Source organism: Marmota monax, unplaced genomic scaffold, assembly GCF_021218885.2.
Source record: "Marmota monax isolate L192 unplaced genomic scaffold, Marmota_monax_Labrador192_F-V1.1 WCK01_AAM20220418_F8-fsc00942, whole genome shotgun sequence".
In the NCBI taxonomy this organism is placed as follows: Eukaryota; Metazoa; Chordata; class Mammalia; order Rodentia; family Sciuridae; genus Marmota; species Marmota monax.
In genome coordinates this window covers 14,170-86,258 of record NW_026694904.1, presented here as the reverse complement: position 1 = coordinate 86,258, position 72,089 = coordinate 14,170, and the positions used below count along the sequence as shown (strand labels likewise).

At 40.3% G+C, this 72,089-nt stretch overlaps 1 protein-coding gene across 3 annotated transcripts; it reads left to right on the top strand.

The window, feature by feature from the left end:
- Positions 1–32,560: 32,560 nt before the first annotated feature.
- LOC124080927 (ankyrin repeat domain-containing protein 50-like) lies at positions 32,561–63,276 on the top strand. Of its 3 annotated transcripts, none has more exons than XM_058573521.1 (4): positions 32,561–32,668; positions 33,679–33,789; positions 33,916–35,155; positions 57,707–63,276. In XM_058573521.1, exons 3-4 carry the CDS (start codon positions 34,614–34,616, stop codon positions 57,843–57,845), a joined length of 681 nt encoding a protein of 226 aa, XP_058429504.1. In that variant the 5' UTR covers positions 32,561–32,668; positions 33,679–33,789; positions 33,916–34,613; the 3' UTR covers positions 57,846–63,276. The 3 variants fall into 3 exon arrangements, with proteins under 3 accessions (XP_058429504.1, XP_046282952.1, XP_046282953.1); XM_046426996.2 differs by lacking the exon at positions 32,561–32,668 and adding an exon at positions 32,773–32,869; XM_046426997.2 differs by lacking the exons at positions 32,561–32,668; positions 33,679–33,789 and adding an exon at positions 32,778–32,869.
- The last annotated feature ends 8,813 nt before the right edge of the window (positions 63,277–72,089 follow it).

Genomic DNA, 72,089 nt, shown 5'->3' with positions numbered 1-72,089 from the left:
CAATTACTCAATAAAACATATGTGTATATACATACATATGCAGGTATACACATACATATATGTGTGTTCATGTGTTATGTGTATACCACTTATACATATGTGTGTGTGTATACACGCACACACACACACACACACATATGTAACTTAATGGTACAATATGCTATTAAAATATGGCACATGTGGTTATATACCACCCCCATTATTTAGAAAGGAGGGGCGAAGTGCCATTAACTTTAGATAGTATGATTATATGCCTGGAAAATCTAAAATAATATATTTTTTTTAATTTTAAATAAAATAAATTTAAATAAAATAAAATAAATTTTATTTTTATGTTAATTTTATTTATTTATATGGCACCATGAGTTGAACCCAGGGATGTTCTACCACTGAGTCACATCCCCAGCCCTTTTTATTTTTTCTTTTGAGACAGGGTGTTGCTAAGTTGCTTGGGGCCTCGCTAAATTGTGCAGGCTGGCTTTAAATTTGTGATCCTCCTGTCTCAGCCTCTCAGATTGCTGGGATTACAGGCTGTGCCACTGGCCTGGCAAGAATAACATTTTTTTTGTAAGAACTGAGCCAGCTAGTTGAATAATCATTCTAATAGTAGCAGCTTCTATACACCAGCAGCTGCACTGAGTGATTCTTACCTACAAACTCATTTTATTCTCACCACAATCCTGTGAGCCAAACATTGCTATGCTCATCCCCATTTTAGAGATGAACAAACTGAAGGGCAAAGAAGGAATAATTTGCCCAAGTCCCACAGAGAGTAAATGGTGGAGCTAATATACAGAGGCAATAGCCACTTTTTGAAAGTTTTCATTCATAATAATGATCTAATTTAAAAATTTCAGAAACACATATATCGAAAAATGGAGAAGACCAGGGACTGGGGATATAGCTCAGTTGGTAGAGTGCTTGTCTCGCATGCACAAGGCCTGGGTTCAATCCCCAGCACCACATAACACTAAAAACATGAAGACCAGGCCGGGCACAGACTCAGTGAGACCTTTTCTCTAAATAAAATAAAAATAGGGCTGGGATGTGGCTCAGTGGTTGAGTGCCCCTGAGTTCAATCTCCAGTACCAAAAATAAAAAAAAAATAAAAGGAGAAGACCAGAGTTGCTGAGTTCCTGGTGAACTCCATGTTACCTGGTTGTGCATCCCAGTGGTCTCCAAATCGTTCCATCAAAGCTCCTGTCTGCATTCTGTGTTTATTCAGTCTTGTCACAAGGAGGCAGTGGGGACATTCTGAGGAATAAGCCGAAGTTCCGCTGTGAGAGCTGCTCCCACACTCACTGATTTGCTTTCAGCTCACTGCAGAAGATAGTTTGCCTACATCCAATTAAGTGAATTGATAAGTGTTTAATTATTAGCCAGAGAATCTTTTAATTGAGAATCATTGTAACGATGTAGGAGACAGCCAGGAGAGTCTTTGGTGTTCATGGAAATCTGCAGATGAAGATGATCTCATAACAAAATATTTAAATGAGATTTTAAAATTTAAACATGACCACAAGAAAGTGCCAGTGCTGCTAAACTTTTCCAGAACTGGAATAGTTTCGTTATGTAACCTAACTGTATAATTAGTTTGTGTCCTGGAAGATACTTTCAAAATAATAAAGCAACAAAATCTATTCTATTCAAGGTACGCTTCAGGTTTTTAACAACGGGAAAAGATAACCCCTTTTTGCAAGAAAAGCGCAGAGATGTGTGTTCTTGCTGCTCTTATGTCATTGCAAACACTCTTGTAACAACATACTTAATAATTGAGGAATAGATTTTAAAAATATGTAAATCTCCCTAAAGAAGAACCCACTTAACAAAAATATAAAAAGTATAACATCTTCTAATTAATTTTCAAGACTTCCTGATGCACATCAGGGAAGATGAACCTGACTTCCTTAAAACCTCTGTAGAAGATGAACTTGGACCACAAGAGACAAAATCTAGCAAGGGGAGGGGTCTGGTCACATCCACGTTTTCCCTCTGGAGTTTTGAGTGTTTCAAAGAATCCTGATCATCCAAACTAACACAACTGAGGCTGTAGGTGTAGCTCAGTGGCAGGGCACATGCTAAGCATGCATGAGGCCCTAGGTTCAATCTCCAGAACCTAAAATAAAAAAATAAAATCTAGAACTAGAACTGCATATGGCTGTTTACAAAGATTCAAACCAAACTAAAAAAAAAAAAAAATGAGTACATTCAATCACGTTGCTCTTTTCTAATGGAAGTAAAATAGGTTTTTGTATCATTTAATAGAATGAAAATATTTTTAAGTTATTCTCTTTAATTTCTATTTATCATGTATGTTATAATGAACACAAATATTCTAATTCAATGGCCTAGCTAAATACTCTAAAGATAAATATATAGAGGTTCATAATAAATATAAATAAATTTATCAGGACACATTCTAGCCTTAAAAAAAATTAGAATTTGTTTTTATATTGACTTTCCTAAATTGATAATTGGTAGTCAAATTGTCTCCTCCTTGGGCTGCCTACACACCCAGAAATTGTTTACAAAAGCCTTCCCTGAAATAATATCAGATGGTAACTTGGACCTAACAGAATAAGTGAAGACCAAACGGTGGGTGTAGCGTGGTGGAAGAGCACTTACCTAGCATGTGCAAGGCCCTGGGTTCAGTCCCACATACTGGGGAGAATGAAGCAGACCAGAAATGGTAAAATGTGAATAAATAGAAAATATTACATTTTTTCTTGTAATTTGTTTGAAGGACATATAAAGGCTTAATGCAAAAATCATGACACTATATTGTGGGGGTTTTCAACTTAAATGGATATATGATAAAATAGCAAAAATGTCATATTACTTGAGGGAGTTCCCAGAGAAGGGGCTCACAAGTTCGGTCAAAGTGGGAATCCCTGGAGAATGTGAAGGATACTAATTTCATCACATGCCATTCAGAGACACAGACACATTTGTTTAGGAAAGCAGATACACATTCAAGGGAGAATGCGGCCCATCTTGAAAGCAAGATGCTTTTTAAGGTAAAGCAAGGAAAACACATTCAAGGGAGAATGAGAGTTATTTCTAGAGAGATGGAGAGAAACCCCTTGGTCTGCTGTATTAACATTTATTGGTGCAGCCAATATGGAAAGCAGTATGGAGATTCCTTGGAAAATTGGGAATGGAATCACCATTTGACCCAGCTATCCCTCTCCTCCGTCTATACACAAAGGACTTAAAAACAACCTACAACACAGCCATATCAATGTTTATAGCAGCACAATTCACAATAGCTAAACTGTGGAACCAACTTAGATGCCCTTTAGTGGATGAATGGATCAAAAAAATGTGGCATATATGCACAATGGAATATTACTCAGCAATAAAAGAGAATGAAATCATGGTATTTGCAGGTACAAGATGGAGATGGAGGAGATAATGTTAAGTAAAATTAGCCAATCCCCCAAAAGCAAATAACAAATGTTTTCTCTGATATAAGGAGGATGATTCATAGTGGGGTAGGGAGGGGGAGCGTGGGAGGAATAGATGAATTCCAGATAGGGCGGGGTTTGGGAGGGAGGGGAAGGCAGGGGCCAGGGGGTTAGAAATGATGGTGGAATATGATGAACATCATTATCCAAAGTACATGTATGAAGACATGAATTGGTGTGAACATACTTTGTACATAACCAGAAAAAAAAAAAAAACATTTATAGAGACAGGGGTTAGACAAGAGGTACAGTCAGCGTGAAGTTCCACCATGGTGTCAGCACTTCTGCATCATCTTCATGTGCTACTTTTTGTGGCTAAGGATGTGGCACAAGGGCATGAACTGAATTGCTCTTGAGGGGCTTGTTTAACATTTCAGAGGTTCATGGGCATTTCCTGCATTCCAAAGATTCATGAGTACTTTTCTTTTCAGACTCGGTCTACCTTTCTTTTTCTATCCTGAAATTCCTATATTAAATGGAAGTAAATAAAGTTATATACTTATAAGATTTAAAAAAAAAAAAACTGCCCTGTAATGATAAGGTGTTACCAGGTGTTACTGATTGGTGCTGTTGATAAAATAATCAAAGTGAGATAGGAAGCACATGCACATGCACACAGATACACACCCTCGACCTACCCACACACAGTCTTGGTCCCTCAATTCCAATGGCCCTCTTTTCCTCAATGCTGGCATTAGTTCAAGTTCCTTTCTACCATTATTTTCAGTAATTTTTTTTAAATATTGGTTCTAAACAGTTTTTCATGGTTTGATTTGAAGTAAAACAAAAATCACGAAATGCTTTCATGATGCAGCAGAAGTAAAAAAAAAAAAACCAGCTGATTGTTAGACATGCAGATCTTTATTAATAGAAAAAGAACACAAGATCCATTGCCTTCCGTCTTCTAAAATTGGTAAGCAGATAAGAAATGCAGATGAAGATGAGAGAATGAACCAGTAGCTAATGAACACAGGTGCTTTGAATCACTCTAATTTGGGTATAGAATTCTGCATAAAAGAATTTCGATCTTGACAAGCAATAATGTTTCCACTTTTATGCTTTTAGCTAATAATGCAAACAATTTAGAAAACTAATATTACTGTGGACAATCTTTCAAATTAGATGTCCAGTGAGATGCTCTCTAGTTTGGGGGATGCTGATGTTACTGGCTCAGGTAGCACATTTTGAGAACCACTGGGCTCAAAGATGATTGTGTGAATCCAAGAGAAAGATGAATCTGAGAGAATGTAATGAGGAAAGAGGCAAGATAAATCCAAAAAATATTTAGGCATATTTTCACCAGGATACTACAGAGAACCTGAACCAACAGGATATTAATCTATCACCTATTATGCATCTATCTAAAGTAATTAATTGAGGAATTAGTATACATGACAATGGAGACTGAAAAGTCCCAGCAAGTTGGTGGTGTGTTTCAAAAGCCCACAAGCTACAAAGCCAGAGAGCTGATGGAGAAGATTCTGGTCTAGTATTGAAGAACTAGCAGCATTTTGAGCAGAATATTGATGCCCCAACTCAAAGATTCAGAGAGAGAATGCACTCCTCCTTCCTCCACCTTTCTGTTCTCTTCTGGCCTCCAATGGATTGGATGAGGCTCGCCCTCATTGGTGAGGGTGGATCCACTTTACTCCAATTCAAATACTATTCTCCTCTGGAAACACCCCCACAGACAAATTCAGAAATAATGTTTAACCTGCTATCTGGGCATCCAACAACTCATACAGGTCAACACATAAAATTAACTATCACAGGAGCCAATGGTAATGTGGCTGGGTAACTGATTTAAAATGGTTAGTTTGGTTCCCAGGTGAGAGACCATGGTGAGAAATACCTGAACCAGGAATCACCAGACATGCAAAATAAGTTCGATGGGGAGAAGATAAAGCTTTTGTTTGAAGTGCACAGAGTTGAGGTGCTCATTGTGATATCTAGTGTAGATATCCCGGAAGCAATTGGAAATATTGATCTGGAGTGATGAAGACAGATCTGTCCAGAGAGTCACTGGCATTTGGGCTGGGTGAAGTCACCCATGGGATGAGACAGGCTTGCAAAAACGAATGGCCACAGGACATGATGAGCTAGTGCTAGTGGACAGAGGCCATATCCTTTGAGGAGAATAATGCCAGAGGGTGGGTGAAGGAGGGAAATTTTGAATATTCAAGTAACTGAGAGTCAAGTGGCAGAGAAGTGGAGAACAGGAGCCAGAGACGCAAAGCGCTGAAGAAGAAACCCAGAAAGAGGTGGTTATTAGTGCTTAGATGTCAACAGGGAAACAAGTAAGAGGAAGAAAGCATCCACCAAACTTATTGTGGATAAAATTGGAGTCGTTTCAATAGCTGAAAGAAGGTAGAAGGTCGTTTTAAAAGGAAGCTGAGCCAGATGGGCAGCTAAAAGGGAAATGAAAGCGTTAAATGCTTTTAGAAAGTTTAGAAAGAGTTGTGGGGAATGACTCTCCATTTTCTAAGGTAGAAATCGGGCAATCCTGTTCGTATCTCGAGAGGAAGCTGCTGGAGAAGGAGATTGAAGGTACAGAAGAGAAACTGTCCTGTTGGCTCAGGGTTCCCACAGAAGTCTGTGGGAGGAGGAGGCTCTAGGAGACCGGGTGGACCAGCCCTGCGGTGGGGTCTGACCTTGGAAACACAACTTCTAGTTGGAAAGATGGAAATCAGTAGGGGCTCAACAAGTGAGGGACCCTCAACAAGGTTTAATTGAAAAGAATTTAACCAAAGATATGGGAAGAGGTAAGAGAGACAAAAGAGAAGTCGAGGATATACAAAGGCTGGCCACCAAGGAAGGCATTTCGTCTCAAGGCATCGCTTCAAGGAGTGAGAGGAAAGACACAGCCGAGGTGTGGCTGGGGCTGGGGGCGTGGCTATGGCTCATGGGCGTGGTTATGGCCAGGGGGCGTGGCTATGATGCAGGAGGCGTGGCCCTCACTACCAGAGGAGGCCTTTCTTTTGGCTAGTCTTTAGATCTTGCCATCTCTTTGGTCTCCCTATTGCAGCCATATTTTTGGTTAAATTAAACCTTGTTGAATGTCCCTTTTTCTCTCTTTTGGGACCCCCTGCAGACTTCCTTCTTTCTAGCTCCTTATGGAAGCTGTAGCTGAGACCCCCATAAGAGGTGTGGCCAAGAGTCTGTTCTCTGAAGTCTGCAGATACTGAACCATTTCTCCTGGGGAAAATGCAAGGCCAGGCCCAATCTTGGTTACTACATTTTTGCCAACTGATCAATATCTTGTTTTAGGTGTGTTTTGGTTTACAGGCATCTTTTGATACTTGTGTCTTGGAAATGTCTAACTGTGTGCATTTTTTTAATAAAACACAAACAAAAGAGTTCAACATTCTGCTGACCCTTTCCATGTGACCGGCAGTTTCTTCAGCTTTCAGCAGGGCAGCAGTGTTGTCCGCTCTGTTTCTTTTGCCATCTCAAGAACCACAAGTCTCACCGCTTACCTGTTTTTGCCATGGATTCATCATGCTCTATAGATGTTTCCTGGGTGCTTTTCAGCGCCCTCGCAGATAGATGGGTGAATTTCCTCTTCCCTTTCTGAATGAACCATATGGATGATTCATGACCCTGCAACTTCTGCATAAGCCATGCTTCTCTGACATACATATATTTTCTCTAAAGCACATCACAGCCTTTTTTGGGCTAAGGAACACTAAATGGTACTTTGGAACTAGGCTTGGGAGCCATTTTAAGCAGTGAAATCACCAAGAAAAAGTGCAAAAATGTGATACCAAGCAGACTGTCAAATCTGACACTAAAAAAAGTCAAAATACTGGTACTACAAACAGAAATGAGCAAGACAAAAATGCAAGTGACAATCTCCAAGAAAATATTTGCATCATTTATAACGTGAAATGTTAACGTCAAAAAGCTAAGTCCAATTTCTGCAGATTTGCTGGAAGGACACTTGATTGCAATACGAACTGAAACAAGAAGGTAGAGCGTCACCGTGTCTGACCTCAGCTGCCAACAGCACATGAGTAACTTAAATTTTTCACCACTCTGGGCATATTTGTGAATGCCTGGGAAAGCCCCACCATTATTGGTTTCCGGGTGACAAATAAATACAGTGAATGGAAGAATTTGGAAATATGAAATTTATCAATAGTGAGAATTTCATGAAGCTCCTAGAGGCTGTCCTCTTACCCATTAAGGGAACTGTTTTAGTCAGCTTTTTTATCACTGGGGTCAATAGACCTGACAAGACCAATTTTAGAGGAGGAAAAGTTTTTTGGGGGGCTCAAGGTTTCAGAGGTCTCAGTCTATAGATGGCGGACTCCATTACTTTGTACCTGAGGTGAGGCAGAACATCAGAACAGACAGGCATAATAGAGGAAAGGAATTCAGGATATGTCAATCAGGGAGCAGAGAGAGAGAGCGGGCTCTCCTCATCAGAAACAAAATATATACCCCAAAAGCATGTTTCCAATGACTCACTTTCTCCCATTACACCCTACCTACCTACAGGTACCACCCAGTTGATCCCAATCAGGAGATTAATGCACTCATCAAGTTAAAGCTCTCCTGAACCAATCATTTCACCTCTGAATATTTTAGTATCATCTCACACATGAGCTTTTGGGGAATGCCCCATAACAAAACCATAAGAGGAATACTGTAAAAATGAAGAAACTATGTGACACAAACCAGAAGAGGCAACTCAGAAAGCATTAGAACAGATGAGAAAGACACTTTCAGAATGAGGAAGCTAATAAGACACATGATGAACTTGATTAGAGTGAAAAGATACACCAACTGGTGAGGAATTGTACATGGATAGATAACAAACCCAAGTCAACAAATAAAAAAAAAAAATGAACATCATCTCCGGGAAAAATAAAAGATGGAGTAGGAAAAAAAAAGTCATTGTGTTCATTTATAAAACTCAGCTAAAATGAACATTTCTACCATCAAAACAATAGAAGTGGTGAGTACTGATCTAGATATTGGGAGATGACTCTCAAGGCAGAATGAGATGAGAAATTAGAAAGATGAAAGGCTTATGTTGAGGATAGGAAAGCAAAAGGGAGTTCAAAAATCGAAACTATCTGGGTGTAACAACAAAAATTCCCCCCAAGAAATGCATTTTGGTTTTGGGGGAAATTGGGGTAGTGTGCAGGAGATGGGGTATAAGGAAATTCTATAATTTGCTATAAGTATTCTTAGAGTACTTTTTGATATACATAGGATAACTTTCATCAAAATAAAAATGGAGGGTAGATGGGTTTTGACTGATGAAAGGAAAATTGAAGTGTCCATCTGTGGAAGTCAGTGTTCTTCACAAAGTCCTCAGGAAATCCCAAACTTAGAGTCAACCAATGCAAAGCTCAGGCTGGAGCTCAGGTAGATGATCCATGTAGTTCGGGAACTGCATTGAGGCCACTGGACTGGAACCCACGTCCACCACCCTGTGTGTGGTGCTGCTGGCTTTAGAATGTTGGACCAAGCAACGGACTCACAAGCAGGTCTCTGATTAGAGAGCAAAATCTTCCTAGGCAGAGGCAGAAAGCAAAACACAAGCCCCCAAAAACCACACTTTTGCAGCAGAATCCTAAGCCAGGTTCTAGGTTCCCTAGACACAGAGAGGATAGGCACATCCAACTTCACTGTAGGGATCAGGGAAATTGCCTTCTGAATTTGGATCATCCGTGTGAAGTTCCTTCCATGAGAATCAGCACCTGCCTCAGATAGAGAACCGTTTGGACTGAGAAGCCCATAACCTTCAATTTCACCTATGAGAAGACCAAGAATCAGTTGAGAATGACCACACTAAAGAAAAAGAAATATCAAACCTAACAAACAGAAGATTCTCCAAGAGGGCTGGGGTTGTGGCTCAGTGGCAGAGTGCTTATCTAGCACACGTGATGCCCTGGATTTGATCCCCAGCACTCAAAACAAAATGAACGAGTAGATATTAAGCAAGACACCACAAATCTCTCATTCTTTCAACAGGTTGGGAATTCCCTAATGACATAGGCAATATGAATACATTTTATTAGTATTATATGAATATTTATTTACTATGTTTTCCATTATCAAATATTAAAAACAAGTTGTTATGAAATACAACTCTCAAGAGTTTTTTTGCTATAATATTTTACCTACCATCCATGTTTTAAGGGATGGATTTTGATCAATCATAGATGGATATTCCTATAACTAAAGCAATGGATATTGACATCTAAAATTTTGGATAGTTTAGGGGGAAAAAAAAGGACTTTTATTTAATCAAAAAATGCCACAGTACCTTGACTCTTAATCAGATTATTGCCTATGCAGTAAGATTCTGTCTCACAATTCCTCCTTTAGAATTCTACAATATGTTGGTTAATTCCAAAATGTTAATGAATTTGTACCTGCAAAAGAATAACTGTCTCTGTATACTGGGGTTAAAACAGTTTGGGTCTCACCCATCAATATGAAAGTGACTTGCAAACTATCTATCTGCAAATGATTCAGTGCTGAGCTTACTGTCTTTTGAGACCTTATCTCTTAACAAGAGAAACACCAAGATTGTATGCTTACCTTATTTATCTTCCCTAAATGCCAGTTGGGGGACTTTTTCTTTTGTTACAATCATTTCCTAGGTCTTTAATTATGATCTTAATGCTGATGATGCCCAAATTATAACTTCAAGCTCAACTCCTTCCTTGTACTCTAGACCTACATATCCAAATGCCTGCATACCAACTCCATTTAGATACTCAAATGGTATCTCAAAAACACTCAAAACCATACTCTTAATTCCCACCCTTCTGTTTCAGTATGGCTCTAGTATTCCAGTTGTTTTAAGACTAAAACTTCAAAATCATTGCCTAATTCTCACTTTCCAAACATTCCACACCCATCCAACAGCCTTCAATGTGTCCATGATCTAATCAGGCTTCATTGCCCCAAGGAACACTCTCAGCGATGGCCAGTACAGCTCTCACCAGCACTATTGCAATCACTTTCTAACTAACATGCAAGTTCTACCTTAACCCAGTCAGTACACTATCTTCATTATTCAATGGGCAGAGGGATTAATTTAAAATCTTTCACTAAGTAATTTCTACTTTGTGCAAATCAAATCAAATGCTCTTCACAAGATCTGTGTCATTTGTATTGTGTCCCCACCCATCCTCAGTTCATCCTGTTCTCCTGACTTACCCTGCTCAACCACCTACACCTTCTTTCTGATACTTATATGAGCTGTTTCTTAGTGCTCTTCAACTCATTTCTCCTGTTTTGGAAATTATTCCCACAGATTTGTACATTCTTCTTTCTTTAAGTCATTCCTGAAGAAACACCTTATCAGAGAGTTGTTCCAAGAGTCCCAGTACCATCTGCAGCCCCTGTCCATTTTTCTTAATAACCTGCATTATGTTATCCATTATTTATTACTTATCTTCAACCCCTGACCAAAATATAAGTCCCCCAGGTCTGGGCCTTGGTTTTTTACTGGGATTTCACTGGCACAGAAGAATAGCTCCTGAAACAATGTATGAACACAATAAAAATTTATTGAATTAATTCAGAAAAGCCACACGAAAGGATGGTGTAGAGAATGTGGTAAATATGAGTTTAATTATAGAAGTTTCCTAGGGTGATATCCATTTATGTGGTGGCTAGAAATGAACTCTTAAGCTCAAGGAATATGCTCCTTCTACAGTCTCTAGAATTCCCAGGAACAGAGGAAAAGAATGTCTCCCCTCCAGGTCTTGCTTTCATCATTTAAAAAAAATTATGACAGATATGCATGAAGAGAAACTGTATTGCTAGTGCATTCAATTACATATTGAATCTCCCCTCAAATTCTGACTTAGATGGAGAAGCCATCATTCAAAATTTAAGATTCCCTCAGAGATTTCCTGAAGGACAGTTACTGTTGATTTGGCAATGCTGGAACTCACTTTGCCTCTTTGCCTTGTAATGTACATGTTCCCTTGATCCTTGGACTATGGAATGTCTATGCTGATCTGCCACTGTATATTTGATGAACTAACTCTAAGAGGACCTGGAGTTTATCCAAAACTTAACTGAAAACAGCTTGGATTTGGTTTGTAGGTTTGTTTGATTTTTACACTTTTAGTTTTCTGCACATTGTCTTCAACTCCACAAGAGGCGACTGAATCAAAATCTTTGTCTTAATTATTTTGAGTCTTTTGTTTATTTATTTATAATGCACCAGTGGCTTATAATCTTATTTCTTTTCTTTCAATAACTTTGTAAGTTTGTTGCCATTAGTGTTTCTTAGATTATAAAGAAATGCTGCTATAGTTTCTCAGAGCAAAACCTTTTTAAAGCCAGAATGTGCATTTCTTCTATTAATCTCTCTGGCTAAACCATTTTTTCCTTTCATTTCTCAATTACTATTTATTATAGAATAATTGATGTCTTAACTTTGGATTCCTATAAGGCTCCCCAGCAAAATTGATGGCAACTGTAATTATTAAGTATCTGTAAATAGATGGATTCCTTGTTGTCTTACAATGAATTAATTAATGGGTTAAATATTATGCATAATTAGTTATAAATGGCATCTGTTTATTTATTATATTTTATATAACTTAGTTATATTAAATCCATTATAAATTCTGTATGCATTTCTATAAACAAAAATCTGGTCATTGCCATAATCTTTCCATCTTAAACTGCAGTATAGACCAAAACATATCACTTTAATTCAATAGAAGTGGTTAGCTCAATGGGTAGCCCATAGATTTGACTGCCAGAAAGACATTGACTAGTGAATTAGATTAAAAATCTATTCTTTTAGAACTTAAATAAACTATAGTTGGTAACATTCAATAGGAACTTTACTCTTCAAAATACCATTTATTTGAAAAATTGGCATAAATCAATAATTGGAATGGAATCATACTAGTTGTAACTTCTTTTTATGAATCGTATGGTAACTCCTAAAATCAAATAAAATCAAACTGTTAAAATGAGTAAACATTTCTCATTTATCTCATTTATCCACTTTAGAGTAATAATATTTAAAATACGTTATCATATGCCCATTTTCTTTTCTCTTCAACTAGATAAAAAGCTCTTGAAGGGCAGACTCTTCTCTGTATTCCTGTGACAAGCACAATGTTGGGCAAATGACAGATGTTTAAGGGTTTGTGGAAATGGTGAATTCAATTTCCAGTTCCAACTAGGTTTCTGCTGTACAAAATACTTATTTGAAGTTATATTGCAATATAATAGCCTTGTGGTATTTGATGAAAATTGTACTGTGCACAAATCAGAGTGGATGTTGACCAATTCTAGATAAAATATTAGACAAATTCTGAGAAAGAGACTGGAGTACACATCATAGCACTGGGAGGGAACTTAAGATCATAAGAACACAGGCCTGAGGTTTTCTTTAGAAATTTCTTTATAGCAATGTATTTCTTTAAGACAGTGCACTTTTCAAAGCACCTTTATTTAAGGTTCATTTGAACTTCCAAACAACATTATGTGTTGCATAGGGCAGAAAAATATAATTTACCTCTTAAAAATAGGAAGAAAATCTTACAAAGAGAAAGGCAACAATTCAACCAGTGTCACACAGTGAATCAAATTTCACTCTTAAATATAATTGCATCATACTGTGCAATACAGAATACTGTAACATTTATTTTCAAATAAAGCCCAAAATTCTAGAAAAGACTGGCACAATTAATAAGGATACAAGCGGGAGGTGCAGAGGTGCCCTATTTCATTACTACTCATAGAACTGGATGGTGTTGATCAACTGTGACACTTATACTACACACTCACCCCTATATAATATAGAGGTCTTACTAAGTTGATAAGGACCTGGCTAAGTTGCCTAGGCTGGCTCTGAAATTGCAATCCTCCTGCTCAGCCTCCAGAGTTGCTAGGGATTATAGGTTTGTGCCACTCACCATGTAACTACGACCACTCTTTTAACCTACTTTTCATTAGAAACATTATGTACATGAATATATGCAATAATAATCAGACTTACTTTTTTTTAAAAAAAATCACTCATTGCTACAACTAAAAATGTTGTATGGTATTTGAAAAAAGAGGCTATGCTTCCCTTTTATGTATCCCCTATTATAATGCTTAATGATAAAATACATTTTCACAAATATTTTCATTATATATCTAGAACATTAACTTCCTCTTTTTAAGGTCAAGTTTTCTATGTGGAAACAAAAATTGACTAGACAAATTTACAATTTATTTATTTATGAAGCAATAAAACAGAAAGTCCAAGAAAATTCAATGATTAAAAATTAATGCAGAACACACATTCTAAATAGTGTTCTTAAGTTTAAAACAAAAACTGTTGTAAGAATAAACATTGTTATAAAAGTTGAAATTAGAATCTGTGTTCAATTAGAAAATATCACAGAATTTACTTCATATGATTGTCTTTTCATATATCCTGACCTATCTAATTACAATTACATGGTTCCAAAGCAATTTTACACAGGTAGTTTAAAACTTCCCCCTTTCAGTTTGTGAACTGAAGAAAAATGTCCAAGATTTATCTTAATCAGTGATAATAAACTATAAAACCCACATAATGAATGAATTCCAGATTTTTTGAGTTTCTTATTTTTATTTTGCTTTTGTCTGTCATACTTATAACTCCCTGAGCCTTCTCACAGGAAAGTTATTCTCATGAATTTTTAAATCAGATCTCACATTTCAAAAAACTGAGATCTATTTCTAAATGGCCTTATTACAATGATCTTTTGAATTCTCTGTTATTTCTATTGAGTTTTCCACATATAAAATAATCTTTTCTACCATAGACTTTTAGACTTACCTTTAGACTTTTATGTGTAAATGAATTACTATATTTCAGATTAGAAAAGGAGGGGCAGGAAAGCAACTGTATTAATCGATACTGCACATGGGCATATGGAACACTGTAACTTAAGTGTAAAACCTGTAAAAAAGATCTAAACAGTATTAAACAGTGTTCTTATTTTACACTTGAATTAAAGTTAAAATTATGTGATAGAAGAAAACATTATTGCAAATCTGGCAAATAAATCCAGAGTTGTGAAAATTAGAATGGAGACGGCATACAATGTCTATAATAAGATCATTACTTGAGGGGGGATAGTAGAGGATAGGAAAGGCAGCAGAATACAGCAGACACTAGTATGGCAATATGTAAATCAATGGATGTGTAACTGATGTGATTCTGCAATCTGTATATGGGGTAAAAATGGGAGTTCATAACCCACTTGAATCAAAGTGTGAAATATGATATATCAAGAACTATGTAATGTTTTGAACAACCAACAATAAAAAATTTTAAAAAAAGATCATTACTTTTTGTTGTTGTTGATGTTAATGGTAGTTGCCTTGCTTTGCCATTTCACTATTTTTTAAAAACTTTTCCTGCCAATTGCTCACTCTGATTCTTGGGTTCTAAGTGATGCAGTACACTAAATCACTTGATCTTAGACATCACTAGTGAGAGATACTCTTCGATTATTTCATGACAGCTATATCCTATAGTTAGATGTTACTACTAAATAATATGGGACAAGTCTCATTTTACTTCCCCCTAGAAATGAATCCCATAATAGGAAAAACTGCAATTAGATACAATGAAATATACATTAGTGAGTGATTTTTTTCAGCTGTAAACTTTAAGAATTTATGGTCAAAACTTGTCAATTATTTTACAATACAATCAAAACTGCTTTCCACAAACATGACTGTTTGCTCTATTATTAAATATAGTAGGCAATGCTACATTCTATTTTTTCACTTTGTTACAGAAGGTAAGCAATTGGCTTACTTTCCACACCCCATCCATGGGTTGTTAATAGTTTCATGCTTTAAGCATTTCATTGAAATTTTATTATATATGAAAAAATAACAGTGATATTTGCTAAATATGAGTCTCCCAATAGAATGCAGTTAGGAAAGTTGTAAGAGACCTCAAAAATTTGGAGATGCTTGAAATCAGGAAAAATGCATCATATTAACATATTTAGTTGGCAGAAGGACCCATAAACAAGTTTATTTTGAGGCTAAAATATAATTTTATAATTAAACTCTTGTTTAATTGTCTTAGGGTTAGCATGAGATTTAACATAGCAATAGAAAGCATGTGCAAGGATATGTTACATTTAAATTCTGGCAATCTCACTGAACATACAGATAGAAGCTGAAGCTAAGACCTCATTGAAGCACCTGTCTTCCACATTTCTCTTTACTCTCAACTACCTTATATGGTTGTAAGGAATAGCTGTCCTAAAAACATCATGATCATTTCACAGACTCTACTTAACAACTTTGTACGTTTGTTCATTTTCAGATAAACATTTATATCAACTAATATTTTTGAACTTATTTTTAATCTAATCTAAAGCTTATGTTTCAAAAAAGCATGCAGGCTGCACTAATGTATGAACATTCCTTCAATTCTGCTCCATCCAGAATTTGGCTCAATGTCTTCTACAAGTCTAAATTTGTTTTCTTTTTACCTGACCATTTTCATTTTTATAATTTTTAGAACTTGAGAAAACTCTCTTCCTATAAAGTTTTCTGTAGTTTCTCCCTCTGAACATCTTTGAAACATGGTTGTTTCAAACATTAAGTTTACAATTTAAATAGTGTGTTTTATGTTGTCATTTTAATTCAAGAAATATAGACTATCTTGCAATGTGGTAAGTACGGTGGCACCTTTGTACTCTAAGCATGATGAGAGGAACCAGAATCATCGTTAAAGTGCAAAACCTTGGAACTCTGTCCAGAACTATTGAGAGTATTTACATGTAGCTGAGTGCAATGGCACACACCTGTAATCCCCACTGCTCAGAAGGCTGAGGCAGGAGGATCCTAAGTTCAAGATCAGCCTCAAAAAGTTAGTGAGACTGTCTCAAAAAACAGGGGTGGGGGGATTAGATGGTAGGGATGTAGCTCAGTGTTAGTGTGCCTCTGGGGTTCAATCCCCAGTATGTTAAGTTGATAAATAAGTAAGTTATGTTTACATATACAGAAACATTACATGATAGGCTCCATAATCTGTGTAATTTTCATGTTTTTATGTATCAGTTAAAATAAATTTAATGAAAATAAAACAGAATAAAATCATGGTAACCAGATTGTAGTTGGAGAGACCTTGCTTTGTAGGATGCACACATCAGCTCATCATAATACTTGGCCCCACACAGTTCAACAACTAGTAGCAGAATATTAATAATCAGACAGGTGAAAAGGATCATGAGAGAAGTGTAAAGTAAGCTTCAGTGTGAGGGGGGTGCTGGGAAAGAAGATCACAACCAAGTATGATTATAACTATTAATGTCATCAAATACCATTAACAATAATGAACATTGGTTTGCTAATTCTAATAAATATACTTGTTCCAGAGATAGTCATTTAACATGCCTGATCATCTCCACAATGACCAGGGTGGTAGTTACTATTATCCTTATTTAACATATGAGTAACTTTGAAAAGAAAAATCTAAATACTAGGGTCCAGTTCAGAGTTTAAATGTCTATTTTCTCCGTTGTTACAACTTTTTTTCCAAATTTCCTTGCTTAAGTGTATCATTTTTGTTATTACATATATGTTATCTTTCCTATTCAGGATGCAGTGTTTCTTCCAAACTTGTTTGCAGTCTTTTAAATCTTCAAGACTACTCTATACTCATTTGATTCTCCTACAGAATTGATTGGAGGCAGTAAATAAATTTTTCAATTGTATACAAAAATTAACAATTCCCCAAAGGAGAGTTTTTAAAGTTTTATTTAGCCATATAAGGCACATAGTGGTTTGTTTTACCTATAAATGTCTAAATGTAAAGCAAAAGGATTAAAGTCTATGCATGTGTGTGTATTTATGTGAGTGTATGAACCAGTTGTGTGTGTGTATGTGTGTGAATGTATGTGTAAATGTGTAAGGAAAATTGTTATTTTAAAGCATGAGAGAATATGGTAATGACATTAGCTCAAAGGTATCATGATTCTGCTATAGTCCCTAAATACACTGATGATTTGGGGTATGTTTTATGAATTTTTATTTGCTTATTTACTTACCAAAAGAAATTATGTGAATTTATACTTAATACTTTTACATGATAAATTAATTTAATTACATAATAATCCTATAGCAAATAATCCTGGGGTAAAAACTTCAATTCACCACTTTCATAGGAAACCTGGATTATCTATTTTGAAGAAGTATCAGGCTCCCTCTCTTAAAAAAACTTCTATGAAAGTAAATATATTAGTTTTCATGCATCTCTGAACTTTGAAGTAGATATCTTAATAATTAAATCATACTCGCAGAAAAGTTTAACATATGTTTAGCTCTTTTAAAACGAATTCAGGCACATCAGTTATTGTTTAAAATTCAATATAACTTGGTAATAACAATGTGCCTAAGTAGAGTGAGTTTATTTTGGAGTAAGTGTTGTTTTGCTTTTTTTCTTGCATTTGTGCACAACTTATACAATAAATTGTAAAACTTTCCATCATAACTTGGTCAGGTCCTAATAAATTAATGAAAAAGAAAGAGCCTTTGAGAACCAAGGCCATTTCATTCTTTAAAAAAAAAGGCATCCTTTCATTTTTTTATTTTCTTTTTTCTTTGGTATAGTTGAATGCCATTTTTCACAGAAGTATCAAGGGTAGCTGGGTTCTTTCAAAGGATGAATAAAAGAGGAAGGAACCCCATTCATAGTACTCCTAGACTCTCTGTCTTCATCAATCAATGGCAGTTGTAAATAGAGACACTGAAATTTGTTCCTTTAACCTAATGTTTTCTTCTTGCACTTGCAATGTTTTCTATTTTCTTCTTTTTAATGCAATCTCAGAATGTGTTTCTGTTACCAATTGTCTAAAGTTTAAAATTATTTGAGCTTGGAAACAGCAAAATTTACTATTCAATAATATTCTATTTAAAAACTTCTGTTTAAAATGAGATTTTAAAGTTGAAATAATACTTTAATTAAAAAGCTCATTTCACTGTCAATATTGTTTAATTTTGCAAACGTTTGTCACAGATTTCAAAATGTGTCAACCCAAATTTGGGTGTCCCTGGGCTAAATAGTATAGGCAGGTGCATCATCTCCAGAGTGTTCTGCAAAACTTGGCCATCCCACCCCATAGCCTTTTATTTGTGCTTCTATTAATTAAAAACCACAGCTTAACAGAAGATAGGCCATGAGTGATAAGACAGCTTCTGAGTACGTGAAAAATAACTGTTCTGTTTGTCTGAGTGTGGGTTTGCTCAGGACCTGCACTCTTTTGCATGTTAGGACCTTTACTTGCCTGGTGTCATCCAATATTTTTGGATCAAGACATTATAACTTACTGTATCAATTCCTCCTCTTCTTATTGGTGGAGAAAATCAGCCTAATTCTGAAAATCACAAGCTTTTCTAAATTCATGGACAATACATTAATAAAAAATTGCTTAGATTTCCAAAGAAATTTATACTATTTTGTAATAGGAAATTTCAAGAGAAAAATGCTTGGTAGGAAGCCTTTGCTCTTCTATTTTAAAAGCACAAATGGTTTTTATCATGTTTCATTTTCTTGTATTTAGTTTTGTTCTTTCACTTACTCAAACTATATTAACTGAAATCTTATTGGGGGCTGGTAACTTGATCAGTGAAAGATAAATGTGGTCCCTGCCCTCACTGTTTATTTTGGACTCCAAATTATATTCTGGGACTGGATATAAAGGATTATAAATGAAAATGACTGAGTCTGTCCATCCTTCTTTCTTTTAACTTGCAGTTAGAATTCTGTCCAGTTTTTATGAGAGAATGAATGGCAGCATTTAAATGAAAAACTCTTAAAGTTTTAAACATTCCTGGAGAACATTTACTTTTTTAATAATTTCTGTACTTATAAAATTACTCAAGAATGTCACCATTTGAGGGAACAAAAAAATTATGCTATTGGAAGAAAAAAATATTATTACAGACATTAAAAGGGTAGTCATAATTGCCTGAATATGAACTTTGTGACTAAAGCAACCACTTTAGTATCTTATTTCCAAAACAAAAATGTTGCTTTTGTATTTGTTCCACACATTTATAATTAGATGTTCAGTTTACAAAAGATAACAAACTAAGAATAGTAATGACAATAAGAAAAATAAAATGAAGACTTCCTGACTGCTGAGCTAATGCTCTTTAAGGAACCACATCATGTGACTATATTCTGGTTGTTTGGCTTCTGTTTCCATTGTTACAAATTCTATTTTATGCCTGTAAATTCTATTTCCTAAATTTGCATGCACAAAGCACAATTTATTACACCAATGATATGTTTCCTGGTACTCTTAATCTGGCTTGAATAGTTAGTTGCTTTACTTCAACTCTTCACATAATATATATGAAGTTACAAATCTTCAAAAACATACATATTCTAAAGCTTATTAAATATGTTGTGCCTCAAAGAACATCCACATATCTTTAGTCAACAGACCAGGAATTGCTAAAGTTAAAATTTTAGTTATGTTTTTAATTTCTAACACATTGACTATTTGATTCTTCATTCAATCAACATTTAAGGCAAGCATCTACATGAGATATAGATTCATGAAAAGTTCCAAACATTCCCTGGAAGAGCAATTAAATAAATAATGACTTATAACTTCTGGAATTCCTCTGGCAAATCTTCCTAAAATCTCTAATGTTGATTTCATAGAATATCAAAAAGAAATTCTTTGTTTATGTGCTCTTTTAACTAATGTGTCTATCCTAAATATAGTACAATGTTGCCAAATACAAATTTAGCTGCATTAAATGAAACTGTATTGGAGAGAGTTTTGTTCGTTCAGTGTAAATTAAATCACTAATGTGGCAAACAGAGTAAAAATGCACAAGGTAAAAAACAAGAAATTCTTGCATTTTTCCCTCAAATAATTTTATGTCTTTTTCTTGTGAAACAATACAAGTCTTAAAAACTAAACTCAATGTTAATTAGATTAATTCTTGGAAAAGTTTAATAAGCAAGACATTAACAATGAGGGAGAACAGCTACACTACATTTCAGAGACTCAATGAGAAACTAACCTTTTTGAAGAGATATTAATTCAAGAAGAAGAAGAAAATTAGATTAATGGTCCTTGGAATGGAGAATTTCAAAAGTGTCTCCATCATCTGTAGGCATTTTAGTTTTTTTGTGAACAGTCTTTACTATATATCATTCGAACAAAAACATTTTATATATAGTTGTGAAATTCTGTGTTGTAAGAAAACCACTTGACATATTTGATTCATGTTCTGATTCTAGTTTCAAGTTAAGAAAATGGATAAATTGGCTTAAAGCATCTTAATTACAAAAATCTGGAATATTTATTCATTATAATTTTACTGTAAGGCATCATGCTCTGATACAAAGTTTGACTTAGAACCATTTCTGCCATCATCTAGAAGAGTCCACCTTCATTTTCCTGCTTTGTGTATAACATGCTCCCAGGTCATATTCTAAGAAACTTTGGAATATAGGTCATCTATGTGGAACACTCTAAATTTTATGCATCTTGCCTTCTGAACATGACCTTTTGTGTTATCAGTGAAGCTAGCATACAATTATTGTGATCACTTGATAATGTGATCACTTGGTTGGTTTAATCTGTTTGTTTTTTTTTTTTTTAAATGAGTGCGATCTCTGTAATCAGTTGTATTGCAAATGTAGCTGTTGTGCTTAGATGTTGGGAAATAAAGCAAAAAAGTGAAACTAAGAACAGCAAGGGTGATGAAAATGATAAGGTATAGAAATCTGCAGGATGCTCTGTGTGAGCCATCTTGATCAAGCAAGATATATTTGAACCTAACATACATATATAGGCTCATAAGCATACTATGCACATACATCTTAAGGCAAGTTTCACAAAATGTTTACCTTTATTTATCCCACTAAATGCAAAACATAGACTCTATTCTTCTATTCTAGTATTCCACTCCACTGCACTCTACTCCACTCCATTCCGTTTGTTCATATTAGTTAAAAATATAATGGGGTTAGGCACTGTGGCACAGTCCTTTAATCCCAGCAGCTCTAGAGACTGAGACAGGAGAATCTTGAGTTCAAACACAGCCTCAGTAACAGCGAGGTGCTAAGCAACTCAGTGAGACCCTGTCTCTAAATAAAATACAAAAATGGGCTGAGGATGTGGCTCAGTGGTCGAGTGCCCCTGAATTCAATCCTTGGCAAGTCATTCCCCACCCCCCAAATAAAATCAGTCCCTGTGAAATAAATAGACTTCATTTCACTAATGGATCATGATATGTAAGTGGGGGACAATGTGACTAGTGTCAGTGAGTGACTCTTGATATGGAGCACGCAGATAGTTTTTCTTTTAATGAATTATTTATTTTTTTTCTAATTTGTTATATATGATGGCAGAATGCAATTCATTTCATATTGCACATATAGAGCACAATTTTTCAAGTCTCTGATTGTACACAAAGTATTTTCACACCATTTGTGTCTTTACAAATGAACTTAGGGTAATGATGTCTAACTCATTCCACAGTCTTTCCTACCCCCATACCTGCTCCTGTCCTCTTCTTCCCCTTTGCCCTATCTAAAGTTCCTCCATTCCTCCCATGCTCCCCACCCATCACCATTCTGAGTCAGTATCCTATATCAAAGAAAATACTTGGCCTTTGGTTTTTAGGGATTGGCTTACTTCACTTAACATTATATTCTCCAACTCCATTCATTTACCAGAAAATGCCATGATTTAATTCCCTTTTATTGCTGAGTAATATTCCATTGTGCATATATACCAAAATTTCCCTACCCATTCATCTACTGAAGGGCATCTGTGTTGGTTCCACAATTTAGCTATTGTGAATTGTGCTTAGATAGTTTGAAGAGCTTGCTAAAGGTATGGAATGATAAGGGGATGATGAGGGCATTCCATTAGATTCTTTAATAGATTGATGACATCCCTTTGAAGTAATAAAAGTTAAATGGTATAAAGCTATTTACAGTTAGAACACTATATAATACCTACTTATTATATTATCAACTTTATTTGTATTATCTCATTTAATCTTTACAACAGTGTTTTTAGATTGGTCAAATTATACCCCAGTATTATACTTAAGGGAATTAATGTTCAGTGGGAGGAAATATTTTTTTTATTCACCAACATTATAAAAATAAATAAAATCTTAATACAGAAAGTTTGACTCCAAATCTATTTTTAAGCTTGCAAAATCCAGTAAGATAATTTATTTCTTTTCTTTGTTCCAACAAAAAGATTTCTTCATGACCTTCTCTGTGCCATGCACCATGAACATAAAAGTAACTGACTGCTCTGATAGCATTCATTGTAAAGAGAAGGATAAACAGAAGTCAAGGTTGAAGGACATTCCAAAACTAACAGAAGAGGCAGAAAAACATAATCAGTTACACATTGACTATGAAAATAAGGTAATTCCTTTCTTCAGAATTTTTCTTACAGAAGAAATCTGTAAGTTTATCAACAGAAGAAAAAAACATGCTGGATTTGATGTCTTCCAACTTTCTACTCTAGGAATCTGCCACATTTTTCCTACTGTGAAATTTTTGGTTTGGAGTCGTACACTATCATCGGGTCACCTGGTAGGTCTCTGGCCTCACATACATTCTCTTGAAAGTCAACATTTTAACTCTAGAGTTACTGATTGTAGTAAGGAGATTAATAATTGCTCTTGGTTGCAGCCTATATGGAAATCTACACAGTCAGCAGCAGTGTTCTGGTTATGGGAAAAGGACTCAGGTGATGCAGGGCTGTGATTCATTGCTACTAAACAATTTCAGTAAAGTTCAAGGTCTTTAGGTCTAAGTGTAACTCATGAAACTTACCCCTTACCTGTGAGCTTCTCTGACAATATAAATAAAAATTTAGAATTAGAGCAAATACAGAACTCTGCACAGAATCACCTTATTATAATATGAAATTACTTATTATAATTGGCAACAGAACTCAACCTACAAGGTAAAAGCTTACTTTCCTTTTGTAATTTCACACAAATTTTGATAGAAACACCTTTGCAGCAGAATGGTGCCTAACACATTTATTATTATCATTATTATTATTATTATTATTATCATCATCATCATCATCATCATCATCATCATCATTATTATTATATTGTAAGGGTCCGGCGAACGTCGGAGGAAGAGACCACCAAGAGACCGCGGCTCATGCAACAGCAAAAGGGGTTTATTGAGGATCCAATCCAGCGTGCTGGGGCTCCGTGCTCACTCAAGAAGGGAGAGCAGCCCAGAGCCCCGAGCAGGAGTTGAACAGTGCTTAAGTACACTTTTTGGGGAGGGCGGGGACTTTACATACATCACAGTCTCCTTTAACAAATCATCATACACTGCGGGAAAATCAAACAACAATTCTTAAACATGATTAGTTCATTCATTGGCGGGAACAGGTCGGGCGGGAGTGATAGGTGAGTTCTAAGGGGGGAGGTACATTCAAACTGATTGGTTTAGGCCCTGCGATGCCTACGTGCAAGGCCGCACAGCGTCCTAGGTTATTAAACAACCAGATGGTCAGGGGGAATATTTACTGGGCAGTTTCGGGTATTGTCCTAACAGCTACAGGAATTTCAGGTTTTGGGGATGTAGCATAGGAACTTAACAATACCTGTTCCTTTACTTTTTAACTCAGGCCTTGCAGCTTAGAAACTTTATAATGCCCAGTCTTTTACACTTTAACTTCAATTTCTTTTACCCTTACAATATGAATACAATGAATGTAGGTAAAGAAACTAAGAGTAACTGATTCAAGTTAGTGTTATCTGCTAAAATGTTTGATATGATATGAAAGTACTTAGATTTTAAGATAATGTCAAACTAATTATAAAAGCAAAGTTAATATGGGAAGTTACAACTGATTTCAACTATTCTAAATGTTCTTCTTGAGTTTTCTTTACAGGCAGTTAAAAGCCATATGGGAAATTATGTCTACTTGATTTCTAGTCCATTCATAACCTTTGTCTAATTTTGAGCCCAAATTTATATACCATACTTTGCTTTTTGGAAATTTAGTTACTGCTCAAAATTAATTAATCTTTAGAGAACAAGACTTGTCACCATTCTAAAATTTCCAATAAACACTGAAAGCAATTCCAAAAGAAGGGCCCTGCAACATGACTTCAAAGTATCAGCGCCTGAGGCAGATTACCGGAGCCCTATTCCTATTCCTCTGGAACAGGGTCCATATACAACTCAATCAATCCAGCATCACAGCAATTATATACAGCTTAACTCAAATCATCATCTCAATGGTTCCCTGGCATCACCTTTCAAACATTCCCTCTGGCAATATGCCAGGCGTCATTCTGACTCGTGGCTCTCAACAGGTTCCAAAAAATTTGTGCTGTTTTAAGTCACTACCTTTGTGCTAATTTGTTACATGGGGATTGAAAACTGACAGTTCATGGCATTCTTCTTTAAACATGGGGAAAATCAAATCCAATGGGGGAATTCCTCTACGTTAGGTCCCCAGGCCCAGGAAGATCCCACCTGGATTATCTCTGCCCACTGGGAGCTTCACTGTGTCTTCTTGCTTCTGCATGGAAGGGAGCTTGTGTTAGTAGCCGCGTGGCTTGCCCAGCCCCCTCCTGCCAGGAGATCTTGATAGTTCTGAGCATCTCCCCCTGTCCTGAGGTCTGTCCCTGTCAGTTCCCACAGGCCGCTCTCCTGCTGATGAGACAGCCCAGTTCCTTGTGGGCCCCTGTGGATGCCTCATGAGACAGAACACATGCTCACATCTTGCTGAAGTAATTCCTTTTCCATTTTTAGCTTCTTCTGGGGTGGCTGAAGGATCATTCTAAGAAGCTCCCTGGTGGCTCTCTGAAAGGACTGAGAAGACCCACGGGCATAGCTTGTACCCCTGGTGTTGAGTGCTGGGACCTTTTCATCTTCCTGAGATTGCAGCAAAGGGCTGTACTGCTGCACCCCTTCAGCTCTTTGTGTTAACCTCCAGAGCAGCTATCTCTTATTTTTAGCACCTTTTGCCATCTGTAGAAGATGAAGATTTCCCACATCGACAGCTCTTTCCTCAGTTTCTCCCTCTCTCTTCCCACCCCCAAATTTTACTATAAACATAAAGAAGAACCAGCTTTCACTTCAACACTTTGCTTAGACATCTCCTCCCCCCAACTCACAATTGACAGGTCCTACCTGCTAAAGGACTGCAGGGAACCCTTTTCCTAAGCTTCTGGCCATGGTGGAACAAGGGTCTCCCTTCCTGCAGTTCCAATAACATGAGGTTTCTTTCTTCTGAGCACTCCTTTGCAGTCCTTTTAGGGTCCATATATATAGCAGTCTTTCAAAACAATCTAGGCTTTTAAAATTATTATTATTCTCCTCAAAATTCCAGCAGCTTTAGTTTATTTACCACCAGATTCCAAAACACTTTGCACATATTTGAGGTTTTGTTATGGTAGCATGGCTGGTACCAGAATTTGTATCAGTGTTCTGTTGGTACCATACCTATGATCACAAACTTAGAAACTTAAAAAAGGACCCACTCATTATCTCCCAGTTTCTGTGCACCAGATGTCTAGCAGGACTCAACCAAGTTCCCAGCTCAAGGAGTCACAGCAGGACCAACTGAGGTCCTGCTGCCTGTTTCCCTCAGGAACATCAGGTCCTCTTCCAGGCCCATTCTTGGGACTGGCAGAATACAGTTCCTTGAACTTGCAGACTAAGGTTCCCGTGTCCTCCTGGGTGTTTGGGAAGCAGTCACTCTTGGCTTCTTGCAGCCATTCTCCTATCCCTGCTTATGGTCCTCTCCATCTTCAAAGGCCAGTAACAGCGGGGCAAAATAGAGTTGAACAAAGATTCTCCCCGACAGTCACCCCCAAGGTGGGGTTTAGTTCTATAACCTTGCTTCAACTGGGACTTTACTTCATTTACTTTAGTGTGTGATAAGTGAGCTCCTGATATAACCCCCTACCATGATCTTTACCATGACTGTCCCTGATCCCATCTGAGCATACTTTGATTATGCTATTTCTCTCTACAGGTTCTCGTGTGGCATCCAATGGCAGCACCTTGGTTCTCCTGAAGTTCAGGAACTATGCCAGGGTTTCTTTTATGTAACTTGTGTACATATCCAAAAGTCCTGCTTTTTTCTTATCCATCACAAATTATAGACTGAAGTGCTAGACACTTATGTAATTGGCATTTCTAAATTCTTCCGGAAGCAAATAATGAATGCACATAAAAAATAAAAGTGATAAAATATTCTTCATTGATTTCACTTTAAAATTAGCCCAATTAAACTAACAGGGATTATAAACTCAGTTCACTACAAAAATTCTATCAAATAAGAAATGTATCTTGAGAAGATTTAACTGATGCCAATTATTAAGTTACAGTAATTATTAAATTATTTTTGCAAAATGCTCATATGTTTCAACATATTTTTAAAGCACATTAGTTAAGCAAAAATAATATCTGCTTTCTTCTTTGAGGGAAGCTCCTTCTATCCATGATTGCAGAAGATGAAAAACTATTTGCTTTTAACCTCCTCAGATTAAAAGAATGTAATCAGAGACAGAATGACAAATTGATTAAAATAAAAAGCTTTTTATAAAACTTGAAAAGTACTATCATCTTGTTATGTATTCATTCATATGAGTAATGTTCCATTTGAGGTCAAACAAAATATTTTCCAAAAGTTATATATTTCTGTTGAACTACTGTATTTCAAGTTTCTCAGCCTTAACTTCTGTAAAAATCATGTTATATTGAATAAAAATGCAATTTTTAATAAATACAGAACATAACACTGAAAAAGGTACAGATGGAAAAATGTTTTTATCTTGTGGTTTTCCTGTTTATTCATGTTTAGACAGTACGTAGAATTAAATCCATAAAAATGGAAGCTGTTTGAATCAGACCATCCTGATTCTAAGGTAACACAGAAGATCAGCTTTCTTTAAAATGGACAGAGAACTGGTATATGTGCTTTTTGTTTTTTCTCTGGTGGGGAATTAATATGAAATATCAAAGTTTTCAAAGGTTTGCATTTGTGGTCTTTAAAAAAACATAGCTGTAATTTTGTGAACCTTATGCCAATAGCAGTGGGATGTGCCACCACCTCTGATGCTGAGCTATCCTGGTCAACTGCCTTGACTTTTATAAGATGTGACAGGAAGCTATGTGGGGCAGTTTCAGAATCTAGACCTCACCAGCTTTCACAGCTTTTCACAACCTCCTCCCCCACTGCCCCCAGCCCTTGAGGAACTCTGGACCCCCAGGAAGAGAAGAAGACCCAGTACCAGATTTTAGGGTCTCTCAGCTGCTAAACTACACATGCAGTGACCTCCCCCCACCCATGGCAGCTGCATGAGGGAGCCCAACATATGTCAGAGCAACCAGTTGGACACAGCATGGTGAGAAGTATAGGTAAGGGTTGTTTTCAGCCACTAAGCTTCAGGTTAAGGGATTCAGTGCAGCCACAGAGTCCAAAAATCTAATCCTACACCAAAAGCTGATACAAAAAAATGAGTCCTTTTTCAAAAACTCCACTTTACCACAGCCTTCTTTAGCAAACTGCTATATACAAAGAGATTCTGTACCAACATTTTAATGATCTTTTTCTATTCAATGAGTCAAAAGGAGGTAATATTATGTCCATCATTTTCAGAAAAATGCATTAGAGAATAATATTAATAGAAAAGATTATTTTTATACTTTGAAAATTTGTAATTAATTTCTCCTATTCAAAAATTATACTTAGTGTATTTTTATCTTTAAATGAATTAAAATTTACAGTATCGTTTTATCAGTGTAAGAGCTCACAGGCTTCAACCCATCTTCAATTTCTCAGGGACAGGCAGCCAATTCTGCAGGTAATATTTCCTCCATTGTATTGTTATTGATTTCTCCTTTTTCTGGAGAATTTTTTTTCTCCTTGGCTTAGAGGAGTGAGAAAATCTATTGGGGTAAAATTCACCTAGACCAATGTGAGAAATGGAGCCCACATGTGGAAATCTAGGCTCTAGCTTGAGAAACAAAATAATTGTGACAGAAGTATTTTCATTTTAGCACAAAAATTTCATCCTTAAAGTTTAGATTTTTTTTCACTTTATTTTATTTGTGTGTGTGTGTGTATATATATGCATATATATGTGTGTGTATACACACACACACATACATACATACACATATATTTATTTTAATGAGGTGCAGAGGATCAAACCCAGTGCTTTACATTTGCTAGGCAAGTGCTCTACCACTGCGCTGCAACCCCAACCCCTAAAGTTTAGAATTTTTCAATGAGCAAAGCAGAATTACTTGAGAAATCTCAAAGGCAAATATTCTTGCCATAGGCCAAAAAGAAGTAATATTCATTTACCTCTTTGAGATCATTGATTTTCTCAGGTAGAATTTCCCCCCAGTATCTGAAAGTCCAAAAGGAACCTTGCTACCTGTCCTACCACCTGTCTCACTAGCAGAGCCCCGCCTGGCTGTCTGGCACTCCTTCTCCAGGATGCACTTCAGGATGGACAATTTGGGGAATCATCTGCATGCACCACAATCCGGTTCCTCTGCCTCCCACTGTCCTTCCCTGGGCAGTCCCCAGCCTGGCTTCCTCTGGCTCTCCCTTCCCTATTTCTGCTCCACCATGCTGAGCTACATAGAATGGCAGAAGAGAGACATCAGGGTGGTTTCTGATGGCTTTGTACACCATATAAACTAGGCCTCCCTAACTTTTTGTTGCCCAAGTGAAACACCCCCTCATGATCAAACCATTGTTTGGGGGCTTTGTTACCCATACTCAACATAACCTCTAACTATGCTGGCAACCTGATGCCCTCTAGTCCCTGAGAAGTGCATCACAGTCCATTTGAATAATGTCACCTGAAGTTGTGCAGTACCCAGCCTGTGCAGTTATCTGTGGTGACCCTACTCTGTCCTCAAACCATGAAGCTCCTAACATTCAAATATGACTTCACCTTAAAGTAATTCAAAGACATACTCCCTCCTGAAGTATGTACAACATAGCTCCTTTTTTATTACTATTATTTCATGTGTTCTCTTAGACAAAAGGATTGCTTCTTTCTTTCTTTCTTTCTTTATTGGTACTGGGGATCTCACTGAGTTTCTTAGGGCCTCACTAAGTTGTTGAGGCTGGCTTTGAACTCACAATCCTCCTACCTCAGCCTCCTGAGCCACTGGGATTACAGGCGTGTGCCCTGTACTTGGCTTCCTTCTTTATTTTAGATTGTAGTCTCTAAGCGTAAACTTGATTCCCTCCCTTTCCATTTACTCTAGGCTTTTAATGTACCTGATTTTATTGAAAAAAAAATGTTTTATTATTTTTTGAGATTGAAACAATAAATGTGGTGGGAGTCTTGTGTGACCATTCTGTGAGGCTGGGCATGAAGTTTACAGTTGTAGTGTCATGGAACACTAAATAATTTCAGATGTGGAGCATTTTGGATATCAGATTTCTGGATTCAGGATGCTCGGCCTATGTGTGGACCGTGAAGCTGTTTATTGTTTCCATCTGACAGTGTTTAACTTACTACTATTTCACAAGCCCCGCCCCCAGAGCCTCAAAACATCACTGGCCTTGTCAGCCCCTATATTTCTGGGGTTCCCAGGGGCTCAGCTGGACAATTTTTTCCCTGATCTCTCTTGGAGTTCTTCATAAAGTTGCTGCTCATGGTGATGGAGGCTGGAATAATCCCAGGACCCACTGCCCCTGGGATGTGGGCTGGCTGGGCCTCTCCCTGTCCCTGTGATGGCCTTTTGGGGCCACTCTGCACTGCTTCTGAAGGGGGTGGGGCAGACCTTTGGTTGATGGTTCTAAGAGGGAGCAGCCCAAGGCAGAGCCTGAAGCTGCTGTCCTCCTCTCCTTGAAGCCTGAGTTGAGTGTAGGAATCTACACATGTGCTTCTCAGAGAATAATTGCAGGGTGGCATTTCCACTGTTCCTGGCACAGCAATCAATTCTGACAAGGCACTGTGCTGCTCAGTTAAGGCACCGGGCGTAGAGTACAGTGAGCTCTTCAACCAACTTGGTCCATACTTGTGATTTTGCTTACACCCTTCTGTCAGAATAACTTTCTTTCTTTCTTTTCTTTCTTTTCTTTCTTTCTTTCCTTCCTTCCTTCCTTCCTTCCCTGAAATAAAATTTATTTAAAGTAAAAAATTAAAATTCTAGATGGGCTGAAAATTATTAACTGCTTAGATGTAGCTGATGTTACTGTAAACTGTATTCCATGCTGGGGGATAGTTATCATTAGAAAGGCCCACCAAACCAAGTTTCTGGAATTTCCCCATCAGGTAGAAACTATTTTAATTATCACACTAACAAGTGGCTTAATGGAAATGAAATGTGATATACATGTTTCTCATTTAAAATTTTCAGTAAACATATAAAGTGGCAACTGGGAAACTGGAGTCAATCAGTGTTGCATGGCAAACTAAGTCATGATTAAAACTGCTCCATTTGCGTATGAGTTGCCAAAATGCATCCTGCTATCATGTATAACTAATTAGAACAAATAATATATTTTTAAAAACTGCTTAAGCAAGCAAAACAACACTGAAATTTCACTTTACTCCAGTTAGAACATCAGCCATTAAGAATAAAAACAATAAATGGTGGACAAGATGTGGAGAAAAAGGAACACTTTTATACTGTTGATGGGTTTGTAAATTAGTACAACCAGTATGGAAAATTAGTACGGAGGTTCCTCAAAATACTTGACATGGAACCACCATATGACCCAGCTAAACCACTGCATAGTATTTATCCTTAAGAATTAGTCATACTACAGCTATAGATGCATACCCATTTTATAACTGCTAAATTCACAATTGCCAAACTATGGAACCAGCCAAGGCATCCATCAGTGAATGAATGGATAAAGAAAATGTGGTTTGTATACACAAAGGAGTTTTATTCAGCCAGGAATAAAAATGAAATTATGGCATGTATAAGAAAATGAATAGAACTTGAGAACTTAGGTTAAGTGAAATAAGCCAAACTCAGAAGGTCAAAGGTGGTATGTTTTTTCAGGTGAAAGCTAGAGAGGAAAAAGGAAAATAAAGGTGTGTGTGTGTGGGGGAATCTCATGTAAATCTATAAATCAAGATAAGATATCAGTTGAGGGGGAGGGATCAGGGGGGAGGGAGCAAGCGATAAAAAGGACAAATACTGGTTAATGCTACTGGCCAAATTGTTACATTGTGTTCATGTACGAATATGTTACAACAAATCCCCCATTATGTACAACTATAATGTGCCAGCAAAAATATTAAAACAAATAAGCTGTTTAAATCATAATTTATAGTTTCATAAAATCAACTTTCATCTAATTATGGAAAAATTAAACTTTACTGTCATTTTGGTTGTGTTCTGGAAAAAGAACCACCAAATTAGGGGTACGTAAGTTAAAGCTAAAAATCAAGCCTCATGCCATGAATAAGCAATATGGGAGAGTGAGCACAAGCAGGTCTATTTGGTTGTGTTTCTACTTATGTATGCTTGTTACACTTTGAAATTCCTAAAACCAGGGAGATTGGCTTGGTATTTTGGGAAACATACCCGAAAATAGGAGAACTTTTCACTTTAGCAAAAACAATGAAAATAATAAATGCACCACGTTTCCCGCTCCGTCGGTTGACACACACCTATTTTCCCAGCAGAAACCCGGGATCTAGACCTAGGGCGGGCGCAGGGGGAGCGAACAGCGGGCGCCTCCTGCACTCAGCGAGGTGGCACGCGGCGCTGCAGCGGAGCGTCCCCAATGGGCTGGCAGCCGCGGCCCGGCAGCGTCCCCTCCTCTGCCCATCCCTCGTGGAGTTCTGGGCTGGAAAAGCATCCCCGCAATTCGCAGGCCCGAACGCGGCTGCGAGCCCAGTGGCCTCGGAGGCGCGCAGCGAGGGAGGGACGCGCCCCGCAGGACAAAGGCAGGCTCGCAGCCGAGGGAGGCGGCGACTACCAAGAGCTCAGGTCGCAAGAACGCACCACCGCCCCGTCCTCCGCCCCCCCGTGGAAAGGCGGAGCCCCGAATTCCGCCCTGAAAGGCGCCCCCGCCGAGCGGCAGCGGGTCCCGAGCGGCGGCGCACGCGGGCACCGGCCGCATGAGAAGCGGGAAAGGCCTCAGGGGCGGGGCCTGCGCAGCCCCAGGGGACCTGCCGGGCGAGCGAAGCTAGCAGGACCACGGGGCGGGGCGCTCGCTGGCGAGGTTAGAAGGGCAGGCGCCGGGGGCGTGGCCTGGTCGGGCGGCGGAAGCGGGGCCTCGAGGGCGGGCAGGGCCTGGGCGGGCGAAGAAAGGGCGGGGCGGGGCCTAGGGCCGGAAGAGGAGGCGGCTGCAGCGGGATCCGGGAGCGCTGCTGGCGGCGGCGTCTAGCGCAGCCAGTGCCTGAGGCGGCGGCTGCGGGCCGAGGTACCAAGGGGCGGCGGTGGCAGGGCCGCAGTGCCCAGGGGCGGCGGTGGCAGGGCCGCAGTGCCCAGGGGCGGCGGCGGCGGGAGCGAGGCCCTCCCTCGGTCGGCAGCGCGCGGCTGGGCTGGTGGAGACCCGCCTCCCCTCCGCGCCACCCCCGCTCCAGCGCGCCCCGCGCCGCGGGCCAGGAGGGTTGGGGACGCCGCGCTGGACGCAGGCCGCGGCCCTCGCGGGGGCTCCGAGGATCCCGCACCCTCCCGCGGACACACCCCGGGGCGGGGCGGGCGGCGGCGGGCGTGCCGGGCAGGGGGACCGCGGTGCGGGGCGCGGCCTCTGCGGGGCGGCCAGCCGCGGCGGCCCGGGCGCAGGACCCGGATCCATTTGTCTCCGGCCGAGCTGGACTCGGGCTGCCCGCCGGCGCCGCTGCTCCCCGCCTGTGCTCGGGAGGAGTTCGCCGCTGCGCGGAGCGGGTGGCGTCTGACCCCGTCCTGCGTGTCGCCCTTGGTGCAGCGCGGGGAAGGAGTCACGCTGTAGTGTGTTTGATTCATCATTCGTGGAAGGGACCATCGCCTTCCCCTTTCTGTTGACCAGTTCCCATCCCGCTGCTACCCTGGTGTTCTTCTCCTAGATTTTGCAAACTACCAACAAAGAAGTACAGCGAGTCCAGTAGACAGCCCCTGACTGCCTTGCAGGGCGAGCTGGGAGCGCTTCCTTGGAGACGCTGTTTCACCAAGCTAGCCTCAGAGCCTTTGGGCCAAAATGAAGGGTATCACTCCATCAAGTGCATAAAGTCTCTTTTTCTCCCTTTCTAGGGTGAAAAGGTTTCAAAAATCGATATTAAATTATTAAAATCTGGCTGCTTGGGAATTACGACCATAGAAGAAAATAATTCAAAAGGGAAATAGAATGAGTATCTTTGAGGGGTAAGTGTCCCAACTTCTTGCAAGTGCCAGAGATGAGGTGTATGGATTTTTGAGATTAATGGGTGAACTGTAAATAAGCTTTTAATATATGGTGTTTTGCACTAAGATATTTTTGTTTCGTTTTAGTTACTTATGGAAATTCTGGATTACCTGGACATCTTAAGACCCAGGAACCCGTTTATTAAGAATCTGCTGTCTTGAAAATTGCCTTTTATGAATGCTTTGAATTAAGAAGGTGTAAACAGTGGTTTGTCATTTCTGCCACATAATAGATAATCTGAATCAGTTCCCTCGCAGTTGCCCTGATGCCTAAAACTGGCAAGAACTAGTCCTTGGAGTGATCATCCTTCAACAGGAAACACAGAGCTATCTATGTACTATATAAATGTTATCTCTTTGATGACATTTAAGATAATGGACAGCTTTTCTACATCTAATTTTCATACACACAATTAACACTGAAGTCTGGAGAAGCATTGGTTATATATTGAAAGAGTGAGTTTTCTCTTTTTGAGTTTTCCAGATTTATTATTTCATCTGTATGCTTGAAATCTCCACAGTCACATAAACTCCAGACCTAAGGAGGAGCTATATGACCCATCAAGATATACAAAAACTATTGGCAAGCTTTGGAACCAGTGGTTTTTGCGTCTGTTCAACAATTAATATATTCTCTGCTAACCAAGAATATGGAAGCAAATACAATCATGCACATTGTATTGATAAATTGTGACTGTTGAATTTTTCTGTAACTGGTTACTTTTGTCATTCAAATGCAAGTTATGTCCAAATGGATATAAAGACTATATTGGTGTCCCTAGCTCATGGCCAGTGTTGAAGATAGAAAACCTATTATGACTAATCCTTGGGAAGAAAAAGTCTGCAAAATGGCCCAAACGAGTTTACTGCAAGGGAAGCAGTTTTACTGTAGGGAGTGGGTTTTCCACAAGCTTCCGCATTGCCTCCAGGAGAAAACCAGCTGCTGCAGTAGTGCTGTCAACACACCGTCCCTTGTGATGAATTCTGGGAATAACGCTGGTGCTGTCTCAGGAAAGGCAGCTGCTTGGGGTGTGTTGTTGGTAGGAGGGCCTGTTAGTGGCAAGACAGCCCTGTGTACTGAACTCTTATGGCCAAGTTCACCTACAAGCTTGCAGAGAGGTTTACATCGCCAGGCTTTGGCCTTTCTTTTCTGCAAATCCCAGGACTCTGATACTTCGTGTTTTGGAGGGTTAGTTAGAGGTCTGGTTGCCCAGATATGCCACAGTGGACTACTCCAAGGATATGAGGACAAGCTCCGAGATCCAGCTGTTCAAAGCCTCTTACAGCCTGGGGAATGTGAGAGGAACCCAGCAGAAGCATTCAAAAGGTAACAGCAAAGAATGTCATAGTGTTTAGGTTTCTGTGCAACAATTAGTGATTTTTAGCTAGGTTTTTTTTTTTTTTGAGGTACTTTTACTAGTGCTGTGCAGGTGGGCTTAATCTGTGGTTGTGAGTACAACTGTTTATTTTAGTATGGGAAGAAACAGAACTTTGTATTGCACAGTATATAGATTAAAAGTAAGTCTTAACTGTTCTTGTTTAATAACAGAATGTTCCATTTCTAACAGTAACTGTCAGTGGTAAGGGGAGTCTGTTCTTACGATAAAGAAGAACAGTTAGCTGCCTGGAAACCAGGCCTCATTTTCAGGGAGGATGAACTATCTAGACTACGAGCTGAAGTAGAAGAATTCTCAGTGTAGAAGCCAGTACATTTTGTTTATAGCATATTATTTTTTACATGAAAATTTCTCCTTAAAAGGTGTCATACGCATTGAGAATCTGAAGAAAATTTGCTAATGTGTTTTTGGGATTATTCCAATATTAACTTATTGAAAAGTTGAATTATAAGTTTATGTGATATTTATAACATAGTGAAAATTTTGGATTATTTTAGTGCTTTTAGTGAGTGGTGCAGAGAACATTTTTTCCCACTAATTTTAGTTAAGCATTTGTTCATGGTGAGTGGACTGATCTAAGCAAGTTGCTTTTTGAAGTGGCTGCAGATTCAAAATCTGCTCAAGAAAACATAATTTCTTGAAAATATGATTTTTGCCTGTCACTTCCTTGGTCATTGTGAAAGTGGCAATTGGTTATTGTGTGCTGGCTGTTGACTCCCTTCTACTTGAATAACTCATTTTGCCACACACCTTTTTCTCCCCATAATAACTAGGCTTTAGCAGGTAAAAGTTTGTGCCCCAAGGATTATGGAACACTGTGCACTGGAGGTTTGTATGAGTATGTCTCCAGGAGGATTGGAACAGTTTTGAGTAGCTCTGAAAAGGGGGATGCTTGTTTTTATGGTCTCCTCAAATCTAGTGTCATGAAATCTATAAAGTTTGAAGGCATATTGATAATATTTAGTAATTATAGCAAAAAGTATGTTAGTCATTGTTCTAAGAGTTTTATAAATATTAAACCATTTCATCTTCGTAATGTTCTGTGAGGTCATTCCCATTTACGTATGAGGAAACTGAGGGTGGAAAGTGAAGTAAACTGTCCAAGCTAGTTAAGTGGCATTTGAAGTATCTCTCTCCATATTTGTAATAATAGGTTTCTTTTAAGGACTTGATGAAAAGAGGAGTGATGTAGAAGTTGGTGTGCAGTGAAGTTGGAGAGTGAGGGCTGGTTCACAGTGTGGCTAAGAATGAGGAATGATAGTGTAGAACTTAAACCTGTGAGGGGTTATTAAACTCACAGATGTTAGGGTCTGTAAACAAGTCAGAATGGTGCCTGGCATTTTGCAGAGGGAATGGTTTGTGAAGTAACGCCAGTGAGCCATTAAGTGTGGAGATTTCTTATTGGTTGACTGCTGTATCTAGTTTATGTTAATTAAGATATGCTGTGTGGAATGTATATATACCCCTCCTGTCCTACAATAAATGGCTCCTACTCCTGCTGTATCAATGTACACAAGTTGTTCGTCACCCCCCCGGTTATTTTGCTGCAGCCGGACTGTGGCACACAGAGTCCTGCTTTTGAGAAATATAGGACTCTTGGGGCCTTTTAATCTGTCAGTGCAGTCCAGTGGAAGTCAGGGTGCATCTTTTGGTCACCAGAATCAGGCTTAAAACTGTTACATCATTCACCAGTCTATGAGGATGTCTGAGTTAATGCTTGTGGCACGGATGGGAGATGGCAGGTGTGATGGAGTGGGTCCATTGTGCAGTCACTGTGATTGAGCCAGTGAGGGAGTCTTGAAAATGAAACTTTCCCTTTTAGGAGACAATGGTCTCTACACAAAAACATCTTTTGTTACTTTTTCTCAAGATAACCATTAATAGTGAAGACCTGAGTTTTAATCTCTTTGTCATCAGTAAGTTCATAAACTATTTGGATGACACCTAAAACAATTACTTTCAAAGAATTCAAGAAGACCCTAATTAATTACAATTATATAATTTTGTAATTTATTAGAATGCATATATAAATTTCTAACACCTAAATGTTTAAAATCCTGATAACTATATATTTTTGATGTTCTAATACTTAAGCATACCTCTCACTATAGAATCATTGAATTTTCTAAAAGAAATTTTTCTCTTACTCAGTTGTTCCTCATATTTTCTTTTTCTTGTGTAATTTATAGTTATTATCTAATCGAAGGGAAGAAAGAAGCATTTAGAGCTGTGGGTGAAAACTGCACCAGCACTGCTTTTCTGATTGACAGTAGGTGCTATTCTTGATAGTGGGTGCTAATCACATTGTCTTTCCATCCTATATTTCCTGTGTCTACACTTGCTTGCCCTTTTACCACATTAACCAGTAAGAAATCCCTCACTGGATGCAGCCCCTCCATCCTGGATTTCTCGCCCTCCAGAATGGAGAACTGAATAAACCTCTCTTGTTTATAAATTCCCCATTCTCTGATATTTTGTTGCAGAAGCAGAAAATTGACTAAGTCAACTGACTTCTTAAATAGGTCCTTCAAGGAATTTTAATAGGAACATATTCTATCAGGGCATGTATAGTTGTAATTTAATAGCCAGACAGTGGGACAGAGGACCATTGTTTTCAACCAGTTGTGGTATTTTGAGGGAGATAGAAGTAGCTATGTGATGAGATGAAATATAAATATAAGCAAAGATACGCAAAATCTTTTTTTCACTTTAAACAAAAACAAAATCCAAAACCAGCTTTTATATTGTTATTTTCTTAACATTTAAAATATGATAAAGTTGATAGTTCCACATAGTCATGTGAAACAATTTATTAGTAGTGAGAAATTGATAAAGAAAAAACCCTTATTCTCAGATCCACTAAGCTGGGGAACTTTCAGAGAAGTTATTTAGTAATAGATGCTTTTTTAGCCGCTTACTTTTTCTTCAGTTTTTCTTTCTATTTTTCCCTATATTTTACTCTTAATACTAGGTGAAACACATAATATTGTATGCTGACTTCTTACATGCAATGATATGACTGTGTATTAACATTAAGTACCAACTTGCAGAGTTCCATTTTCCTGAATAACAAAGAGAGGTAAAAGGAATTTCATATTAATCTAGTTCCATACTGTCATGTTCCCTTCTGACTTGGCACAGTACGTCATTTCTTAGATTTAGTAGTCATGAAATTTTTTTTAATATCAATTATTATTTTTTAAAATATTTTTTAGTTGTAGATGGACACAATACTTTTATTTTATTTATTTACCTTTTTGTGGTGCTGTGGATCAAACCCAGTCCCTCGTATGTGCTAGGTGAGTGCTCTACCACTGAGCCCCAGCCCAAATATTCTTTTAGTTGTTGATGGACCTTTATTTGTTTATATGCAATGCTGAGAATCGAACCCAGGGCCTCACACATGCTAGGCACGTGCTCTACCACTGAGCCACAACTCTAACCCTAATATCATTAATTCTTAACCGTAAATATTGAGAGCAAACGCTGTGTGTTTTTAAGAACAGTTCATAAAAAGATTTTATACAATATTATGTGTTTCACCTAGTATTAAGAGTAAAATATAGGGAAAAATAGAAAGAAAAACTGAAGAAAAAGTAAATGGCTAAAAAAGTATCTATTACTAAATCAGGTGAGCTGTGTTAGGTTGATTTCTGTGGGAGATCCAGCAGTGAGCAGAGTAGGCAGAGTCCTACCTTCATGGAGCTTGAATTCGTATTTCTGTAGAGCAAGAATAGCTGAGGTAAATAAGACACATTAATTTCTTTTGTTGCTTTTTCATTGAATTTTTAACTAATTTTGGAGTTTGATGATTTTTCCAGTTCTGTTGTTAGTGGAACTAAGTTGAAACGATCACGTTCTTGGACTGGCTTCTTCCATTCCTGCCCCTTCCGTTTCTGTTAGGGCCTTGTGTGTCTTTTGGACGGCCCTTGTCTAGAGTTGGCTTAGAGTGGAGCTCCCTGGCGACCTGGGACTGCAAGACGCCTTCCAGTATCCAGGACCTGGGGAGGGGCTGGAGGGTGGCTGAAGGCTGGGTCTGGTTGGAGCTCCGGGTGAACCTACTCTCGGGCCTTGAACCCTGGGTTCTTTTTTTTTTTCCTTCATTCTTTGGTGGAACTGGGGATTGAACCCAGGGCTTCGTGTATGCGAGGCAAATACTTTGCCACTGAGCTACATCCCAGCCCACGAACCCTGGGTTCTTTGTGGGAGGTTTCTGGCACAGAGCTGAAACTTTCGACCCTCACCCTGGTCATGTTAGAGCCTGTGTTCATTTGAGGCCAACATCTGCAGGAGGAGTGAGTCTTCTGTGTGTGGCATGGCTTCCTGTGTCGCCCTGTGGAGTAGGAAGAAAGAGTGTCTTCAGGGCACCCCAGATGAAGCATAGACAGAATGAAACTGTGATGACAATTTAAGATCAGTTGTCTAGGTTTTGAGAGTTCAGCAGGAAACTCGAGTCCATGGTGGAAGGCAGCGTGGCTTGGTAGGACAAGATGGCGAACTGGGAGACCACCCTGACACTTGTTGTTGTGTCAAATAAGAGTCCCTCAATGATGGACTGTTATTTCCCAGCTTTTTATCTGTTTCTGTAGCATTGATGGTTCTTCACTTTTCTCTCTCTCGACTTCTACCTTGAGTTGTCCTCGCACCCCTTCTGTTAGGCATATGTTGTATCTCGTACCCCTTCTGTTAGGCATATGCTTCTTTATGACATCATTTCTGATGAATTTTTTATATGGACCCTCGTGCTTTGTGTGGCACTTTACATACCATAATGCCAGCTGTCCTCTGAGGGAGAGCAGCACACAATGCTGCTGCCCATCTAGACTGTTGCAGCCTAGCTGAAAGAATGCCCAAATTCTTCATAAGAGAAAACAGAAATAGTTGATGATTTAGGTCAGTTTTAACTGCAGACCAGGCTGGTATGGTGATTAATTTGTTAACCTGCTGTCTGCTGTTGAGCGTGCATGAATATGGCATCAGTGCAGGTAGTTTTAAGTGGCCAGATAGCTGTCTCCTGTCTCAACTGGCTCCTGGTGTTTTGGGCACAGTCAACGAAGGGGCTGAGAGCAGGAGGGCTGCTGCCTTCTTGCCCTCACTTGTGGAGTGTTTTCTCCCCAGAATATTCTCCTTCTGTAATCCGTCTCGTACACCTGGTACCATTTCAGATAGCCATCACTGTCCATGCTCAAATATTGTCAGATGAAAAGATCACTGAAAAGTGTTGGGACTGTCCAAATTTAAAATAAACAAATCAGTGTATTTTCAGAAACAGTTTTCCCAGTCTGAGGCCATTTTCCACGGTGGTCCTCTTGCTTTGGACTTGGAGCTATGTCGGGTGGACTTCAGGGTGGACTTCCATTCATCCCAAGCCTCCCACCCCTCCTTCACCCCTTCCTCTCCATGCTGGGTGGGTTCCTGGGCCTCACAGAGAAGGCCTCCTGCTTTGTTGTGTGCTCTGGGCCACTTGCTGATCCTGTTGTCCTCAGCCTCGGCCACTTGTGCTTTGATGGCTCAACACATCAGCCGTGTTTGCATGTTGGTCTGCTCAAAGCCAGCCACACTCTCCGTTCTGCTCTGCAGTCTTGTACTTTTATTCACTTTGGATAAGTCGGGTTTTTGCTTGTTTGTGTAGGCCAAAGAGAATACAGTGGTACAGTACAAATTCAATATATTCTCTGCCCAATTCAGGAAGGGTCACACACATATTCCGATTTTTGTGTGTTCCTGGGACAAAAAATAAAAATGTCCATTTTGACAGTATTGGATTCTTACTCCCCTGAAGTGGGTCAGCTGCTGTTTGTGTGGGGGAGGGGGCGTGTGCTGCATGCTCTGATCTGAGCCAAGCCCCATCCCTGCTTTATAAGAGACCATTTCGTTTATTTCATTTATTTCTGTATGACAGCCTGGCTCTTGGAGGCATTTTCAAACACACCAGGCTGCTTCTTCCTTCAGATGGGCAGCAGGTAGGCTTGAGTGTGAACAGGGAGTGCTGTCTCCTCCCTTCCTCCCTGTCTCCTGCTCCTCCTGAACCTCGTAGAATCTCCCATTTCCAGCCGGAGGCTTAGCCTGTGGCTGTGCTCAGTGCTCCATCTGCCTTGGCCCAGAGGCTGTGTTTTAAAACTTTTTTTTTTCATTATTTGAGTGTTCTTCCTTTGAGAACCTCCTGCTGACTGTATTTCTTGCTGTCCCCTCCGCTAGGTTCTCTCAAGAGTACCCCCGAGAGCTTCATTTGATGTTCTTTCCTTGTGTGTCCCCTACGTTATTTTCTTTCATGGCTCCAAAGTCCACATTAATACAGCCATCAGATCTGCTCTCAGAGCCTCTATCTGTTCTCAGTAGCGTCTCTCTGCACGCAGCTGCCCTTTCTAACCCTGGAGTGTTCAGACCTGCTTCTTTACCAGTATTTCTGTTCATTCACTTCTTAAATCCTCGGTGCAGGCCATGTGCCAGATGCATGCTAAGTTAAGCATCAGGGCTGAAGTGGTGCGCCAAGTAAGGCACCGAGTTAAGTGGGAGGAGGTACACTGAACAGAACATCAAAACTGGACACACAAGTTATGTTTGGTGCACGCCATGAAGGAGGCCATGGCATGGTGGGAGAGCATGTGATGAGATGCTCCTGCAGTGTCTGGAGTGCTGGGAAAGCTGATGCATAGGAAGTTCTCCATAATGGCTCCATTCTCTGGGTCCTTTCTACTCACAAGTGACCTGAAGATAGCAGTGCTGGCCTCACCTTGGAGGTTGATGAAGAGGCAGAATATCTGGTTCCTGACGCAGAATCTGCCTTGTAACTGGACCCTAGTGTCCTTGAGATTGAGAAGCACTGCCCTAGGCTGGATTCTAGCATTTTCTTTGACTCTCTCCTATTATATTACTCCTGTCTAAGACATTTCACCTGTTTCTTGGATTACTTCTTGTATTCCTTTACTAATTTAGAATTTGTATTCACCTGTTCCTGGTCGGTCTGTTGGATTCTTTTGTGCACAGTTGCCCAATGCCTTCTTCAGGTCCTTCCTCGTGCCTGTGGTAAGCTGCATAACCAATGCAGAGTTCTCTGCTTAGCATTGAAAACTCTTCATGACTCAGTTCTGCCTCCTCTCAGGTGCACAGCGTGTTTCTATGACCTCAGCAGAGCATATGTAGCACATTCATTCTTTTAAGAAATATTTTCTAAGCATAGCAAACAGTTGTTTTTAGCGATATGGACAAGTAAGTGTATTCTTATTTTTCTTAATGTTAAGTAAGAGTATTATATACTTGGTGAAACTATAAAACTTTTTAAAAGTTTATTTAGCCTCTTTGTTGAGTGATTTTGCTATTTTTTAATTTTATGAAATACAATTGCTTAATTTTATGAATTAAAATAAGTGAATACTTATTGTCTTTTCTTACAAATTTCTTTGAACTGTGTCCTGGTTGGTTGTGATCTTTAGTCTCTATTGATCTTATTGGTGTCTTCAGATTTCTTCATTTTCTTTTAAATTTCAAACCAATTTCTCTATCCCGTGATCCTAATCTCATAAAGATCCTAAATGTCATTGACTTTCTAGTGCACCATGTCTTGATTCGACCACACTGACACTGTGTTGGCTGAGTTACTACCTGTGTTCTTTGTCCCTCTGAGTACCCATGGTCTTCATCATATGGAGAAGTGGGTATCTCCCGCCTTGTGATTCTGGCTCAGCCCTAAGGTTTACTGTGGTCAGTGGGACATTAGCAAAAGTGACCTGTCAAACAGAGGCTTAAAGTGGGATTTGTCCTCCTGTGTTTCTACCATCATTTGCACAAGAACCTACCCAGGACTTGGAGATGGTCCAGGGTGAGGACAGAGGTGAGGAGGGACAGACCTGTCTGCACCTTTTGTCCAGGATAGAGCAGATCAAAACACACAGACAGAACAAAGGAGAAATCCTTGTTATTTTGAGTTTTGGAATTTTGCTGTACCGTTGTAAGAAAATAGCTAAAACACAGACTGAGAACATAATATTCCAAAGGGGAAGTCATTATTTTTTGTTAAGAATCTGAGCATTGCTGTTGATTGCTAAGCTGTACTCAGCCCTTTCCTGAGCCCAGGGCTCCTTTGTCCTCCTCCTCCTGCCTCCCCTCCATGGTTGCTCCTCGGCCACTGTTTCTTGCCAGAAGGACCACAATAGTGGCCTCCTTGCCTGCCTTCCTGATGCTGGGTCCCTCTGTCTTCAGACAGTCCAAGCCTCAGATCATGTTACTGCCCTGCTGAACCCCCCCCCCCCCCCCAGTTCCTCTTGGTCGGCTCCCTGCCCGCCCTTCAGCTTGCCTTCTCCCTCTTGTGCCCCTGCTCTGTGCTCCTCCCTCACGACCCTGTTACCTTCTGAAGGAGGTGAGACCAGCCAACAGAGGTATGGCTGGCTGCCAGCCTGTCATGGCTGAAGTGCCCTCTTCAGGGCTGCCTCTGCAATCTCCCTCTCCACTGAGCCCTGTGGAATCTCCCTGTCCAGTCAAAACCACATCACCCTACTTCGTTTCCTTTCTGAATTTTAGTATCTATCATGATCTGGAGTATTTCTTTGTGCATTCTCTTTTCCTTTACGTCCTGCCTGCCTGTAGAATGAACAGAGTGAATGCCTGTTTTATCCTCCTGTGTTCTTAGGCCTTAGGGACTCAGTAACTATTGCTTGCATTAATGGATAACTGCTTATTTTAATTTAAAACATTGTCATTTTGGTCAGTTGGTAAGTTGTATTCCTTTAACCATGTCAGCCTTTTTCATCCATGGTTGTGTGTGTGTGTGTGTGTGTGTGTCTATGTGTAGAGAAATTTAAATATACATGAAAGATAGTTATAGATGAAAAGGATCTGTTTTAAACCAGTACTTTTGATTATTTTATTTCTATTTTTTCAAATAATGTTGACATTCCCTTTTATTGACTCTTTTTTTTTTAAGGACATTACATCAGATTATGTCATGTGATGGAGTCTCTGAGGTCACCTTTTACCTATCCATAAACCTATAATTTCGTCTGTGGGGTTCCTATTTCTGAAAGATTATCAGTAAAAAATTCATATTCATTTGGAAAAGGGGGAAAAACTTTTTAGGTCTACTCTTAGTCAGTGTGTGTGTGTGAAGTTGCTGAGAGAAATAGACGTCACCCAGTGGACCTAGTGGGATTCACAGGGAAAATTAATGACACCAAAGGAAATATACAGTTGGAGAAAAGGAATTTGTGGGGCAAGTGATAGATTTCCTACCTGCAAGTGTTTCAGTTATATAGTGAAATAAGTAGAAAAGCAAATACATGTACCCACCCACTTTTTGCCATATTTGCTTCAAATCTGTATTTGATTTTGTTTTAAAGAAAACAATCTACACTTTTTGGAACCCTGTGTGTCCCTCCTAAATCCTGCCAGCCCTAGGTGAGCACCCTGTGAATCTGCTCTTCAGCCACGTGGCTTGAGCACAGAGGAGGTGTGCAGATCGGCTGGTCAGGGATTGTTCTGTAGCCATGCGTTTGAAGCACCTTCATTCTAGGTACCCTTTAAACTCAAAATTTATTGAGGATCCAAAGAGCTGTTTTCTTATGTAGGTTATATCTGTCAGCATTAGCTGTATTTGAAACTTAAATTGATAATTTTATATAATGTTTTAATGTAATGAGAATAATAAAACTATACATGCAAACATAAATAAAATTTTGATGAAAGAATACCTATATTATCCAAGGCAGAAATAAGCGGGAATGAAAAACCAAAACCAGCACTTTTAAGTGGCTTTTTCATTCTTTGCAAATGATTTTAAATATTGGACTTAAAGGACAGCTGCATTTCCAGCTCTGCTTCTACATGTGGCCTCTGGAAAACCCCACCTTGACCTTGAGAGAGAGTGACTTTTTTGAAATGATCTGAGGCCTAGGGTCCCCCAGGCCTATCCAGCTTACACTTAGCAAACTGCCCTTGTGTGTGGATGGTGCCACACCCCTGGTGTCACCCTGCTGCACCTTCTGTGTAATACTGCCCTTTAGGTGTGTCCTGTTGCATGGGGCTAATGATTCACATTGACTAGTGCATGGGCAGAATTCTATTCTGTGAGCCATCATTCAGTTCTCTGTTGTCTTGTTGTGACTCATTTGGAAATGTGCACAGCTGTCTTACTTCATGAAGCAGTGCTGTGCTGCTGAGAACATTCTCAAGCATCCTTTTGAACCTGTACTAGGAGTAAAGGAGGGAGAGGTGCTGCAGCCCGCTTGCTGGGGGCCAGGTTGCTGGGCCGTGGGGTGTGCATTTTCATCTTCCACTCTGCAACATGCCTCCAACTGCCCTTGGAACTTCTGTCCATTTATGGGCTTGTAGTAGTGTGTATTTGAATTTTCATTTTTCCACTAGGCCACCAGCTTTTGCTTTGTTGTCAGGTTCTGTGTGTTGTGAATTTCTGTTCTGTCTGTGTTGTAATCAGGATAGTAGTGAATGCATCCAGAATCCCTAATGTCTAATAATTATGTTCTTTAGTTCTCTTATGGAATTTTCATTGCTGATTTTTGTAGCTTCCATTTGTTGTTGGAATTCTCCATCTTTCACCCTTTTATATACATCTATTTTCTCCAATATTTTAATCACAGTTATTTTAACCTCTGGGTAATTTCTCAGCCTATATTAATTATCTTTTTTCTCTAGATTACTAATCTCCTATTCTTTGCCTTTTCCTATCTAACAATTTTTTTTTTTTTTTTTTTAAAAATAATTTTTATTTATTTTTATTGTTTAATTTTCGGTGGACACAACATCTTTGTGTGTATGTGGTGCTGAGGATTGAACCCGGGCCGCACGCATGCCAGGCGAGCGTGCTACCGCTTGAGACACATCCCTAGCCCCAATTTTTTAATTGTATGTCAGATGGTGATAGATGATCACGGTGGCAGAGAAGGCTTTCCCCCTCCCTGCTTGGCCAGGCTGGTGAGGAACTGGTGCAGGTGAGAGCAAGCTGGGCTGGGGTCCTTGCTGACCTTGGAAAAGGCCTCTGCTTCCTGTCTGTGCTTGGCATGGTTGGGCTGGTCAGCTCTGCTCAGCTCTGATGACTTGCTAATTCACTTCCCTGGGAGATGTTAATGTGTGGTGCTTTTGGCCTTGATTCCTTACACATCCTGGAGTTTTGTGTTTAAAGCAAGCATTCTGGCTTAGCAGAATTCTTCTCTCACATGCCACCAGTGGAGCCCTCAAGGTGGCTTTAGACACACCGGGCCTGGTCTCTCAGGCTTCTAAGCACAGCCCACAGTTTAGCAAAGTCCTTTAGGGAAAATGAATCTTGTGTTCAGGACCCATCACACATGCACTCTGCTCCTTAAAAGGGACACACTGACTCTTACAAACCTTGATGGCTTTGCTCCCTTGGCAGAGTCCCTTAAGGCAACCCATTCACAATTCTTAGTCTGCACCTGTAGAATTAGCACGTGTCCCCAAATCAACAAATGACCCCTGAGAAGAAAGCAGCAGTCACTTTGTTCCTCACTTTGAAAGAGCTCCTGCTCTGGAGTTCCAGTTCATCTCATTTTCTTGCTTTAGCAACCCCCTCATGTCGGTAAAAATACAGTTGTCATCTTTCTCTCTCAGTTGCCAGTTGTTACAGGGGAGGTTGGTGCTGGGGCCTACTGTGCTTCACCCTGCAGAAGGCCCTTGACTTTCCTTGTTTTACTGGATTTATGCCTCTGCTCATTAAGTTATTTCCTTTTTAAAAAGTCAATTTTGCCCCTGCCCTTATTTCTCTGAACAATCCAAATGCATGTTTTAAGCCCTTAGCAATTTGCTGAGTTACTTTAGCTTAGACGCGAGTACACGCTCCGCTTCTGGGTTTGCTGCCTTCTCGCTGAGTGCTGAGTTTTATTCCCCCTCTTTGGAACTCTGTTATTCTTACTCCAGGGGTTATTGATCACCTTACCATTCTGTCCCCAGGGTGACCGACTATGAGGGCTGCAAATGGGAAGGTAAAGTTCCTCCTGCAAGCTGCTGACTTCTAGATTCAATATTGACTTGAAGTGGTCGCTTGCTGTCTCCACTGCGGCTAGCTCTGTGTGCTCCACTGAGCATACTCCCCATGTTTTTAATTTCATCTTTCTTTTATTGTTGTATTGGCCCAGCCCCCTGTCCCAGCTCTGGTTTCAGACAGTGAGTCCTAGTCTGGAGGCGGGGGACTCCTAGTCCCTTCACTCCCACCAGCAAGCACCCAGGTGCCACCGCATGCTCTGGGGCAAGCAAGGCTCAAAGGATGTGGCTTTTCTGTTTCTGACTCTTCTTCTCTTTGGTTATATCTTTCTTTTTGTTTTCATGTTCCATATCTCTGGGCTATGTTTTAGCAAGGACTAGACAGTTCATAAAAATGTGAAAGTTGGGCTGGGGATGTGGCTCAAGCAATAGCACGCTCGCCTGGCATGTGTGCGGCCCGGGTTCGATCCTCAGCACCACATACAAACAAAGACGTTGTGTCTGCCGATAACTAAAAAATAAATATTAAAATTCTCTCTCTCTTTCTCTCTCTCTCTCTCTCTCTCTGTCTCTCTGTCTCTCTCTTAAAAAAATGTGAAAGTATCGTAGTCACTAGGCAAAAATTCAGGGACACATATTATCCCACATTTTGGGCAAACTTTTTCCTGATTTTAATTTTCAAGTACATTTACTAGGTTCTTTTTGTTTTTCTTTTAAACTAATAGGTAATATTCCATCCCAAACTGGTTGAAAGTACTAATGATACTTCTTTTTCTTCTTCTTTTTCCACGTGCTTTAGATAATGATTGGGATAATTTTTTTTCTAAGAAAGAAGATAGATTCTAAGTTTGTTTTCCAAGAGAATACATGATATATTGATTGAAAATTCCTAGTACTTTAATTTTTCTGCTTTTCTCTCATCTTCTGTAGGGACTTAATTTTTAAAGTCTGGGTTTTTTAGAGAATTTAACAATTTGTTAATGAAGAGATGGTCAATGATTTCAGAAAGTACTCAGTGCTCAGAACTGCTCTTTAGAGCAAGCAGACCTCATGCTGTGGGCAAGTACTCTGCTACTGAGCCCCCTGCACAGCCCCTAGATTTATACTGTTTTGATGCTAAATTTCACCAGATGATAATGACATTTCAGCTCCAATATTCAAAATAGATAATCTGCTAATGCTACTTGGTGTCAGTCAACTGTCACTATAACAAATGTCTGAGCTAATCAACTTTGAAAAGATTTACTTTAGCACACAGTTTTAGAGGCTCCAGTCCCTGATGAGGTGAACCCATTGCCTTTAGGCCTCGGGTGGGACTGGTGGCAAAGTAGAAGGACTCTCCTCATGGCCTGGTGGTGAAAGAGGATGAGGAAGGGGCAAGGGTCCCACTGTCTCCTTCAAAGGCCCCCTTTGTGACCTGAAGACCTCCAAGTAGGTCCCACCTTTTAAGGTTCTGTTACTTCCCAGTAACAACAAGTTGGGGACCTGACCTTTATCACATGGGCCTTTATGGGACATTTATCCAAAACATAGCCTAAGTGTAATCTGATTTTTAAAACTTCTTAAAATCAAGGTAATTGATGATGAATGTAGAAAAAAGTATAGATACTTTAAACAGTGTCTTATCTGAGGGTACTTTGGGTGGGTGCACCTTGGTGACTTTGCAGTAACTAGCATGTATCTTGCAGCAACAAGATGAAACCTGCAACAGCAGTCTTTGTGTATTGAAGGCACATTCTGATAAATCACAGAAGATCATTGCTGATACCTTCTTGCTCTGTCCTCACAAGGTAGCAAAAGGATGAGCCAGCTTCTGAGATCTCCTTTACAAGGGCACTAATATCCCATTCCTGAGGGCTCTGCCCCTCTACCCACTCACTGCCTAGAGGCCACCCCTGACACGTTGGAGGCTAGGATTAAATCTGTGAATCTTGGGAGGAATGCAGACATTTGGACCATAGCTAGATGGTTGTTTACGTTCAAGTTTTAGGTGTGTTTGAAGGAGAAAATGAATTAGCATATACACCACATATATTTGATTTATGAGACAAATACCTTACATCCCTGTAACCATCACATCCAAGGAGAAAGCCACTGATTAAAAACAGCTGCCAGTTATATCACTCCTTAGACATACTTTTCAGGGTTCGAATATGATTCCCTGTGTTTATTACTTGAGAATTTTTGTTCTTTATCCACTTTTGGAAGTAGAGCAGCTTGAAATAATACACTGCTTTCAAGTAGATCAGTAATTTTGGTTTGCTATTATTGTATTCAAAATTTTCTCTTCTGCCCCCATTTTATTTCACCAGATGCACACAGTTTTTCAGATAAAAACTATTTTTCCTTCTTACTGCACTATTTAGGAGACTTAGGAAGGGGTAAACAATTGCATGACAAATCAAAATCTTTGTATATTTAGAGCAGAATGAGAAATCGCTCCTAAAAACTGTGTTTCAGTAACATTCCATGATTATTGCAGCAATATTACATTGCTCATAGGCCAGGGAAATAACTGGAATTTTAGCATTCAGGGAGTTAAAGATTTAATTATTCTTCTCACTTTTAGAATCACTGGAAAGCATAGTGCGTGTGTGTGTGTGCGGGAAACTTGAGGAGTTCTGAGTCCCAAGTGCAGTGCAGTGGGAGAGTTGCCTTCCTGTTCAGAGTGTGAGTCCCAGAACCTTTCTCTACTCCTTTCCACCTGGCTTGTCCTCCTGTCTGAGTCCTGTCTGAGTCCTGTCTGGTTGCTCCTCCTCGCATTCCTACACCGTGTTCTCCCAAGTCCATAACAAAGAGATGCCTTGTGTTGAGTCAGTGCATGTTGGTGCTATTTAATAACAAACATGATTGAAGAGTTTGTCTCAGAAAACATGCTGGAGACACACATTTGCTTAGGGTGTGTGGTCTTCAGTGAATTCTTTCTATCCTTGTTTCTTTATTGCTTTCACATTCTCTCTCGAAGATCAATGAATTTAATGAAATATAACTTTGCCTCAGATTGAAAATGAGTTATCTGGTACTATTATTTGAACAAAAATAGTGGACCTAACAGCTTTCGAGGATTGGGGAAGTGTTGGTAGCCTATGGCGGTTAGTTGGAGTAAACTGTGACCTTCAATTGAAAAAGTGTTTAAAGAAGTAATGCTGTTTATTTCAAATAGCTGCAGATATTTTTAGTTTTTTTGTATTGTCCAACTTTTTTAGAATTTTTAAATCATTTACTTTGTGTTGTTAGGGGACAAACCCAGGGCCTCACATGGTAGGCCAGGGCTGTACTGAGCCACATTTTGTTCAAGTTTTAGTTATCAATATCTATTATTTTTAACTTTTTAGTTGGAAATACATGGTTTGGGGAAATGCTGTTGCTGGCATGAAATAGAACTATTATGAATATTAAAAAAACAGACTTTTGTCAGAAGGTGCACTTCCCTTGACATTACAGTGGGCCAGAGCCAGTGATGGTGAGGTGGTGTGTGGAGGGAGCTTTGCCTTTGAGATTTTTATGGTGACACGCTGACGTACTCACCAGGAGCATGACAGATAAGGAACTGTGTGACCCCTGTACTCGGAATTGGAATACCGGGTCGGTACAGGGTTGTTTCTTTAGAGCACCTCTGAAGTCTAAAGAAAATATTGAGTCCCCACTATTCATCTGAAGTGACCACACTAGGTTTTGCCATATTTGAAAAGTACCCTTTTCCTAATGATGACACATTTTTTTTTGTTTTGTTTGTTTTTGTGTAGGTTTAGCTGGTCCCTGGAGAGCAGTTTAGTTTGTTTCTTCCTAGAACCCAAACCAAAAAGTCACACAGTGGGCCATATTCAGTCCTTGGACACAGTGAAGTGGGGGCAGCACTGCAAAGATGGTAGGAAGCAAAATGGATGCGTTGTGGGTACAAGATACAGAGTGTGCCTAAAAAAGTCCAAGTATGTCAGGAATTTAAGAAAGTAACTAATGTAAGGGAAAAATTTTATAGGAGGTCCTATATTAGAGTTCTCCTGAGAAACCACTAACAAATAGATTTATTATAAGGAATTAGCTGACAGTTATGGAGGGTTAGAAGTTCCAGCTTCTGTCATTAGCAGGACACAGACCTGGAAAACCAACAGATAGTTCCAAATCCGAATTCAGAGGCCCGAGAATCCACAGAGCTGGTAGTTGAAGTGTTAGTCTGAAAGTCGGCATTCTCTAAACCCAAGAAGGACTGAGTTTTTTTGAGTCTGACGACAGGAAAGGCTGGTATCCCATCTCAGGCATCAGGTGGCCACATCAGCTCTCTCTTCTAGGCAGGCCTTCAACTACCCCCCACAGGAGGGGAGCAGTCTGCTCACTGGTCCACCGATTCAGAACCACCCTCACTGACATGCCCAGAGCAATGTTTGACAAGTACCTGAGCACCCCCTGGCCCAGCCAGATTAACACATGAAATTAACTAAAACAGCTCCCTTGGAGCTGAGTGTGAGCCAGCAATGAACTGTTGAATTTACTTTTAAAGATGTGACACTGGAACGAATGAGCACTTTTCTGGATATCAACACTAAAATAAACCTACTTGTTCATTCATTCAGTCAATAAGTATTTATTGATCCTCACTTTTTGCAGGGCCCTTTGCTAACTGCTAAAAATCTAATGGTGGGTGATATGTAGGTGGCTCCTTCTTCCCCAGTTCCTTGGTTCCTTAGTTAATTACAGTCGTAATGGACCTTGATGGCTGTTCTAGCAGTACAGATGTTGAGATCCTTACCTGGTAGCTTTAGAGCAGTGTGTTGCAAAGACCTGCCTGGTAAATGACACCTGGACTGAGCTCCAGGGAGTGGAGAAGAGGGGTGAACACTGTAGCAGGGAGCAGACAGCTGGGCAGGTCCTACATGTGAAGGGCTCTGTGCGCAGAACCAGGAGCTCTCCAAGGTGGTGAGTGCACTCACCAAGAGCCGATGGCTGGTCCTGTCCTAGAAGACAGAGACGCAAGGTTTTGACTCAGTGTGCTACTAGGAGCAGATGGCACCTTCCATGGAAATGAGCTGGTCTAAGAGCATTGGAACCTCCAGGTACCAACTGGGAAGAAGACATCCCATTAACAAGTTTCTTTTCTAATTGAATTGCTCAGTGGTATTCAAATTAAGGATAGCGTCAGCCCCTGAGTGCTGACTCGGCTGACTTCTTGCTGCTGCACAGTGAGCTGCAGGTTTTGTTTTTTCCAGAGACAGATTAACAGTAGTAATTTATCAGTTTTGTTTGCATTCAGTGAAATTGACTCTCTGTGGAATACACTTCTGTAAGTTTGACACATACACAGTCATGAATCCTCCCCAGTGATGATACAGAGCAGCTGTCACCCCCACATTCCCATTTGCTTCTCTTTTGTAGAACCCTGCCCTCATGCCAACCTTTGGAACCACTGACCTGTCCTTATAATTTTGTTTGTCTAAGTGTCGTATACATGCACTCTTACATGCAGTCTTCTGAATGTGGGTCCTTTCATTTACAGAATGCATTTAAGATTCATCCACGTTGTATGAGGTATTGAGTTTTTTCCTTAAATGACAGAGTGGCCTTCTCTTGTGTGGATACTTAGTTTGTTTACCCATTCACCAGCAGAAGAAAATCTGGGTTGTTCCCAGTTTGGAGGATTATAAATAAAGCTACTATTAACACTTATGTACATTTGTATGTGTGAGTGTGTGTGGCTGCAAGTTTCAGTTAGTAATACCAGGAAGGGGCATTGCTGAGCCCTGATAGGTGCATGTTAGGAAGCTCCAACCTCACAAGTGATTGTGCAGGTGGAGGTGGTTGTGTGCATGCTCTGTAGTGGCCCAGACCCTTGCTGTTTTCAGGATTCATTCAGTTCAGAGAGTCTATGGTATCTCCTGGTAGTTTTGATTTGAATTTCCCTAATTATAAATTTCCCTAATTAATTAATAATGTTGAACATTTTTATGTTTAAAGATGTAACACTGGAATGAATGAGCACTGTTCTGGATATCAAGTATAAAGTAAACCTAATCTGCCTCTGACAAACCAAACCTTCAGCTTACTGTGTAGCAAGGAGTCAGCCTAGTCAGAACTCAGGGGAGTGACACTGTCCTTAATTTGTGTAGCACTGAGTGTTTTATGACACCCCTGTATCTTTTCTGAAGTGTCTGTTTCAGTCTTCTTCCTATTTAAAAAAAAGTAGTTTTTTTTTATTATTGTTTGAGGGTTCTTCATGTATTCTGAATATAAGTCTTCAATCTGAAATATATTCTGTCAGTCTTTTGTTTAACTTTTTATTCTATCAGTGTCTGAAAGTTAATTTTGATACAGATAAAAGTTTTCAATTTATTTTTCTTTTATGTATCCTACTTTTGGGGTAGGGTCTAAAAACTGTTTACCTAACTCAAAATCACAAAATGATTTTCCTAGATGCTTTATAGTTCAACACTGATGGCTTTGATCCATTTTGAGCTTATTTTTGTATGAAGGGTGAGATATGGACATCCAGTTGTTATCATTTGTGGAAAAAACTTCTCCTTATTCAATTGACTACCTTTGCAACTTCGTATAACATTAGCTTCCTGTGTTAATGCTGACCTGTTTCTACAGTCTCTGTGTGTGTCTATAACAAATACCAGGCTGTCTTGATTACACTAGATTTATCGTACACCTCAAAAATGGCTAGTATACATTCGTCAACTTTGTTCCTCTTTTGCAATAATTTTTATCATTTTAGATTTTTATGATTGCTTGTTGAAAGCAGAATGTGTTATGGAAACAATCGAGGTAGAAGTAAGTCATTCTTGTACCTGCAGGTGAGCCCCTCATATTTTCCTGTGGGGCCTTCAGTGTGGGATGAAGGGGGAGGTAGGCGATTTGAGGGTTGGTATGGTTGCCGGCTGCCCCCTCTGGTGATACCTTGTGCTTGGCGTGGGGTGGATTTCCAGGTGATTTTACTCCTTCTCTGTCTCCTAGCTGCTCTCAAACACTTCTTTCCTCAAACCTCTCCTCAGTGGGGTGGTGGAGAGGGTGGGGGCTTCTTTCCCAGTAAGCCAACATTGTACCGTTTGCTCTTGGGGGTGGGTGGTCTTGGCGGTCCTGCCCACTCCCTTGCTGTGGGCTGCCCCCTATTTGATGGTTCCCTGGGGCAGTAGTGTTTTCTTCCCCCTTCCCCCTTAAGGCTTTTCCATGGGGTGTGGGTGGGGAAGAGTCTGAGGAAGAAACTCATTCCCAGTGCTTCCCAGCCAGGACTGTTGCTGTTTAACCAATGAAGACATAGATGAAGCCCGCGGGGTCAGTAGAGAAGGTCAGATGGAGGATGCGAACCCTCCGCCTCCCTTTTATCCGAGGCCCCCGGGGCTCCACTCTGCTCTTCCTCCTCCAGTCTGTATCTCCCCCATCCCTGTGGTCTCTGCCCCAAGGATAAGTGCTGGCTTCTCTGCAGTTGTGTTTTTCTCCCTGGATTTTGGGCTTCATGGTAGCCCTGTGACCACAGCGCTCTGATAGATTCAAAAAAGTCTTGAACTTGTGACTTGTCTAGCTTGCTTTGCTGTGAAGCCAGGAGGAATGTCTTTCTAGTTCCCCATACCTGAGGAAGTGTGTGGAAACCTTCAGTTCCACAGTGACAGTTTGAACTCCGAGAAGATTATTGTCCTGTACATCTGAATATGTATCATCTATTAGTATATTCCTTATAATTTATTTCCAGCAGCTTTTAAAAAGCTAATTAGCCTCTTTTTTTAAAAGGCAGTAAGTAAATTCATCATATCAAGAAAAAAAGAGCAATGAATGTATTTCCTTTCAGAATCTCCCTCTGTGCTTTCGGCTGCCTTGGTCTGGAGTTGCAAGGCATCTATGGGCTTGTCAGCACTCAGACTCAAGGCAGGGAACATCTAACTCAAGCACTTGAAATTGAATGAAAGAAAATATTAAGAATATAAGGCTGAATATTAATGAAACTGAGAAATGAAAGATACTTAATAAGATATATTCAAAGTAATGAGCTTCTTAATAAGATATTTAATAAGATATATACAAATTCATAAGCGCCATTAAAAGATATTTAATAATATATATATTAAGTCAGACCCATTAACATATTGCTGCTGTTAAATATGTTGATATTTTTGTCTGAGTTTGATAACCTACATCGTTGCGTTATTTCAAATGGAATATTATATGTATACACTCAAACACATATCAACATGTAAAAATCTGTTCTAGACTTTCTAAATTATTCATTATTCATGAATGTGTACTTTGGATGAGTTTTCTTTTTATAGATTATAAAATATAATTGAATAGAAATGTGGATCTTGTGTTACTTGGTCTAAGTTTTCCCAAATAGATGACTTTGAAATAATGAGAGGGACCTGAACATGGGAATTCTGAGTTTACTAAAGTTTTCATCGAAGGCTTTTTTTATTTTTTGGGTACCTGGGATTGAACTCAGGGGCACTGGACCACCGAGCCACACCCCCTGCCCTATGTTGTATTTTTTTAGAGAGAGGTCTCACCAAGTTGAGAAGCGCTTGGCTGTTCCTGAGGCTGGCTCTGAACTCACGATCCTCCTGCCTCAGCCTTCTGAGCCGCTGGGATCATAGGTGTGCGCCCCCGCACCTGGCACTTACCTAATGCTTTAAAATATTAAAGTAGCATCTTCTCTACTCAGTGCCTTTCATTCATGATGCAGATCTATGGTGTCAGTGATTTGTGAAGACCGTTTTGAGCGCTGGGAACCTGCCAGTGTACAGCATTGGCTCTCTAGAACCCTCAGGGTCAGGTCCACACTTCATTGAAAAGCTCACAAAGCCCAGCATTTACTCTTTTCCACAGTTCTTTCTTCCACACTTTGCTCAAGGGTATTTCTCCAAGCCCATGCAGGTGCTGTTGCCTTAACTAGGTTTTCTTCTCCCTTCCTGTGGGCCCCAACCCTTGACCCTTGCTCTTCCTCCTCACTCCCCTCCTGGCTTTGACCTCACCAGCCTCAACCTCCACACCCCGTTCCCCTGACATTGTCCCACACCTATTAGATTTGTAACTTGAAACTTATTTAATGTCATTTTTTTTCTTTAAACTATAAGCATCAAAAGAGCACATCTGTAACTCCGGCTACCTGGGGAGCCAAGGTAGGAAGGTCATGAGATCAAGGTTAGAGCTCAGTGGAGAGCACTCTCCTAGCATGCGCAAAGCCCTGGTGGGTTCCATCCCCAGTACCACAAAAAATTTACAAGAGCGGGTCAGGACTGAGGCAGTTTTGGTCTTCAGCACACACCCAGAGCTTGGCATGGTGCTCACAGTAGGTCCTAAGTCATGATGTTTTGGCAATTTGGGATGGGAGACACATAACTTCAATACCCTGTGCTCATTGATATGATAAACAGTGATAGAATTGCTAACATAGAAAATTAGAGTTGATCATTTTTTATTGACACATTAGTAAGTGCAATGGAAGAAGACTCACTAATGCCATGACAGCATTTAATAAAGATTTGACCATAGAAAGTGACTCAACCTTGAAGATCAAGGAGAAGCCAGGTACATGAGAGAAGGGGTGTGCAGACCAGGCACAGGAGGCTGCGGCAGCTGTCTGGTGAGGGTTACCGGGGAAAGCCACACATGGCTGGAGTCCCTGGGGAAGGGTGAGTAGCACAGTAGAAACTCCCTGGAGGGGCCATAGAGGCAGGTTGGCCACCCTGGTAGCTCGGGGGAAAGAGTAGGAGTCTGGACTTGTGTGATGCTATTCCAATGGGGTGATATGGAGTTGGCAGCTCAAACTTTTTTCCCTCTGCTAATCATTAGATTCAATCTAATGGGAGCAAAGATGTGCTTTGTGGAAAGGAATATATACATATATTCATTCATCCTGTCTTTCTCTCTGCCTATCTGTCTGTCTATCCATCCATCCATCCATGTATGCATGTCAGCATTGGTGATCCAGGGGTTTTTAGGGGCTCCCCTTGCTCAGGGACAATGGAGATCGGTGATCACTGATAAGTGAAGCACAGGTCCTTGTGACAAGCCTGTGGAGTCAGCGGATGCTCCCCATCACAGCTGCAGGCCTTGATTGGCAGCAGCCCGCAGTGTGGGCCGTGTTTTGTTTTCTGTCAGCAGTATATCACAAGTATTTTCCTCAGTGGGCTGAACATACCCTGAGTGGGAGGCTGATAAAAGCAGCCCCATCTTCATGCATCACCCTGAACGATTTCAAAGGGAAGAGGAGCAGCTGTGACAGTGTTCACACGAGCCACTGGGGTGGTCTCTTCTTTGTAGTCTAACAATAATAGTGCACCCTGGCTTGCATTCCTCAGCTGGAGAAGAGCAGAGGTGCCTAAGCAAGACATGCTTCCTCCTTGACAAGTCTTAAAACCGCATTTGCCATCAAGGAAATGACATCCTTGCCCTGCTGGGGAATTTCTCTTCAAAGTAAGCGCGGAGAAGTCATCTTCATAGATTTATTACATGTCTGAATCAATATTTATCTCATACAGTTACTTGAACTAATGTGTAACAGCTTGGTATTTACTTAAACAATCCAAAGGCTTTTATTTCCCTCCTAGCTGCAGGAATAAACAAAGAAGTCTTGTACACATGCTGAAGACCATCGTAGTAAGAATACTCTGCTCCACAAGTAAGTCTAAGTATTGTTGTTCCTGTTTTGTGATTTGTGGGTCAAGAGCCATCTTTGTGTATTTCTGAGTTTAAAAATGTGAAAAATGACATTCCTTGATGGTGTGACTATCTGCTGTTCTATTTTATAATATCACCATAGCTCCTTCAACAGCTCAAATTACCTCTTTTCATACAAAACATAGCAATTATAAATGCACAAAATAAAAGTGAACGTGCCATATAACATTATGCACAGTACAATATAGAGCAAGTTCTGCATGAATGAAATCAATCACTGTGTGCTTAGATCTAATTAAGTCTGTGTTTCTGAGAACCTTAAACAAAAGGAAGCATTAAGACCATCTCAGGGGTCACAGGAGATCAGAGTCAAATGCCAAATTTGTTTCTAGAGAACAAATGTGTCTGAAAAAGCTATTATAGATGGTAAATTTAAGCAGATGTACATTTTCGTGATCCATAAGAAAATTGTCATTTGTTCACTTAAGTTGACACAGATTTCTACAGAGCAAAGAGTCTTATGAAATAAGAGCTGGTACAGATTGGTATCTTAATCCAGACATTACATAGACAGCTTTGACCCTTTAAATAATAATGACAAAATGAAGGGGTAGATGAAATTTTAATAATAATTCTTTTACTAGTATGTCCACTAGCATCTATCTAAATGAGATACATGTACCATTTCAGCTGTATTTGCATACATGAGGCTTTCACACAGACACCCAAGATGGTATTTTAACTGCTTATTTTACAGATTTTATTCCTTTCACCAAAGAGAAACAAAATATTTCATCTCCTTATTGAGGCAAAGATTAAGTGTAACAAGTGAAGTGTAAGCCAGGCGCCCTGCAGCTGGGTTGAATCAGGGGTTTTCACACAGGCCTCAGACTGCCTCCTAGGGGATTCTTGCTTGCCTGGGATGCTCTTGTGCCCTGCCGTGAGCAAAACATCCAAGCAGTGCCCCTTGGGCTCCTGAGGTGCCCGTGCCTTCCCCTCCCTGAGGAAGGGCTTGCTGGCTGCTGCAGAGAGCTGCAGGTGGCTTCCTCTGTCCTTTTAGTATTAGTGTCTTTGTACTCACTTAACCTCTAAATACTAAATGCAACTGAAATTCTTTTAAGTCGCTAGCAGGAGGGATAAAGCCTACTATTACGAGTGTGTATTTAGGGAAAAAAAAAGAAATGAAACTTCAATTGACTAATACTAGCCAATTTTTAAAGAAAATTATGCTGAATTTTAACAGTATTTTTGAACAGTTGAGACTTGTTATTATAGACAAATTGCCTGTTGAACAGTGAGATTGGTGAGTTTGTATTACCATCTATGTTCACATTTTCTGTCCTTGGTGAGGATTGGGTGTGGGGTCATGGGCTTGAGGAGTCATGATTCACAAGAAGAAGGAGGGCAAAGAGAGATGGGAGGGAAGGTCCTGCGCAGTCACTTTCTCCAGAACTTGCATTCCCACACCGCAAAACAAAGAAACGTCTTTGGTAATAAAAATTCCTGAAGCACTCTGTCGTGTTTTGTGTGGCAGAAGCAGCTGTGCATCAGTCTGATCATGAGTGCTGATTTGTCCATAGGAAATTTGTGACCAGGATTAGTAGCCAAATGTTCCACGAATAATAGAAGCAGCAGCACAAGATCCACTTGGCACCTCCTCGCTTCTGATCTTGGAAGCAGAGGAGCATACTTACTACCCCCCACAGTTCTGGAAGCAAACTCTTTATTCTCCCCATTTCTGAATGAGGAAAGTGAGTCACAAGTGAAGATAATTTGCCCAAAGACATTAAGCCCAAGTATGAAAAATCCTCCTCTACTGTTATTTATTAAATAGCCTTGACTCTGTAGACAGTGTTATTTTCCCAGCAAGTGAGTTACCTAGAACAGAAGCCTAAGCTAGCAGTGCCGGTTAAAGACCAATTTGGCCCTGCAAAATACCAGGGTCATGCATCCCTGCTAAATGGAATCTTTTTTTACAGGATGTGCTGCTTATATATTCAAATGCAAATGATCTACTTCTCTGTGACATTCTGCTACTCCGTAGATGGACTGATGGGCAGTGTACGATTTAGCAGTCCTAACAATGAAAGTGTTTCTTACAATTCTATTGTTTTCTAATTTTCCTGCTATATGGAAAACAAGAACTTTCATGTTGGTATGAATATGGTTTTTCATAAAAGAAGACCGAGTCTTAAACTAGAACACGGAAACAGGGAAAAGTAACTCTCAGAGGAAAATCGAACTTGATTAAGATTCACACTGAAACATAACTATGTGACACAAGCCCTCAGGGAATGAATGGTGTGTGTGTGTGTGTGTGTGTGTGTGTTTTGTGCACACGCATGTACACGCACATATGAATGCACGCTGCTTCTTGTTTTTATGTTCTTGTCTGTTTATCTTTCCTTTGCTCATAGGCCCCAGCATGGATCTCTGAGAAGTAGTTCCAAAGTTCACACTCCTGAAGTCTTCCTCTGTAGACTTCTCCTGCCTCTCACACTGAGTTCCACACACTCAAATTCCCTAGATGGATTTTCCCTTGGAACATAGAACCCCAAATTCCTAAAGTCGCCCCTCTCTCCCTCCTGCCAGACCTTTCCTTTGGTTCCTCTCTGTTAACCTGTTCTGTTAATCAGGTCTTACCTTCTGAAACCTCTCGCTCCTCCCTGGTCCTCCCTTTGTAGCCTCAGCTCCAGCCCCAGGAATTACCCTGGGCCCCAGGAATCACTGCCTCTCTCCTTCTTCCCTCAGTGCTTCAGATGTCTGAGTCTCAGCCGGGTTCATGTGGCACATTCACAGTTACTGACTCTGTGACCTCAGCTGGCCAGTTCACTTCATCTCCCAAATAGGGATGATGATGTCCCCCTCACAGGCTCCTAAGGGGGACAGAATTATGTGGTGACTATAAAATTCTGAGCAGGGAACTTGGCACCTAGGCTGCATGTTAGCTATTCTTTATTATGACCACCTCAGTGTGACCCCGTGGTGAAGTCATTGTTTCTCATATATTTAGAAGATTCATGAACTGCTTCATCAACCTATTGCATCTAAGTGCCCCAGTGAACAGGTACTGTCCTCATGGAGCCCACGGCCTGGGAGGACAGGTCAGTCTGCCAAGGGAGAGTCCAGGCGCATTTAACTCCAGTTCCTCCCACTGAAGTCACAAAGCTCAAAGTGCCTTGCATGGTGAGGCATGGGCTGCAGTTCAATGGGTAAATGCCGCAGTCCGGCTGCAGCAAAATAACCTGGGGGTGACGAGGAACTTGTATAGATTGATACAGCAGGAGTGGGAGCCGTTTATTGTAGGACAGGAGGGGTATTTATACATTCCACACAGCTTATCTAATTAACATAAACTAGATACAGCAGTCAACCAATAAGAAATCTCCACACTTAATGGCTCACTGGCGTTACTTCACAAACCATTCCCTCTGCAAAATGCCAGGCGCCATTCTGACTTGTTTACAAACTCTAACAGGTAAATATACCCATATTCACTGCATACAAATTTTAATTTACTACAGTCGAGACTGTAAACAAATAATTTTGCAAATCCTGGGACACATATTTAGGGGTATGAGTTCACTCCTATGTGTTGTTTCAAGCCCTTTTCACTAAATTCAGTGTCCGGATGGTAACTGGCTGCATGCTGCTTTTCCCCACCTGTGGTGAAGTTCAAGTCAATCAGCCACAATGAATATGGTTCAGATCTCCACTCTCAGCACTGTGACAGGCACTGCAGGGAGTCCAAATGTGTCTCTGTTCTTTGGGATTTGAGCACATGGAGTGGTCACACGCATGAAGCAGTGAAAGCAATAACACACAGGACAGGGGAAGGAAAGGGAGGAGAGCCATCAAAGCATGTCCATCTTGGCAGGGTCATCAGAGAAAGGGCTTGGTCAGTCAACAAGGTGGTCAGTCAAGGCCTGCGTGCCCTTGAGAGGCTCTGGAACGTGGGTCTTGATTTCAGGGATGGAGAGCAGGCAGTAGTGCTGAGGAGTCACTGGAGAAATACTCAAAACCTGCAGGCTCACGGGGGACAGTGACCAATACCGCACAGTGATAGGAACACTGTCTTGGCCAACAGGACTGGCCAGGACACAGGGAATCTTAAAATCATGATATTTACAAACTGTGGGTTATTAAAAGCCTCAAAGCCACAAGAGAAAAGGTCCTCCCCTGTGTTGGTGGCATGGATTCTGACTCGCATGGCCCTGTCTGGCGCCCTTGCGAGGCACCTAGGCATGAGTTGGCTTCAGCAGGAGAGTCAGGACTGCTCTGGGGAGGAAGATGGGCCTCGGGGAAAGCGCCCGTTTTCTCACCTGCCGTTGATGCTCTGATCCTCTGTTCCTCTGGGGTTCTGTTCACTGATGTGCAATCCCAGGCCCACGAGGATGAGGTGCAGAGACCCCATGGACAGCAGGGTCTGGGGCAGGACTTGGGCTCAGGTCAGGACTCCACTGTGGAGGTAGACGTCGCCCTGCGCATCCTGAGTGTGACTTTCTGTCCCTGCCCTGACTGACCACGGGCAGCTCTGGATCAAGCCTTCTCACTGAGGGACCTTCGCAGCTTTCCTTTCACCCCGCAGTGCTGAGCTGTCCTCTCTCACAGGCCCCTTCTGGACACTGTGCTGCTCTCTAGATTCATGACCCTGGCAGGACCACGGAGGTTTCCTCTCACTGTGATTCCATCACATCCATCAGCTGTCACCGTGTTCACTGATCAGCATTCACAGGCACATGGGCACACACACCTGTCATCCCCGGTTCCTGGGAGCCTGAGGCAGGAGGATTGCAAGCTGGAGTCCAGCCTGGGCAACTCAGTGAGACCCTGTCTCAAAGTGAAACTTAAAAAAGAGAAAGAAATTTGATGAAAGAATAAATGGTCACATTATTGTGCCAAGTGTTTGGGGGATTTGGGTGGTTTGATTTTGAGAGGAGAAAAGAACCCTTTTTTACTAAGAGGGATAAAAAAGGTCAAGTTTTCCAAAATGTGCAAGTGGAGAAGCCTTTGGCTCAGGAGCTATGCTGGAGACACACAAGCTTACTGTCCAACCTTTATTACCTGATGGAATATGACTTGCCGAGAATCCATTGACCTGCATCACTTCTTCTTTGAATGAAGAGCTTGTCAAGTGAAGGAACTTCCATTAGCAGAGTTCTAGGCTCCAGGGGAGGATCCAGCTGTTAGGATCAGGTGAAAAGGAAAATAGTCCGTTTGTTATGCAAAGAAAAAACAACGTACTTATCTATGTGTGCCCTTCGGTAGACAGGAACAAGTGACTTCAGAGGTGTCAGTGACATGTTTTTTCAGCCATATTCTCAGTTGCAATGGAGCAATACATTAACAAAATTGAGTCCCTCTGTATATTTATGTTATTTCTTAATTTGAGAGAAAGTAGAAGTGTATTCATATTCAGCTGTAAATCTTGTTTTGCAGTGAAACACTAGGAGTGGGATACAAAAACTTCAGTTATAGAATAAACACATCACTTTACCTAGTTCAATTGTTTTCCTTTTCATTTTTCCACCTCTGTAGCAACATAGCTTATTAAAAATCAAAATGTTTACCTGACATGCTGGCACACACCTGTGATCCCAGTGGCTCAGGAGACTGAGGCAGGAGGATCACAAGTTCAAAGCCAGCCTCAGCATTTAGTAAGATTCTGTCTCAAAACAAAAATAAACAAAAAAGCAAGTAAATAAATAAATGTATGTCAGAGAGATGTTGCTCAGGGGTGGAGCCCTCTTGCCACTTCCCAACCTTCAGCCCCCCAGTTCAATTCCCAGGACCAATGGGGGAAAAAAAAGAAAGAAAAAGCACTGTTTGTTTTTACAATGTGGAGAGCTGGGCTATATTCACTTATATTCACTAGTTATTTCATCATGACTATTTAGTTAGCAGGAAGGTGTCACATTGGATTTATACATTTCCTGTTGGTAATTTCCAGAAGACTTTAACCCTTGCTATTAATTTGATGAATATTCATTTAGGATCTGCTCTGTGTTAGGTTCTTTCGGGAGATTGGGGATATAAGAGTGAGCACAAACCATTGTTATTTCCAGCCTCTCTTAAAACTTGCTTCTTCTTTGGTTACTTTTCTGAATCTTCTTGTTCATTCTCCCCCCACCCCCACCTTCCCTGTCTTCCCTCCTGGGCTAGATATGATGCAGTTTTTCTCAAAGCCCTCTCCCTGGACTCCCTCTGCCTCGCCCTCCCCCCTCCACCACATCATGGCCCTGCAACATTGTACGTTTACATCAGTCCCTCTTCAATCCTCTCTTCTCCTAGGCCTTGTGGTCTGCCATGCACTGGAAATTCAACTTGGAAATCTAGCTCTCAAAACAAACACACTGTCTACTGAGATATCCAATTAGTAAAAGGCATTTCAATAAATTATGATGAACGTATGATAAGAAAAAGAAACAGAATACTTTAAGAAAACACTGGACTGGAACCTAAACTGGACTGTGTAAAGGAATCACTATGGAAGTGTTGTGAAGTTGTGACCTGAAGGTTCACTTAACATTAGTTAGACACAGTTCAGTGGTCTGAAGGCCATGTTCCAAGAAGAAAGAAAAGTACGTGCAAATGCCCTGAGGTGGGGAATGTGCACTCTGAGGCATGGAAGAAAGAGCAGGAGGAAAAGATTAACATTAAACAGAGACATGAGGTGGGAGGGAAAGGGAGAGAAAAGGGAAATTGCATGGAAATGGAAGGAGACCCTCATTGTTATACAAAATTACATATAAGAGGTTGTGAGGGGAATAGGAAAAAAAAACAAGGAGAGAAATGAATTACAGTAGATGGGGTAGTGAGAGAAGATGGGAGGGGAGGGAGGGGGGATAGTAGAGGATAGGAAAGGTAGCAGAATACAACAGTTACTAATAGGGCATTATGTAAAAATGTGGATGTGTAACCGATGTGATTCTGCAGTCTGTATTTGGGGTAAAAATGGGAGTTCATAACCCACTTGAATCTAATGTATGAAATATGATATGTCAAGAGCTTTGTAATGTTTTGAACAACCAATAAAATAAAAAAAAAAGAGCAGTGTGTGGGCTCTGGGAGGAGAGAAGTGAGACCAGACCCTGGAGAATCCACCTGGGTCTGAGCAGGGAGCTTCTGAAGTCGGTCACAAGTGTCGCTTCTTATGCTGAGAAGCCATTTTCAGCAAGCTGTTCACTTCACCGCGTCTGTGTCCTCAGCAGCCTTCTACCTAAACAGAGCCAAGGCCAGGTAGAGGCCGGGGCATCGTGGCCTTGGCAGTTCAGCACTGAGCTATGGCTCTGGGCAGATGGTTGGCAGCGAGGTTGGAGGTGCACGCATGGCCTTGGGCTGTTAGCAGTGGTGCTTCTCAGTTGGACAGAGGTGGGGAGGAAGAGGGAGGGGACAAAGATGGTGTTCAGGTTTGTGCCTTAAGCAGTCAAGTGAGTGGCCAGTCAGGGCATTAGAAGAGTGGCCATGCCAGGAGACAAGGGTGGCTTGGGTCTGTTGAGTGCATATTGCTATGAGGCTCTCCGTGGAAATGCCCAGCAGGCAGATGATTATGAGCTCAGGAGCCAAGAGAGCAGTCTTGCTTTGTGGCTCTGAGTGTAGTATTCATCAAGTAGCCTTGAGTGTAGACATGTCATCCACAGATTAAACACGGTCACCGCAAGCTCAGAACCTCGATTCTGTCCTTGGACCTCTCCCTCTTTCTTCCTGTTTACATGTCAATCAATTATCTAGTCTTGTCAGTTTTCTCTCTGTGTTCTTTCTTTCTTTTATTTATTTTTTGGGGGTACTGGGGTTGAACTCAGAGGCCCTCCACCACAGAGCCACACCCTGCACTATTTCGTATTTTATTTAGAGACAGGGTCTCACTGAGTTCCTTAGTGCCTCGCCATTGCTGAGACTGGCTTTGAACCCATCATCCTCCAGTCTCAGCCTCCTGAGTTGCAAGGATTAGGATCATAGGCATGTGCCACTGCTCCTGGATCTGTGTTCTTTCTTATTCACGTCACCGTTCCTAGTTCCAGTAGTTTTACTGGGTTCTTGTTACTTTTCACCAGAACTATTTCATACTTGAGGGTGGTGGGACTGGTTTCCAGAAGATTCATCAACTAGTGCAGGGAGCCAGGAGGGCTATGCCCGTTAGCACTGTCATTTGTCCAAGAGTCTTGGCTGTGGGGAAAAAAGGAAGGGAGACACCCCCGGAATTTAGGATACAGAACAGGGAGGTGGAAAATCAATATTTGATTAAACTGGTCAGGGAGACATCAGGATTGCCCTTGCATACAGGCAGACTAGTACTTTTTTCCTTTTCCTCTTAGCTGCTATTATGCACCAAATGACATTTTATTCTACCACTCTGCTCTCCATACCTTCAGCTGGCCATAATAATTCTTTCAAATGAAAATGAAACAACTTGGATAGAACTAGGGATGTGTATTTGACAGACATTTTTCTAAATAGTTCACATGTATAAAACCATTTGATACCTATACATATTCTGTGAGGCCCCTGTATTATTCCATTTTACAGATGAGGAAATGAGGAACATGGATGGTATGGAGTGTCTTTCCCAACGTCACACAATTTATAACCGCTCTGGCTCCAGAGTCTGGACCGTCCTCCAGGAAAGTGAGGCCCTGGGCATATTCTGAGCTCCTCTTATTTGTGCTAAGAACAAGGGCTCCAGGAGAAATGCATCCAAGCAAATATTTAAACATGCAGAGTGCCAATGTCTGGCAGGGGACAAGAGCACACTCGGCAACTTGTTTTAAAACCAGGCCCCCTACATAGCTAAGAAGTCATTTCTTTCTTCAGAGTGGGTTGAGTTCCAGGAGAGGTGGGTGACATGGAGAGTATTTTCTCGAGGGAAACGCCAGGGTGACCTCTGCCACTGTGAGCCCCGTGCACCTCCACAGTCCCTAAGCTGCACGTGAGGAGCGGCTGCAAAGGCAATGTCCACAAGTTAGGTTGGGTGGTCTTCACCAACAAGGTCGCCATCGTTTCCAATCAGGGGAAACAGCGGGTGCGTGGCAGCCCACCTGTCTCAGGTAGGTAGAGGGGGCCTTGGCGGAAACGGCAGTTTCCTACCTGATGGCCTGCAACCCTGAATCTGCCAGTCCGGACTCTCCCCTTTCTGTTTCAGATTTTATGGGACTTTCTAAATAGGCCATTTAGTATTTGTTACTACTTTGGAAATGAGTTTTCTGGAGCCAGTATGAGGTGCTAAGCATTTATAGACAGAAGCTTTGGCCAAGAGCATAGAGGGTCTTGAATTGGCCTTTCACTGTACAGAAGAACTTGAACAGACTCAAGTGCAAATCCAGATTTGTAGAGGGGGCTGCGGGTTTGTGGAAGTGAAGTGTATGACGGAGCAAGTCATTTTTTCCAGTATCACTTAGTGATTATTAAGGCTGCTTTTTAATCTGACTCACTCAGAGGGAAGTGCCAAAGCATCAGTACTAAACAATCAGTGTAGTTAAAATGTGAAAAAGACAAAGAAAAGCAAACTGGAGAGATGTTTGAGTAGAATGGGAATTGAGCCAATAAGCCTGAGTGGTAGAGTCTTTGGAGGGAAGCCATGAAGTCTGTGATGTTTCTCTAGTTAGAATGAAAAAAAAATAATATATGTATTTTATATATACATGGTATTGGGTAAAAAAAAAAAAAAAACATGAACTCTTTCCATTAGATTTGAGATTTTACTGATTCTGAGACTCCAAATGGAATGCAAATGAAGATTTTAAAAGGTATGATTAAAAATACCACATGCAAACGTGGCATTTGGCAAGGCCTTAGCCTCTAAAATGTCGATAGGAAAATATCCAAAATCTTTTTTTTTTCTTTTTTTTGGGGGGGAAAAAGAGAAAGTTGGCTTCTAGCCAAATGCCTGCTGAGGAATTCTTAAGAGAATTTCTGGAAACTGTACTTTTTAAGGTAATCATGTTCTCCATGCTTTTGTGGCCCCAAACGTTCCCTGGAGTGAACTTAAAGTCTCATCTATTTTTGTCTTGTTGTTGTATGTCCTTAGACTTCAGTGGTCAAGTTTCACTTTGGCAAGGTGACAAAAGAGAAATGTTGTGTTTGGCACTCCACAGACTTAGAATACTTTAGCCATGAACATGCCAAGGGAGAGTCACATTATGCAGCTTGAATATACTTTCCATGTATGAGGTGTGTGTCCCTTTAGGTTAGACAAATCTACATCAGTGTTTTGCTTTTCCACTAAAATCAAATTCATATCAGATACTTGATACACATGTGCTGTGGTTGGAGAGCACGGGATGTGATTTCAGGTAAATAAAGAAATCAGCAGAGCTGTGATCTAAAATTAATGTTTAAAATCTTATCAGCATGGTTTTTCTAAGGGAGAAAACTTATATCTTTCTGGTATCAAAATTTTAGAGAAATCATCACAGGCCCCATGATGATTCTTTAGTTCAAGTGACTACTGATGTGCTTCTGAGTTAGCTGACAAGGACTTCCAATTTTTTTCCACATTTTCTAAGGGAGAAAGAACAACTTTGTCAATCAGAAATGGTCAAGGAAAGACATAGCTGGCTTTCCTGCTGTGATTTGGGGAGTTAATATTCCCATTTTCATTCATTTGTCCTCTGTTTAATGTAAATGGTGAAAATGTGGCCATGGCATGGACTTAAAAAAAATCTTGTCAAGTATACATACTTAAAATTTTCTAGTTCAACCAATTTTAAATGTCATGTCCAGTGGCACAGAGTACATTCATGTTGCTCAGCAACTATCACTGCCTCCACTTTCAGAATGTTCTATCTCCCCAAACTGAAACTCTGTCCATAGCACACTAGCTTCCCACTTCCTCGTACCTCCGGTCCCTGGCAAGCACCATTATGCTTTATGTTTCCATGAACCTAATTACTTTTCATAAAAGTAGAATCATGCTCTGTCTGTCTTTTATAGCTGGCTTATTTCACTTAGCATAGTTGTCTTCAATTTATCCATGTTGTGACAAGTGTTCAGATTTATTTCCTCTTTAAGGCTGAATAATGTTCCACTGTACACACCTATCACATTCATTTGTCCAATAGATATGTGGACTGCTTCTGCCATCTGCTGTTGATGCCTCCAACCTTAGAATTAGTTGATCCCTGAAACAAGGCAATGGAATCCCTACTAGATTTGGAGACAGGAAAACTAGCATTCAATTCTTTCAGTTAACTTCTTTCTGATTTAGCTTTCTACCCTGTATAAGCGATGAAACTGTCTTTCATATTATTGTCATAGAACTGTTGGACACTTACACAACCCATGTGGTGCTGGAGATTTTTATCTATTTTCTCATTGAATTCTGATGGGGTCCCTATAGAGTAGGAACAGTTCCAATTCCCAGAAGGAAGGTGAGATTGTGCCACATGTGGGAGACTGCTGAACAACACCGTGAGTTTTTGCCATTCTCTCCACCATCCTCGAGGACTCTAGCAAGCTGAGGGATTAGACAGGTTCTGCTGTGTGGGCGGAAAGCCTAGTTGGTCACTGAGCCAGTTGCCCCTTCCCAAGAGACTACTGCAGTTGCATTAATATGAGCAGTTACTAAAAAAAACAACACAACAAAACCCCAAAGCCCATGTGCTGTTAGGGTTCCGAATATTGCAGCGTGCAGAGTGGGTATCTCATTTCCTAGTGAAGTGAAAGTTTTGTTGTGGGTTTGGGGGCTCAGGAGCTGATATCTTTCTGCTATCAAAATTTTAGAGAAATCATCACAGGTCCCATGATCATTCTTTAGTTTAAAAGACTATTGGTGTGCTTCTGAGTTAGCTGAGAAGGACTTCGATTTTATTCCACATGTTTATACACCATGTCAATATTGGATAACTTAGATGCCCATAGTTATGTTCTAATTCTAATTACATGGGCACATACTCATAATTCCTTAAAAGGTGAACTCTTCATGGCTTTTCAGAGATTTTCTTCCAGCGCCAACAGTAAATGAGGTGAAACTCCAGGAGAGTTGCTATGGAGGGTGGCAGGCGCCTCTGGGGGCTCCGCTTGGTGGCAGGCCACTTTCTAGAGTGCATGCAGCTGGGGAACTGATGTGATGTCACGCTGCCTCCCGTACCTGCTAGCAGAGCAACACAGAAATAGCTGTTCTCGCAGTTCATTTCTTAGGTAAAGAGTGAAAAAGAAACTCGAGCTTTCTAGACCTTGTCCCAGGGCTGTGAATCTAGGAGTGATTAGATGCATCATATGTCCCTTATGGGAGTGTCAGTCATGGGTAGAGATGGAGATAATCAAACACATGTGTAAATTGGATCGTTACAGACAGTGAACATTTTTATGAATAAAACCAAGCACAGTGATGTAATGGAGAAGGATTGGGGTACCTGGGGAGTTGTTTTGTTGGGGTCCCTAAAGGAAAGCCTTCCTGAGAAAGGGGCGGCACCAACACCACCCACCCTGCTGCACTCCTTTGTCACGGTGGGTCACCTTGTCCTTCATGTCTGGTGAATCTGGAGCACCCAGGGCTGAGCCTAACACCAGAGAGGCTCCTGAGCACATGCTAGATGTCATGACAGGAAGTGCGTGACAATAAAAGGCCTGATTTAAAAATGACAGGTCACTGGAAGAGAAATCAACAGTAATGACACAGTCTGCTAAAGGTCACCAGGCCTGCTTTGCCAAAGGAGATCCCTTCATAAAGACTGCTACAGGATGTCATTTTACCTTCAGAACTCTCTGAGACATATGCCAGGAATCAGGGACGACTCTTGATGAATTAGGGTTATGCAAGCATGCATAAAAGTACCTTTTAACCATAACATCAGGAAAAGTGAGTTCCTGATTTTGCCTTGGAAACACCAGGATAAGTGATAAGAGATGCTTCATTTTTTTAAATTAAATATTTATTTTTTGTAGTTGTAGTTGGACACAACAACTTTATGTTATTTATTTATTTTTATGTGGTGCTGACAATCAAACCCAGGGCCTCGCACCTGTGAGAAGAGTGCTCCACCGCTGATCCACAACCCCAGCACCCTTGTTTTTTTTTTTTTAAATGTGTTTGCTGGGGCTGGGGATGTGGCTCAAGTGGTAGCGCGCTCACCTGACATGCGTGTAGCCCGGGTTCGATCCTCAGCACCACATATAGACAAGGATGTTGTGTCTGCTGAAAACTAAAAAATAAATATTTAAATTCTCTCTTTCTCTCTCAAAAAAATAAATAAAAATATGTGTTTGCTGCCAGGTGCAGTGGCACATGACAATAATCCCATGGCTCATAGGGATTGTAAGTTCAAAGTCAGTGAGGCCCTAACTAACTTAGTGAGACCCTGTCTCTAAAAAAAGGAGGGGGGATTGCTGGGGATATCGCTTGGTGGTTAAGTTCCCTTGCATTCAATCCCCAATGCAAAAAAAAAAAAAAGAATCATCCATTGATGTCATCCTACTGGTGGTGAGGTAGGCACAAGAACATATTGAGAAAGAGTAAGAATGTATTGGACCAAAAGTCAACCATGTTACTTCAAAGTAGTCAATAAACATTTTAAACTAACCTGGTCTTTTCCATGACTCTGAGTCTAACTTCATGTTTTGCATAAGCACAAAGGTGTTGTATCTGATTCTGCACCATTTTTTATTTCTTTCAGTAGAGTACACTTTTTTAGCCATTGAAAGATTTCTTCAACGTGAAATATTTTTTAAATGTATATGATTTTTGTCATACAGTTTTTCCACTAAAAACTTTAGTTCAGAGGCTTCAGCAATGAGAATTAGGTTAAAAAATAGCATCCCATGTGGAAACACCTTTTAAAAAAATTATAAATTTCTTTATTGTTTGTTTCTTTACTTTCAACATTTAGATTTTTTTCCTCCTGCTAGCTTTCTTTTCACCCAGAGTTTATTCTTAGGATTTTCATTACTTGAGATGATTTTACCAGTTGGAAGTTTACTCCAGCTCTTCTCTGCTGCTCTTTATTTGTGTGTGTATAACAATAAAATGTGCTAGTGCAGAGGGCCAATCAGCTTTTAAATCCTCCAGGAGGCATACAGCAAGTGCCGACTCTATGGTAGGCATTACACTAGAAGCAAATCTAAATTTTCCTTGTTTGAAACTTGTAAGAGAAGCCTTCTAAGTTTGCTGAAATAGAATTTCTGAAGATAATTAATGCACAGAGCACTTTAAAAAGTTTTTATTCTGTCACATGAGTTAAAGATTTTCTCAGAAGACATTTTACCTTTTAGATCCTATAAAAGTGGTATTCATTAATTTTTATGGATGAACATGTGTATGCATTTTCACGTAAATGAAATCTGTTTTAGATTGAGATTTAAAAAAGACCAAAAACTCTA

Bases quoted from the DNA above. Each gene is read 5' to 3' on its own strand.
- LOC124080927 (XM_058573521.1), top strand. From the start codon at position 34,614: ATGGCCAGTGTTGAAGATAGAAAACCTATTATGACTAATCCTTGGGAA. The intron at 35,156-57,706 runs GTAACAGCAAAG...TTTCCCTCCTAG, and splicing joins CCAGCAGAAGCATTCAAAAG to CTGCAGGAATAAACAAAGAA.